The sequence below is a fragment of the Myzus persicae genome, unplaced genomic scaffold, assembly GCF_001856785.1.
Source record: "Myzus persicae strain clone G006 unplaced genomic scaffold, MPER_G0061.0, whole genome shotgun sequence".
In the NCBI taxonomy this organism is placed as follows: Eukaryota; Metazoa; Arthropoda; class Insecta; order Hemiptera; family Aphididae; genus Myzus; species Myzus persicae.
In genome coordinates, this window is record NW_019103922.1 from 746,474 (window position 1) to 807,421 (window position 60,948).

Here is a 60,948-nt window from a genome sequence, read left to right on the forward strand (position 1 = left end):
TTGCACCGAGAAATATTATATATATAGGTCGTACGAGATCACTTTCATAATGTGTAGTAGCGACGACTAAACCGGTATGCCATAATCGTTATACGGCACGTACTTTTGTTGTTGTTACAAACTAGTTTTTACTCTCTCTGTTTGTGGGAGACGACGACTGGTACGATGCGTCGATGCCTTGACCGCCGCGACGCATTTGAAAGAAAGTAAACAACCTTGAGATTTTATTCGTCGAAAACATTTCATTATACAGTATAATAATAAATTATAATAATATTATTTCAAGTATTTATCCGTAGTCCATACGAATGAAACCGTATTTTCATCACCTCAAATGTGGATGTCCCCGTGGTGTTCTACCTCGAAATAATAATTTAGAAAAGACAATTCGAATATAAAAATAATAAAACCACATAGCTATTTCATATACTCGTATAATTGTGTCATTTAACGGTTGTATATTTTATCATCATCTGGATCGCATTATTATTTAATATCTATTACTGAACTACTATAATTATTATAATATAATAAATTATCTTAATCTAATCTTTTTGTACATTTTTGTAAATAATTTCATGATATCACAAGTTAAGATGTCAAAAATACTATAACATATGTATAAGACTATTGTCAGGAAAACATTGAAATAAGCAGATAGATACCACTATAGTACTTAGTGGTACAGAATCGTTTAAAGCATTCTACATAGGTTAAATACTGTCATTTAATGTTAACCGATTTATTGTCGATTAACTAAGTAGGTTGAACTTAAACAACCGATCTCGAACAATATTGTAATACTGACTTAAGCAGATTGCAAATGGACAATGACTTCAACCAATGTCCAATATGTACCAATATTTCAATAAATCATACCGAATGATTGACCTGACAACACGATAAGACTTCCGAAAACTGATTAGAATTCGTTAAAATATGTCTACTCTAGATGGTTTAGGCAATAAGGCCACATTTTTAAAATGTTGTTCATAATCTCCTATAAATGTTGTATAAATGCTTGAAATTTATGAAATTTTATAAACCTTGATAATTTGAAATTCAAATTAAACAACCTAAAATGTGGCCTCAAATGTTAAGTAGACATATTTATAAATTAAAATCAGTTTTTGGAAGTCTTACCGTATTAACAGGTCCATCGGTAGAATATAATATACAAACGAACAAATTAAATCGTTTATAGTTCACGCATGCAACGCCGAGGCGGTGACTTGTTTGTGCATGAGTTCCCGATATTTCCTTTACACATAGTCACACACACTAATGATCATTTACTACGCACACATTTACAAGACCAGCATGCACACAATTTGAAAATTACCTAATTTCAAGTTTCTTAAAAACTGTAAATTTGCAAACGCGTGCTGTTTTTCCTGTTTTGTACAATTATAACAATAGCCCAGCCCGTATTGCTCAAAACATAACGCTTTAAAAAAAGTACTAAATGCGCATTCATCTATCTATGTGTTATTTAAAAGTAAAAATATCATGCTCCTATTTGTTTATTCGTATATAATTATATCTATTTGCAAGTTGCAAGTAGCAAGTAGCAACTATAATATTATTATGTTTATTTAGTTATAATTATCAATACTACGTGAGCACTCGGTCGAGGCCGCCACCGCCACCACCACCGCCGCCACCGCCGCCGCCGCCAGCAAAGGCGGCTGCTATAGCCTACGCTCTACATGCTATAACGATATTATCCAACATTATCTACGCATGCGCAGCGCCTTGTGGCGTCCCCCGGTTGTTAACGTGACGCCGAAAACACCACCGGAGAACAATAATCCATACTGCAGTGGTTTCCAAACTGTTCACCGCGGTTCCAGATGGTTCGGCCGAGTATGTGTGCGTTGCGCGCATGTGGCAAAATACAAGCTACTCGTACCGTCGTAATTTGTAATAATTTTGTTTTTTGCCGCATTCCAAATCAGCTAGGACACGGTGTGAGGGTGCCACTAGCACTTTCCCAGGACCGTCTCCTAAGAAGTTATTTACAATACTTATTGAAATAATTTTTTTTTGAATTTTTTTTAATAATTTCAAATTGAATCTCATAAAAATGCGAGTTACTATTTAGTATTTTCACTGCAACTAAAACCAAATAAGGCAACCATCTCAATACGCAGAGCCTGACCTCTAACTTAATTTTCAATAATAAAACCTGACATTTCCAAACTTATCAAATATTAGCAGCCATTTACATCTCATTGGTTACAATGTAACAATATTCACGTTTTAAATAATTAATATAATGTTAATTAGTATAATGCTGTATAGTATTCTTATTTTCTTAAAAATTAAAAAAATTAATTATCAATGAGAACAAATTAGTGTTGATTCAATATCTATGTTTCTCGTGGTATTTACAGTAGGGCACTGTGGCTGAATTTGGTTTAAAAAAAGGGCACCTCCGGAAAAAAAGCTTGGAGCTTCTGAATTCTATTTATAATCAATAGTACCTATAATTTACTTTTTTTACGTTGAAGGCCATGGTGTGGTATAAGTACGGAAAAGAGAAAAATTAATATTTTTTTCCTAAATATGTTAGAAGAGTATTTAATAATATTTTACATTTTGTAATATTGTTAATAATACTGTTAATTGTTAAAATATGTAAATTACTTTTTTTGTACATCATTATTGTTGTAAGATGGGTATTATATTACATTATAGTATGTATTGATATTTTGAACGGTTCAATTTTTAATCGTAAGTGGTACGCGTGTCTGTATACTAATATGGAAGGAGCATCCGGACATGGCATGGGTGGGTAGGCGTGCGGACTGACGGGTAGGCTGGCGGGTAGGCTGGCGGGCGGGCAGGCGGGCGATTAGGTCGGCGCGGGTCTCGTGAAAGGTCACAGTACTAACATAGTATACAGATATAATAACAATTATTCAAAATCGAAAAATCGAAAAATTCTAGTGCGCATGTGAAGTGAAAGACTACAATATACACACAAAGATCAGAACCCTAGGTATTCACGCCAGGCAGCTGCAACAGCGGTCATGCGCCGTACACACGAGTGGTACATCAAACAACGTTTAAGAACCTTTGCTCTTTATAGCATCGTAAACATCCTAAACCGGCCTATGTTTTTGTACACATTGGTGAGGTATTTATTTCCACTGATTAAAAATATATAATACACACACTGATGAATGTAATATGATATTATTTTCATACAAAAATTATGTCTAAAGCGAATACAAGACATTGGCAATGCTGTGTAGAATTACTACGAGAAAAACGAAATTTTTAACCTCTACACTGACGATCGTACGATCTACGGCTTTATCGTTTGAATTCAAAAGTGTCTTTCATATATGTCAAACCATAAAAAACTATTAAACAAATAATAATTAATACCTATTAGTTATTTCTTCTGTATTCCTTTTATTAGAATTTACAAACAAAAATATAACTAACTATTATTGGTATACTTATAGTAAAAGACACAAATATATTGGAAGCTTTAGGGGCCAAGCCACCAAACATTTTCTAATTTTTTTTAAGCTCAGTCAATATTATTACAGTAGGGCTTCGTTACTCCCCCCCCCAACCCTCAAACACTATTTTCGCCAATGCAACGCATAGCCTACGCCTCGCGCCTATAGTATATTGTAGTATGAGGCATGCGCCATGAAGTAATAATTCATATTATTTTAAATGATCAAATTTATTGAACGTGGTCAATGTATAATTTATTATACCGACTAATCGGTTCTTATCTAGTTTTCTGAGTATTCAATATTAATGCTTGTAACCGCATTTACTAAACAGAGTAAATTATTATCATTTATATTATGTACAGGCATTATACTAGTATTATAAAATATATACAAAGTGATTCACCAAACATTTTAACTCCTTTTTTCCTTTAATGATGGATTTATTCAAATTCTGATTTTTATAATTTTTAAATATACTAAAGACCACATTTTAAAAAGCTTAGATTTTTTGTTCAGCTTAACCTGAGTCTTGTAGAGATATAACATTTTATTTTTTCTAATGAGAACAAGTATTTTTGCTGTTAATTATCTAGTGGATTTTATTTTAAAATTAGAAAGAGTTAATTTTCTTTTAATAAATTGCTATTTTACCGAACTATATTTTTTGCGTATAATCTCATGAGTTATATATCTACCCAATTTAATCGTTAGACACATTTAAAGAGTTCGACTATTATTTTATTGAAGAAAAATATTATCGCGTGTAGTCACTTTTGAAATAATTTTTTTATGGTCTACAATTCTACATATAATGCATATAATAATAATAATATGCACTAACGTGTTACACCTAATGTCTAAATAACAATACTATGCTTTAATTATCTTTGTCTATAAAATGTTTAATTATTATAATTTTCTTCGACCAATTCCAATGTCGAATAATTTAATTACTATATATGAGCGCTTTAATATAACAATAATATAATAGTATGTTTGAACTTTGGACGACAAATTCAATTGATAAGGCATAATGAGAAATGTTTACAAATAAGCGTAAAAGCAATAAAATAATTAATTCATTAAAGTTGCTTTACATTGTTTACCAATGATATTTTGTAAATATTTTTAAACGTTTATGATAATAATTTTATTGTTTCGACTCCAAAAATTACTGACCGTCCATAACTAGTTATGCAGTTTAATCTTTAATATACCTACGCATAAGACGATAAGCTTTCAACACTTTAACATAATAATATATTCGAAGTTTACGTATTTTCATATATATAGATAAATAAAATAATGTTGGTTTTTTTCATTTTAAAATCGTTTTTGTTTTACATATTTTGGTTGTAGTTCTATATTATATAATACTTAGATACCAAAAATTGATAGCATGCCTACTATATAGAATGATTCATCAAGCATGCTCATATGCCATATTACGACTTTTATAATTTATAATTGTTACAGTAATCATAGTCATATTACCTACGACTTATTTTATTATGAGTTATGACTGCTATAACAGAGCTTGCCTGTCAACGTGTTAACTAGAAAATGGAGGTAATAACATTTTAAAAACAAAAGTTTGTATCTCCACATAATACTCCTACGTAGTACAGAAAATCTCTTCAATTTTACAATATGATCCTTAAGTATATTTACAAATTCCAAAAATCAGATTTTAAATAACTGCTTTATTTAAGAAAAAAAGAGTGGTGACATTCTTGGCGAATCACTCAGTATATTATAGTTTATAACTTTCACCATTTTGGTTATGACGACAATACATGATATATTAAACTATAGATAGTTACCTACTGTTATTAAATTGCCATTTTTCCAAACTATAACTATTGTATATAATTATGCATAATTACATTAATTACATACCCAATTAGCCAGTTAGCCACATTTAAAGTTTATTTCTTTAAAGAAAAATATTTTCGTATGATCACATTTGAACTAATTATCATAGTAACTTTTATTTTCTATGACGTGTACATAACATAAACAGATGTGTACCTTTGCAAATTTCCCAATAATAATCCTACTATTGTCTCGGACCAAATTTCGGAATATTTGTTCATTTTTTTCAACCGATTGCACCATCATAATTTATTCAAAATATATAATGAGTTATTACTACCTTAGTACCTTAGGTACCTGATTTGTACCTATTATGAGCATTAGTGCATTACGATATAATATAAGAATATGATACGCTTTGAGCTTTAAAAGACAAATTAAATTAATAATAGGTATACCAAAAAATTTACAGATAAGAATAAAACCGATAAAATAATATAATATATTTTTCTCTATACGTTATTAATCAATCGGCTTTCATTTTCCATTTTATTTTTAATTAACATAGTGTTGATTACAATGTACGAAGTATTATTTAAGGATATCTATACGGTAGCTAAAGGTAAAGCTTATAAGGTATTAATAACAAATAATTGCAATAAATTAAGCTGAACACACGAATTGCGTCCCAGTTTTTTCTTAACATAAAAGTAACAAGAATAGCAACTCAATTGTTGAACATAATATTTTTAGTGGTTCCCAAATTGATTTCGGATACTGAACGGAACGAGGAGATGCGAATGTATTGATTTTACGATAGTGTTAGTTTTTATTTTTTATTTCTATCTGTCATAGCTGTTATCTGTTATGTATAATATGACGTAGCATTAGCATTGTAACTAATTCAACTGATTCTTAAGTTTTTGATCCAACAGAGTATACTTTTGGGTAGTCATTGTAGTGTACCAGTAGGCATTTTAAGTAGTTGTATTCTAAAACTAATAAAAATGCATACAACAAAAATATTAAAATATTTGGTACATCGATATTCAAAAAAATCTATATTGATGTCAATTGTAGTTATAGCCGTACTGAAAATTACCTCGCAATATCTAAAATATCAATGAGAATATTGTATTTATTCAAAAATAATCTTTTCTGGTATTAGTTGTAAGTTATAAGAAGTAAGTAATAGTCTTATTGAACAACACCTAAAAATCTCATTTCTCCCAGAAGCCCGGATAGCTCAGTCGGCAGAGCATTAGGCTTTTAACCTAAGGGTCCAGGGTTCGAGTCCCTGTCCGGGCGAATTTTTTTTATTTTTTATTTTTGCTATACATTTTTACTTTTTGTGATAATACTTAGCATAACTAGACAATCATTTTAAATAAAATATAAAAGACATTTCATGTAAACATATTAAACATTATATTTTGTATTGTTATTATAGTGGAGAGTTACATAACGGACCATACCCATAAGTAAGTATTTTATATTATGTAATATGTTTACACCGTGCAGTGTCAAACGTCAGTAATTATTTTATACATTTTGATTGACTGTTCCTCAGATAAGTAATTTTATGCAAGTATATAACTTACATGGTATTATGTAGTGCCTATTATTAAAGTACCTACTTTTAATTTTAAAACGGGGGGCGAGTGGGTTACGGCATAACGCTCCGCAGTAAATTATTAGGGGTCACCTGGGTCACTGTAATCAATGTGTTAAATTTTAATTCAATGATTCAAATTCATGTTTACACCACAGTGTTAGTAATTATTTCATAAATTGTAGTTGACTGTTCCTTATTAGAATGTAGATAACTGCTAACCATATTATGCAAATATATGACTTGTATGATATTATGAAGGCAATATTTATATTAGTGAATTTTTAATTTTTAAGATTAATACTTTAATTTTAAATTATTTGTCAAATTTAATACATATGTGTAATATTTCATGCCAAGTGTCATATGCATAAATAAATGCACAATTCGTCAAACTTAAATTCTTTTATTAGTCCATAATACTTTGGTGAAAAATTAACAGAAATATTTGCATCCCGGACATTCATTCAAAATAGTACGTTTACCTTCGCAATTCCTTTACACTCAAAATAAGTTGAAAGTTAGGCCTTTAGGCAGATTTATTCGTAATTTATTGGAAAATGAGCTCCTAAATGGTTAGTGGTAACGTTCTAGATTTTCCAGGACGAATGACCACTGTATATATTATGCATAATATATATACTAAAAATGTACGACCAGTCGACCATCGTCAATACCATTTTAAAGTGTTGAATGTACAATAGTATTAAAATCTATAATTATTACTAATGAAAAACCAACATACCTAATTTTGTATTATGCATGCTACAAAAAATGTAAATATTCGGTTTACTATACAGTGGTTGAAAAAAATTAATATTTGTGATTGCCTGCCGCCGGAAACGTAAAAATGTTCATTATTATATTATTATAATTAGAAAATCGAACGGGTTGCTGGCGTAAAACTATTACAAGACTGTTGATAATAAATAACTGCTGTTCAATTTTTTAATACTTAAACGTTAATTTTCGGTCTTTCTATTAAGCCGTGTCCAATCGAACCCAATGTATAATTACTGGCTAATGGATTTTAGGTATGAGGGTATTTATGATTTCGTGTCACACATACCTATTTCTCTGGTTGTATTTATCAAGTATTATTAGTTTTCTACTTTTGCATACAAATTTTACAATTATTAGATATTTTAATTTTTCTTGGATCAACTGTATTCAACATTAATATTTTAGGTATTGAAAAGTAAAAAGTAGCCTGTGACTACATAGGCGAGGGGGAGGAAGGGCTGAGGGCACTGTAGCTCCCGAAAATGTTTACACTATCTTAAACTTTGTTCAATGACTCCTAATGCAATGTAAACAATAATACACTAGTATATTATTTTTAATACAGCCAGTTTGGTGATTTTGACCAAATATAACATAAAGGTCTAAAATTATAAGATACAAATACAATATTATAATAACTATTTAATTTTATTTATTATCAATTTCATACTTTTACAAACAAAAAAATGTGTTTTTAAAGAACGTACAAATATTGATTATTGATATTGAATATTATCTTCGTATTCAGTCATCCTCTGTTAAGTCTATATAAGTCGTGGGTGGTGGCGTATCGGCTTTCCTTTCCTTCACTTGATTTTGATTTAACTTCTCCTCAGGTTGTGCCAGGCTCCACACCCTACATATTCTTGGCAGATTCGTAGTTTCGACTTGATCCAGAACTCCATCTGTATGTTCCGCATTTAAGTCCAACTGATCTTGATTGGAGGAAGACATTTTTAGAAGATTGTCTTGTAAGCTCTAAGAACATATAAAAAATACAACGATTTTAATATTATATTACCTATACATATTTACATTTAATGTCTGGTAGCTACTATTTATATAAATATTTTGTAAAATGTCAACTGTTATACTCATACAAGTTAGTTTCATAACTAGGTTAATAATTTAACTAATTAATAGTTAAATATTACAACAATTGAACAATTTCAATTTTGTCAAAATCTACAGCATCTATCAAATAGTTCTCATTTTCCATAATTTTTTATGGTTTTCCAATTATTTTGAAAAATACTGGGAATTTCAACCACCTATAAAAGTAAGTACCAACTATATAGGTTTTATACTTTTATATAAAAATATTATGATTATTAGTTATTATTTTCAACAACTACATCAATTAATATAAAGAAGGTTGAAGTTTTTATAAATATATTATACAACATTAACCGTTGTAATTTTAAAAACGCAAAATGCAAATTTCTTATTTTTACGTCTTCCCAGGAATTGCGCCTATAGGCGCATATGCACCTTTCACCCAATCTCGCTTCAGCCCTGCCTAAATGTATAATGTATATTATAATAATATTTTATACTCATAAGTTAAAAACTACAAACTTATGATACATCGTAAAATTTAAAAACGTTGATATTGAATTATAATAATAATAATGTATAATGTTTTTTTGTTTTATATATTATGATAATTTTGATTTCAAAGACATACATAAAATAAATCTATTCTGTAACACATTTTGACGATCAAATATGACGTTAAAAACGATTTCGTATGAGGGTATTTACGATTTCGTTTCACACATAACTATTTTTCTGTATTGATAATCAATAGTATGCCAATATATAAGAAATGTACAAAATATAGTATTTTTGTTTAAATGCATTGTTTTAAATATATTGAATTGCATATTGACTATCCATTTCGAATTGCTAAGTTGCTAAGTACTTGATTGCTAAATTACATTTGGCCTATCGATGAGAGGACTAAATATATTTGTTCTACACAAAAAATATGAATAAAAAAATATTGCTGCATGTTTTCCTACGAACGGTTTAATGGCAGTCAGTAGGTAATATGCCTAATATTGTTTTTTTTCGATTGTGGTAATATTGTTGTTAATATAATCATGTTCAGTGAAATATATAAATAAAAATGATGATATTATGTACATAGCGGTTGTTATAATACACACGCCCTCATGTGCGTGAACAATTTTTGGTAACGCTACTCGGGTTTGTTAACTCGTCGATATTCATAATAATACCAGGTGTTAAAAACAAATAGTACCCATATAAGTAACGATAATTCACTTTTATTACTCATGTACAATATTAATAACAAATATTATATGAGTGATAATAGTTTATTTATTAATTCGTATAATAATAATAATAATAATACAAACAATAATAAAATTGAGATGGAAACTAAAGGTGACAAAATGTGTCGATCAACTGATGTCGAACAAGTGTAATGATGACTGTACTACATCCCATGTACTGGCCATTATTATTACTCTAATATAAATATTTAATACTATTATTTTTACATTTTAGTAATGAGATGTATTACATTATAATGATAACATTGTATAGAAGTAATAATAATGTTATAAAATGTTGTAAGAAGGCTCGCCAGCAGCAATACGCCGGTTCAGGGCTTTGAATCAGCTTTTACCCAAGTGGCCAAGTGTACATTACGATATACAGAATAGAATAGAGTTCAACGTGAATAATCGATGCCACATTTACTTGACATTATTTCATTATAAAGATTCAAGACCACGACGATAAAAATTTCTAAAAATGTGTGAAGAATTATGTCAAGATGAATAGATGTTATAATAGATGTTATAGATTTTATAAAAAAAAGTTAAAAATTGAATGTTTCTACAATTATACACAGCTCTTGATAAAATTGTCTATTTTGAATTTTCAAATTTAACCTTCAAATAATAACCTCCTTTTACTGTAAATTATTTAGTGGACATATTTTTTTTTAAATTCTTATACACCTAATTCAAAATAATAATAAGTAGTATCTTACTTAGCCCCTTAGATATTAAAATGTCCTTAAAAATGGTTTTACAAAACTATTAATTATACATAAAATTGGATCTAGTATTAATTATACTTGAGCTACTTTTACCAATATTTAATATTGATATTAATGACTACTGATATTTTCAAATCACTATAGCCCTCATATCTAATAAACCCATTAATATGGAAATTTTATCCTTAGAACACAAAGTTAAATAACTCAAAAACGACTCCAATGAATTTTGATTATGATACTTGAAATGTTCAGAAGAAATATCCACTGTATATTTTACAGTTGATAAGGCTTCTTTACATTTGAAAAACAGAAGTTTGTATCTCCACAGGACAATATTTAAGTACCTAGTACGGAAAATCTCAAGAATTTGTATATAATATAGTCTTAAAATATACATCAAAATTCCAAAAATCAGATTTTGAATAACTGCATTGTGAAGAAAGAAAGAGAGTGAGCATGCTTGGTGAATCACCCTGTATATATATACAAAAAATGTTTAAATATTGATTAGAACAAAATTTATTTTATTCGACAGGTCATTCTTTTTTAAATTGTATATTATAATAAATGTAATATAAAACATGGAAAGCTAATACGTTCAGCGTTGTGATCAAATATCTAAAAAATAAATATTAAGTCATTGTATGAACTGTATTTTTATGATTAACAATTCGATTGGAATTGACCTTTTATAAAAGGCATAGATAAACTATTCTCCTTGCATTATTAAACACGATATCACTTTTCACATAATTAATTAATTGTCTAAATATGTTATGAAATGAGATTTACTTTATATTTTATAATATTTGATTTTGTAACCAAAATTTTTTCAATAATACATTATACGATGCGATGTATAATTTAAAGGTATGTATATTGTATATATTTAAAGTATGCCTTAGTAATACGCAGGTATAAAATATTATTATAATAATTACGTGCATCATTAGCGGCGGTCCTAGGGCTTGATTTAGGGAGAGGACAGGAAAACCATAATTCGGTATGTACTGGCGTATTACACGAAAATATAAGATAATAAGAAATTAAAATTAAACGATAAACTGATATAGATAATATTATATTGTATACCCTAATAGTTATTATCGTGTGTCCACGAGAATGGGTTCACTCTATAACTCAGTACACTATTCGTATTTTAGAGTTTTGTCTGCGGAAGATTGATGATTCTACAGTCTAGTTTCATATTCCTAAAAATAATTTTAAAATATGTACCTGTGTACTATGTAATATGGGTAGTTTAAATTAGTCTACATTGCAATGTCTAACCTTACAATAAAAGCGTATATTATTATTATATTAAATTCAACTATTCTATACAATAGGCGAAGACCTGATTTTAATTAACACAATATATACTTGATAATATTTAATATTGTGTTGAACAATTATTTATAATTAATTTATATTTGATCGGAATAATATATTCCTTTGTACATGACGTTTAAATGTGTTCGTTGTAATTATTATAAAAATACGATAAGCGGAAAGAGGAGATGGAATATGGAAAGCCGTTATCGAAAATTGTCATTGTTTGTACTGTATATTAAGTATTTACAGAGACTAGTTATTTGATTAGAATTGATCTTAGGTTTTTAGATAAACGATTAAACGATTCTCCTTCTACAATAAAACTCGAAAATCACTTTTCACATAATATATTTAATCGAACAAAATATATGTTATAAAATAAGATGCATTTTATTTTAAATTTATTTATTTTTGAAACCAAAATGTTTTAAATAAGGTATTATAGGGTGGTTAATAATTCAACGTTTTTAAATTGCATGATGTTATAAACTCGTAGTTAATTTATAAATATTAATAGCTGTACAAGAATCAAAACTTAAAATAAAACCTTAGCATCAATATGCAAACTTCCAGGAGACCCTAGTTAAACTAACTATGTTTAAAAATATTATCAGCCCCCTCCATCAAAAAAAAATCCTGGCTACACACAGTTTTTTGATTAAAATTTAAAGGAGACTTTTAAGTTAGATTATCAATTTAAAATCAAAAGTTTTAAACGTTTTACTTTTAACAAAATTAAAATTTGTGTAGTCCAATTATAGTATTACAAAAAAATTATTAGTTTATCGTAAGGTACGCACACCAGTCCACATACAGCAAAACAATTAGGTACCCATGACACGCCCAGACTACAAACAGATTTTGACAACCTACATTTAATGTATAAAAATATAGTACATGTTTTAACAATTATTTATTAATGAAATGTAGGCACCTACACCTAACATAAGTAATTTTTTTCCGCTTTGAAACTAATGTACCTACGTACCTTTTTTGTACTGATTAGGATTTTACATATTATGTAATGTATTAAAATTTTTTCTTTTCTGTAGGCACTAATATACTATGTAATTTTTTTATCATGGTAGATATCGTGTATAGCCGACAACGCTATTCATTTAAAAAATAAATTAATATTAAATATAATATAATATATATATATATATTAATATTTTACTGTATGAACGACGCTGCCGATCGTCCAATACCCGTATGGCGTATATCAGGGGTGGCCAACTTTGATAGACCTGCGATCGACCTCCGAGTTTTTCTAGGTGGTCTCGATCGACCAAAAAAAAAAAAAAAAGGTTGCCAATAAACAAAAAATATATTATATGTGCAAGCGTGTTACACTTATTTTATTACTTTTAATTTACAATTTAAATTCGCAGTTTAACACTATAACACTACACGTATTTTAATATATTTGATTACAAATTATCAGTTTATACGAACGCGATAAAGGCCATTAATAGGAAGTAATGCGGGCTATCCATCCTAAAATACGATAGTTAATAGATATCAGTGTATAATCTTGTTTTTCATAGTTATTTATTGTCTTTTTCTAAATCTAATTTTTATATTCGTGGGATATACAAAGATACACAAATTGTTCAAAAATTTAAGAAAATGCGAAAGGGTGTCGCAATCGACTTGAATTCATCTCGCGATCGACTGGTTGGCCACCCCTGGCGTATATAACATCACAAAAACGCACCCGCACGCACGCACATGATTTCAGCACCACGCTTAAACATGCGTATTCGGAATATTATTTGGACGACCTGCCGTTCATCCAATACCCGCATAATATAACATCACAGCCTAAGCGCACCCGCACGCACACGATACGCACCTCGCTTATACACGCGTATTCGGAATATTGCTCGGACGACGCTGCCGGTAGTCCAAACATGTGCTCGAAAGTACATGCGTACCCATATTCTCCTGATATCCGAGAGAAATAAATTTAATGTTTGCACACGAAAAATTAATGTATTATTATTTATTTAATAAGTATTTTATTATTTAAAAATTTTTAATTTTTAATGAAACAAATTTTAAAAAAATGTAGAATTAAGAATGTACAATTAATATTCAACATTTAATTAATTTTATTAGTAGGTGTGACCGTCCCGTCGTCTAAACCACAAGCCACCACCGTATATAGGAACTTACCTACATTCGTCCTCTTTTAACTCCACTTACACTAATACTGTTGTACTACTTCCCACACTCATAAATAATAATGTGAAAATAAGATAAGTATAAAAAACGACTCATTTTCAATAGTTATAATAAAATTGAATGTTAAAGTTAAGAACCTGTATGATTATCTACACTTATAAAAGCTGGAAAATAATATAAGATGCAAAAATTAAATAGGTGTTAGGAGGGCTCTCGATGCCGATGAATCTTCAAGAATTTGATCAAGTACACCGAACAATATAATTTTATGTACCTAAGATATATATATAATGCAATATCTACAACTAATATTATCTAATTTTGTATATAAAATACCTTACCTGACTGTCAACTATGGATAATGATATTATTACAGTATTAAACGGCACAAAGTAATTAGATAAACAAAATACGAGAAAATAAAAATAAAAACACTGATTACTAGAGGCTTGTTAACAAAAATAACAAGTGTTCGTTTGCCGGTTGTATTTGTACTGGGTGGTGTTCAAACAACCAAGGGATGACTCGGGTCGGCTGACCAGAACTGTGGCATACCAAAGAGGCAGGTGGTTATAGCAAATAGTTTTTGCCCTTCGTGAATGTAGATTTCCCTTCTGACCTTTTTGTACCATCTCCTTTTCTGGTGGCATATATCATTGACACGGGTAGGACACCTTTTATACTGTTGCAGGTAGGTAAGTTACGGTTTATAAATTTGTGATAATAATATAATACGGATCGTTCCTTTTTGTCGACGATGGCAATGGTTTCATTGGAATGTGCGACGTCCACGTTTTCTTAGTCTGCTACCTTTTAGTTTATTTGTTAAAATGATATGTGAGCATTCACTGTGTGAAATAAGAAACTGTCTACCAACTGTATTCCTTAAAACCTTAAAAATATTGTTACTTTTGACTATATATAAACACGATATAATTAATTTTTCCTTATAATGATAGATTCTGATGTTTTAAGTACTGTTTCGATCTATACAGAAATTGAAAATATTGTGTATATTGGTATAAAACTCTTATAGAAGGATGGACAACATAAATTTGTTTTTTTGTTGATAAAACCTTTCCTTCAAACCTAGTATGACTATCAATTAGGTATTTTACGGGCTGATGTACGGTGGACGGGAGTAAATAGGAATTTTCGATATAATATAATAATGTAATTACGTCATCCTATATTTTAAAGGACCCTGAAAGGAAAAAATTTTAATTTATTTTATATTCAAAAAACATAGTACTCCGTGTTAAAAAAATAATGGTCCAACTAAAAATGTTTACGACTTTTCGTTGGCGATATACAGCCATTTGAAGTTGACGTGTGGCTTCATAGAATCTATTCACCTGGCGTTTATACATGTAAATATTACGTCTTCACCTTTATTTACCCATTATTATGAATGTAATATGCAATATACCGGGTTTGATCTAAGAGATATTTTTAATGACGTTCATAATTTTCTATTTAACTTTGTGTTATAATAATATATTATATTACAATATTACATAATTAATTATAAGTTATAACAATAATTATAGTGGCATAGTCACAAAATATGATACTGTTCAACAATCTATATGCACTCGCGGTTCGTTGGTAATATTGTGCATTTTTGACAATCACGCCAAATATTTATTTGAAGCAATGATCTACCTAAGCATTAGCTAAATTCATTAAGCTGGTTACACACTGAGCGATTTGTCCGCGCGCGGGCGCGGTTTTTATCCGCGGCGGTTTTCCGCTCAGGAATTGACATGAGCGGTCGCAGGCGGTTTTACATGTATGAATATGCCTATTAAATAACCCATGTTTAATTGTAAGCGGTTATCCGCCGACAAACCGCTCAGTGTGTAACCAGCTTTATGGTTAGTATTAAAAGAATCATAGTCATCGCAGAAATCTAATTTCTTTGGTTCAAATTGATATGGTGAGGTCATATTGGTAAGTTAACCACAATCGTAATTTATTTTTAAGTACACTCAAAGAAACATAGAACAATACTAAAATAATAAATACTAATCCAGCCCTAGATGAAAACGACAAAAACCCGTTTTATCAGTAAGAACTAAAAATAAAATAAATATTATGTAGCACGTAATTGTTTTTGTACACAAAAATATCAAACCCAAAATAATAATATGTACGACGCGCGATGTACGTACTTACGTGAAGCCATACTGTAGGTCTGTAGCCGTAGCGAGATTAGATTCTATGACGTCACGCGCTAACTTTAAATGACTATAACTCGCTAACGAAAAGTCGTAGACAAGTTTAGTTTGGACTTCTGTTTTTCTTTAATTATGAATTTTTTTTTTAAGAATTAGTTTTTTTTTCATTTCGTGGTCCTTTAATATTTACTTAAAATTTGAATACTAAGAATTAATAAAACAAACAATAATACTGGATTAAAAAATGTAAAAAGTTGTTTTCTAGTAAATTTGATGACGAAAATATCCTTTTAGAGACTTGATCGAATAAATAATAGTTAAGACAAGAGTTCTTACAAAATATTACACAAGAATACGATCATGATAACAATGAATGTAGTAGAAGGTATTGTTTAAAAACCGAAAATCGTTTGAATTTTATGAACTCTAGACTGCAAACAACCGTCGCGGGTGTTCCCAGTTTAGTGGAACAACCATGTTTGTCATTCGAAAAATATTTTATTGATTAATATAAGACGATTTTAAATCGTATACAAAAATAATATTATATGGTGTTTTATTTTAAGTTTTAAAAGAAAAATGCGTTTATTATCAGCAATTCCTCAATAAAATAAAATAATTAGTAGATTTTTAATTTAATAAATGTTATCAAAATTTGAACTTTAAATGCTTATAAGAAAAGCGATCGTACCTATGTATTTTTAATATTTTTCAACTGCTATTGTAACAATATACAGGAGCCTGGTATTAAATTGTCACGTTTTTGACCCAACGAATACAATTTGTACTGACGTTTATAGAATAAAAAACTAAATAATTGAAAATAGAAAATGTTCATTAACTATGGCTCGAAACAAGTCAAAATACTTTGAAAATGTTATCATGTATAGATAAAATGATAAAAAAAAACACTTGATGAAAGTTTCAAGTAACTACAGATATTATTTTTGAAAAACAACAAAATAAGAAAATCGCTACATGAGAAATCGAGTGATTACCCAATGTAAAAATGTTAACTTCAAACGCTCATAAAAATTTAATTTGACTTTCCGGTAGAAATTTTTCATTTGCTAAATGTAGAAAAACTTAACACTCATTTTTTATTTAATTTTCGAAGCTTAGATATAAATAGACATTTTTAAAAATGTCGAACTCAAAATAATTTGCAAATTTTGGTGATTTTTTGAATTATGTCAAAATTCTAACTTCATATGCTCATAAAAAAATTATTGTGGATTTACGCGGAACTTTTTTTTAAATTTCCACCAACAATAACTTACGAAGAACTTTGCCTTATATTTTAAAAATTTTTAACGACATTAAATTTAAAATACCTTTCTATAACTTTTATAGAAACAAATCGAGTTTTTTAATTTAATGAAATTATTCATTTCATTAGTATGAAATGTAGTAAATGATAGTACTATTGGTATTCAGTATTCACTTGGTTTTTAAAAAATAAAATACAAGAAATAGTGTATGTCTTCTGCCAGTTTTGAATAAAAACAAGTTAGGAAATTCACTCCGTGAGAATTCTAAATTTCCGGTTTCTAAGCGTATATAAATATTAAATACGAATAAATTATAGGTATAATTCAATAGTTATACAATTCAAAAATAATTTCGTAACCTTTATGTTTTTGTACCTATCTTTATTTAATCTATCGGACAGCATAAATCTATACTAAATAATAATATTTAAAATATTTAAAACTAATATTTTATATTTTTTTTATTACTGGATAGTATGAGTTCAAAGAATCTATAAACGATTTCAAATCTTAATACCAACAGTCTAAAACTAACGGACGGACACGACGGGGACATAAGGTTTTCTAAGCTCATGCTTAGAAAGAGAAAATTTTTGAAATGTATAAAACAATATATAATAAATATCATATAAAATTATAAAATACAAAATCAAGGAGTGCTTGTTTGCCTAGAATATCGATGTGCACTTCGTCAAAAAATGAATTCTATAGCCGCTAATTCTAGGAAATCATTGTCACAATAATAATTAATATTTATAGTTTTTACTTTTGAAGTTTGAATATACAAACACGTGTACGTTACGCTTATGGTTTAAAATGAGTAGTGTCCGTGTTTGTGTGTTAGTTGTGTGAAGGATCAAAATATAATAATATAATTCCTGCAACCTGTCTATATTATCTATTTTTGTATGTGAGCTGTTAATGTGAACTATTCTTCTTCTGTCGAACACAATGACGCTGTCATTATAGCTAAGTGGGTACCGGTACCTACTCATGAATGTTGAATTTTACAACGATTTAAATAAGAGCACGTAGGCAACAAAAACATAATTTATGATAAAATGCAGTTTTATTTTTAAACTTACTTTTTCATTTCAACTATAGATAGTACGCAGTAGCGCAACCAGAAAACAATTTCAGGAGGGAGGGGGGGGGGTTATTGTCACAATGTATTAATTCTACAATAGACAAGTAGAGAACACTGGCCATATTTCTATACCTATTATTATCTTATATTCTAATACAGGGATTTTCCTTCAACCATTTTATGCAGCGGGCCACGTATTATTTTTTAAAAATCTTATGTACCTCATTCATAGTGAAAACATTTATTTTATGTGTCATATTTTGACAAAAAGTTTTCGCAATTTCATTAATGAATGGTACCATCACTGGAATATCCCGGTGTGTATTGAGGAAATGTTAGTCTCAATCGATCAGTAGTTTTTTGATGGTAAAATCTACGCACAGCTGAAAAAGTCTAGTAGCCCTGCTGTTATGGATAATATGAACTTCATACTCAAAGACTCTCGACAGGAGAACAATAGTATCATAGTACAGTTATTTATTTATTTATTTATTTTATTTATTTGTATTTATTTTAGCACACAATAAGGGCGTGAGCCAAATTTACATTTAATATTCATACGATTAAATTGCATTAGTGTGATAAAACAGTCAAAATATAATGATACAAATACATCTTTGCGACATAGAAAAGAAGAGGTTTAATTGCGTAACTGACGACTTTAAGTGATATAATTGTTGTTCCTAAGTTTATGATATAATTGTGCGATTTTAAATTAAAGCCAATTAAAGGGGACCAGTTCTAATTTTTCAATTGTCCGAATTTCTATAAAATTAATAATTATTTTTATATTTTATTAGCTAGATATCTAGCTGGTTGATGCGGTGTTTCATAATAAGTAGGTATAATGTATTGAGACAATATTTAGGCAAATTGATTTTGAAACTTAGTTTTTGTTGTAATTTTGCTCTTAGATCACTCGAAAATCGTTAAAAAAAATGATTTTGCGCGATTGTGTTTTGTCCGTGTTGCGCGCGGACTAGTGAGTTCAAACAATAATATTGCGCCGACGTCTATTTATGACAGCTACGAATGTTATGCTTTACAGTTGGAGTGGGTTTTAACGTAGTTACCTAACATTTGATTTGGTCGTTACTCGTTGTGAATTCTTTTATTAACTGAGTTTTTAGTCCGTCTTATTCAAATATTTAAAAATAATATTTTAATTAAAATGCCCATTGTTGGAGAGGACAGATATACGTTTTTTCCAATTATTATCTTTTGGATAAATTGTATTTGTTGATATAAGTTCATAACATGAACATAGGAAGATCCATTATTGTTCAATATATTTTACTGTTTAGACTGTTTAGAGTGCCTCTCAGTGCATATATTTTTAATCGCACACAACAAATAATGTCACTGTCAACCGTTATCGGCAACGAACGCAGACTAGTAATAATGTACACTTAAGCCTAAAATATACAACACAAAATAACATGTCAAATATAAAATACACTAATGTAGGGTCACACGAAAAATCGATTAATTTAATGAACCAATCGAGAGCCACTAAGTACGTTTAGCCACACGTTTAAGAGACCATTTAAAACTCACTATTTAGATTCAATTAATGCTTAGTGATTATTTTTGAAAATACAGTTATCCGCAAATTGATATTTTAGGAAAACTGCCTTAAATAAAAGCCTTCTTGAGTACAGAAGGAATTTGGATTATCCTGGGACGTATTATAGTATACCAGACGATTTCGATTAAGAGACGCTACACTTTAATGTGTAATCATTATATTGTATTAGTCTCTTGTCGAGTGGGTAACATATGGGGGCGTAATTTCATTTTTTTTTAAATATTGAGCAGACCGCTATTTTTTTGAAATATTTTAAATTATCAATGGCTAGTTGACACAATAAATAGAAGGTTGGATGACATAACACTTTGATTCGAGTTACCCTTCATGAGGAGAGAGGGAAGATTTGACAGTATTATTTACGTATTCAAAAAACCAAAAATTGAAAAAATTACTTAGGTTTTAAAATAAAATAAATATCTTACTGTAACATGTTTAAAAAAAAAATAAGATTCTGCTGTAATTACTTTGACGAGTAGGGCTGGGATTTGTAAGTAAATACATATTAGTACTAAAACATGATAAATCAATTGTTGCTAATGATTAATTCGGTTCACGGGATTTGCAATAAATTAAGGCATATTTTATTCTACATGTTTTTACAAATTTTGTCATAAATACATACTTGTCCATAATTTATAAAATGTTTGCTTTTTTTTTTTTTACATATTTCATAAATGTTGACAAAAAAATTCAATGTGTAAAATAATTTCATAGTATTATATATTTATACGTCAATAATAGTACTCCTATAAATTGTAACTACATTTTTGTTTGGTCTTTAGAATTTGTATTGTGTCAGTAGTTTTTGATACATAGGTACTACCGTAGGAATGAAAAAAATAAGTTTAAAAGTTAAATTGTATGAAATCATAATATTATAATATTTTTATTGTTGTTGCGTACAGATACTTGCTCGCACACAAATCTTTGTAAATCATGTTAATTTATTTATAATGTCATTGAGTTCGATTGAAGAAAAATAATAGAAGAGAAAATCTCGCTTTTAAAAATAGGTGGGTACATAATATTATAGGCAGGTTGCACGTATAATATTATAATATTTTGTTTCTTCGCACAATAAACACAATACTACAAACATGCACATCACCTACAATAGTTAATAACTTAAACACTTTCGTCTGTCTATATACTCGAAATTATAAAGTAAAAAACTATAAATAGGTATAAACTATTATCATAACTAAGGATTTCTAGCAGAAGCGGATCTTTAATTACATTTTTGAAGTGGCAACTCTTTGGTACCATTTAAAGTGCTAGACACATATAGGCCCCATTTAGGTTATTATACTCTTATTTCCTTGTGCCTTCATCAAAGCAAAAAATATATTTCTAAATCAAAATGTCAATAAAAATTGTTAAAAGTCGTATATAAAATATTTTTTATAATGATGTTAAAAAAATTTAAATCAATGATTTGTACAAAAAATAATCATCATTTTATAATGTTTGCGATTTAAGTTTTAATTTAAATTTAAAATCATCATTAATCAGCAATTCAATATTATATTGTTCATTGGTAGGTAATTTTGTTAAGTTAGGACATTTTAAAATTAAAACTTGATAGACACAATATATTTTTATATCTATACGATTAGCAATCGTTTTTTACGGTAGTAATAATGATATCGATCGAATGATAAACTTTATTCACCAAACAAGAGATGTCGAGGGTCGTCTAAGGTTCAGAGTTGATGGAATCCATACGATTTTCAATTTTCAGACTGTATTCCTACTACTGTCAATGTGGCTGTGTCGTGTCATACAATTCGTATTCATCAACGCTATATTTTTGGTCAAATTTATTGTCACACGGTTAAAACATTACTTACTAGGTAATATGTAAAGGACCATACACACAAAAAAATAAGTCAATCACAAAAATATGCAGTATCTTATGTAGTGAAATGAAAACAGCGATACCATTAAATACATCTAATAATCTAATAACCACTATATATTTCAGCCTGCCACAGTCATTTGAAATATTCGGTGTAATCTTCATGTAAAAGAGAGTACAGAGCAAGTATACATGGCATCGGCGAAATTATGAGCCTTTTCTGCGCGATGAAGAAACGATATAAGGATTGACGAAAAGATTAATTTTATCGGTAATATCCATAGAGGAAATAATATTAAAATAAATTTAGTGTGACTTATGTCCATTTGTGAGTGTTTTAACGACAAAAACAATTTTTTTTTGTATGCATGTAACTACAATCATCAAAATACGGCATGTAAGGAAGAATACCGTCCGTTTCAGTCGTTCAATATTGCCAATTTTCAAAGTGGGCCCACGCGCGTCGTGTAAATGTGTGTGTGCGACGTGTGCTTTGCATTGTTAAGTAAACAATGTTAATGGTAGTTAACAAAGTTAACGTGTCCTTTGTATTGATTTGTGTGTTAAATACACGGCAGTGGAGCGCTCCGGCGCGCTACACCGAGGTAATGAATAATTTCGTTTATATTGTCAACATGATCATCAATATTTTGCCAACTATTGTATAATAACTAACTAATTTATTGGATACAATTTCTAACACAAATGTTTATTTTGTCATGAAATTTACTCGAAATTGACCTTCTCACATTTTTTCACTTCAATATTATTATTTTTATGCAATTCTTATTATTCTAATTATAAGTTAATTTTATAGTAAGCCATCGCGTAATTATTATAGAATATGCCGGTTAGTCGCAGTCGCTGCTTATTGGCTCGTAATAATTGATATTCAATAGGATCTATAACTTTTATTTACACTTAGTGCGACACAATATTACTTTTGACGGAAACGTTTTTTCCATCGGTAATAAGTAATAACTAGTGCTAGGCTTTTGGTGACTTTTGCATTTTTTTCTTTAATTGCTATACATTTCTAACCAAAAACTAAATTTGTTTCGTGATATAACAATATTTAGAATGTGTATTTTTTATTTTGCATTTTTTTGCATTTATTGTGTTAAATAACTTAAATGCATCTTATTGCAATTTTAAGCTCATTTTTACAAATATTACCTTCATTTTGAATATTCAAACTAATTTTTGTATATTTAAAATCTTTTTTAATATGTGTTGTATACGTTATCTCAATTAGTACCTATAGTACCCGAATAAAAATAGTATATACCTTTGAACTTATATCGACAACATACCATAGTTGCTATATTGCTGTTAAAACTGTTTTCGATAAAATTATTGTCACCAGTCAGCGAATTGGAAAAATTGAAACTATATTAATAAAATAATATTAAAAATATTATAAAACTGGTATATTTGTAGGTAAACTGAGTTTTCGGTGAATTAGGATTCGGCTAAGTGGGTATGAATCGAAAAAGTAGTATAATTAATTGAGCTCACAAGTCAACTCAAATTTAAATATATTTGTATAATTTACTTCTTAAAACAAATTTTTACATTTTTGGTTAAATATAAAAATGAACAAATAATAATTAATAATAATATTTATTTTTAAATTGAATTTTTTTCGCTCATCTAAGTACATTTTTTGATCATTTTTAAGTTCATTTTTATAGTTTTTAGGTCATTTTTGCATATTTTTTTAGTGCATTTTTGTCTATTTTTTAGGTCATACAAATCCTAGGTCTACTAATAACCAATAAACTGTGTTTTATCTTTCTGTAAGTTTTTTCCAATAAAAAAATTTTTGTATCGATAGCGTGATTGTAAAATAAATAGCAGAGTGATCAAACACACGTCATTAATTGCGTTATACGATAATTAATTATTTTGTTTATTGCTGTCAAAAGCAACAATATTAAAATACATGAAAGGACGTCGTACCCGAATGGACGCATTGTGTTGTCTCCGTCTTACTACTACGCATCATATAACATAACTATATAGTGTATATACATATCAATATATTATGAACTACGAGTCCCCTTACAAGCTTTATATTTCCAAGAGCCAACATTGTTAGAAAGAGATAGTCAATAACAGCTGTTGTAATTTGAAGAGCCCTAAAGCTATCTTTTTCTGAAAATGTTTTTATCTTTGTTATTGAACTGTTTTTCTCTCTCACTATTAATTTGCATAAATGGTTCCCTTAGTTGTATGCTATCTTTTTCTAACAATATTGGCCCCCGGATCTCTTTCTCTGTTATCAGTCCATGTCCATTTATTGTCATCTATAATCATAATTCATAATATGTCTATGTATGTATGTATGTTCAAGAGATTCAAGTTTCCGATTTTATGTTGTTAGGTTTAATGTTAGAGTGAATAGACCTATAATCAAACTTAAAGGAAAATAAATTGTCTGCTTTTAAACATTGAACAGATTTTATGATATTTTAATTTTTAAACGAGTTATGAGCATTTTTAAATATTGTAACGCGTACTTATTATAATAATTTGCTTGAAAACTTAAACATCGTAAAAAGCACAGAACACTGATAATGTTCTTACCAAGAAGTTTGATAATAAATCGTTCACTTTAATGGTAAAGCTAACAACACAAAACTGAAACTGCTGGTGACGTATGTTTTAATGTGTTATGTGTTAGTAAGACAGAGAAAACACAACGCGGGACGTCCTTATATTTGTCACAAACCGACCAAAATCCATCGTATAGTGCTGTATAACATCCACACCGCCAATGGCCATAGAACGTTGAAAGACACGTCACGCGTAGGTATAATGGAATAATTATAATATATTTTAGACTCGGCACTCGGCAGTTGTAGGATTTGCATATTTTTGTATATTATGCTCTCGGTTTATACCGGACCTGCTAGAAATCTATCTATCCTTCTTCCCATACAAAACGCCTGTCTGCGCCACTGCTGCAGATGATGAAAACGCCTTTGAACCCACTCTAAATGGTAGGAGTAATATGGATAACAATACATAATTATTATTATGTATGTATACATCTGTATCTATGCTTAAGGTCTGGGCTATACAATGCTTATTCCGCTGCTTTTTCCGCCGAATTCAAAATGCATTATTTTATATCGGATTAGCTACACACGACGGACGTAATACGCCGCGTTCCGTCCACGGCTGAAAACGCCGATCGGCTTGAGTTTTGCGAACGAACAGCGAAGTAATAAAAACGCTAACTCCTAATTTTACATTGTTTTAAATTAAGATGAGCTATGGCCCTTGGAAAACTCGGCGGAATTATCTTTGTATAGCCTTGACCTTAGTTTTTAATTTTTAACGTTCTCGATACCGATTCGTTCGAGAGATTACATATCAATTAACATTATATTAATATACAGATGACAATTTACGGGCGATAACAGCCAACAGGCATGTCATCGTTATATATATGGACCGGGAGTTTGAGAACTTAAATTAATGTGTATGGAAGGGAAAGTAAGTATAAAAATGTAAAAAAGATGAATACATTTTATATTTATCGTATTTTTTTTATTTCTTTTTAACAGCGAGAAAAATATGACTTACCTTGAGCATTGAGTTGAGTATATTTTAGTATATTTTAGTGAGCCAATTTTGGACTAGAAACTGTAGTTTTTGCACCACTGGTATAGTTGTATAGCCGTATGAGTCATCTCCCCGACTCTCCATCGGTATATAATTTTGTCGGCTTTCGTCTTTGATTATTCGAGACACAAAGTATTTGGGAGTTCATGCATAGAACTATTGTAGTACTATAATAATAAATACATAATATAAATGTGTGACTTATGCTACTTCAATTATGTTGTCGAGCAGTAAACAAATTAAAACTATTTATATAATATGTACTATTCGTTTTTATTGTACGACTGTTATGTGGGAATAACCAATGTAGTGTAATATAATTATGATAATATTAGTAATATTATTTTTGCTAATAAAGATTAGAAATCACTATAATATTATAATATATGTCAATCAGAAAAGAGCAATATTAGAATCGTTTTAAAATAAAATAAATAATAATATAAATAATTTAACATAAAGACTGAAGGGTGGAAGCGGCTACATCCTCTCTTTATTTTCTTAAACTGATAATATATAACAGATATGTAATCAAGAAATGCAATAAGATATGTATTTAAAAAACTAATGACTCTATATTAATATTATCATATTTTCAACATCTATGTCATCTTGTACTACGTAAAATATATTATTCGTATAACTACATCGCTCACTAATTTTTTGTATACACACTTTCATGTACAGGTATTTATTAGTGTTAATTCTATGCTAAGTCTATGCATTTTTAAAATCGGCAAACATTTTTTTCTAAGTATGTTTCGCTATATAATATTATTAAAAGGATTTAAGCATTATATTAGTTTTCTCCCTATGACCCACGAGTGACATAGAAAATTTACGTTCATCAGAATATAAAAGCGAGGTATGAAATTTTTTAATTGTAACATTTTACATACTTACAACATGCTTACAAATCAAAATATCGTAAAAACTGACCCAAGGCGACCGATAATGTTTTTAAATTAAAGCTTGCTATTAGGTGGATTCACCCTAATACTAAAGCCAACTACACAAGGTACTTTCCCTGAACGAAAAATGTGTATGTCGCGCTTGGGTCGGAGAGAGAAAGCAAATGGTACGCTGACATCTTCGAGATCGTTGTACTCACACGTGCGACTCGCCGTCTGCGACCTTCGTTTTACTAACACATAATATAAACAATAATATAGGTACCAACATTTCCGTTCCGCAGTTACAATTGTGTGTTGTAACGATTATAGAGTGATTTTATTAGAGTGAATTGATCTCATAATATTATCAAACTTATAGTGCCCAAAATGTTATGTGGGGAGGGGGCACTCTCTAACATAATATTAAAGCCAACATAACACATTGGAACTACAGCTTAATGAAAATTTGGTATGTTGTCAGTATTATGTAAGACCGCGGAGACGACACGCGCTGGTAAACGTCCTCGTTAAATGTTACCAGTTCCAATACCGGTGAGCGCACGCTCCCTTCTCATCCAATCAAGCTGATGGAATTAATTATTATCGTTTTCGAACTATCCTAAGTAAAAGATGACAGTCGAGTCATTTCGAAACATAAAAATTCACAAAAACATTTTATCAGTCGAAACGACAAACTACTATAGATAAAACTAAAAAGGCAGTATATTATACTTGGAAATTTAGCAGCTGTAGAATAATATTAATAACAATGAATATTATACGATGACCACCGAGATCATAACAATAATAGTATGGCGTACGTGACGAACGATAAACATTTTTTTTTTATCGATAAATGGAATAATCTCATGATTACCGTTTTTATGATACTTTGTTTGTGTATAATATTACTATCGTTGTGTGTGTAAATCCGTTACCTGCAGCTGCGGCGGTAGGGTCGCGGTGGTGGCGGCAGTGACGTTTCATTGGACCTCTCGTGACCAGCGATGTGGCTGCCGCCGCGACGCTGTCACGACCACTACCGAACATTGCCGACGCCCAAGTTTCGGCGCTGTTGGTCCGGGGCTGCCATCGAACAGCGCTCGGCATCGAAACTAGGAAAATATTAGTCGTTTGGTGCTTGTCGTTGCTGATTGTTGACTGTTAGCGTTGTCAGTGAATTTGTGTTCTACCGTCGTGCCTTTCGACCCTACCGTTTCGTCGCATTCTCAATTCCCGGATTTCTTCACGTCAACCATTGATCATGAGAAACTTCAAATGCCCGAAGAAATTTAACGGTGAATCATTGTCTGACGATGAATTGGGAATTCATCGTAATGACGAAGAAAATGAAGAAGAAGGTGACGAAGAACCCGACGAAGAACCCGACGAAGAACTCGACGAAGAACCCGACGAAGAATCCGACGAAGGATCCGACGAAGGATCCGAAGAAGGATCCAATAATGATGACTCAGAGTATAATGAAGATCACCTTCCAGATTTCGATGAACAGGAAATGTTTTACGGAACTTATACGAGATATGAGGGGGGATCATCCCGCTACATTCCTCCATTGTATCCACGTTATGACAGTATGCAATCTGGATCATACTTCACTCCACCGGAAATCAGTACTGTCCGCTCCCAAACGAGGAGGAACGTGGCTAGAAGGCAAAATACAGGACGTTCGGGCGTGAATTCTAATAACCGTGGACGTTCAAGGCAACCCCTAAGGTACGGTCTAACATCAATAGTATAGCTTATTTTAATGGATAACAACCATGACGATGTTAATAAACAAAACAACGTTAATAAACAAATGCGCATCATAATTTTTTCGAATGTCAATGGTTGGGCCCCGGGGACGTATGTTGCGCACGTGTTCGTCTTTTTTTTCGTTCTCGTCGCTGTCGTTGTCCGCCATTGCGCAGCTGTGGTTATTGGGTGGCAGCCGGCAGGTACTCCGGGCACCCGCTCTAATTTTTCAAGGACATTATAAAACCCTAGCGTTACATGCGTGCAACATACCGGCGGAACGTATTGATACGTATCGAAATTTCCTTTTTGAAAATCTTACAAATCATCATCATTATCATACTGTATACACGACTAATCACGATTTTTACTCCCCACAGTGCACAGGGAAACGTACCAAACACACCTTTTACGCAAGGCATTACGTTCAACGGTTTTAACCGGAACTATGAACCCGTAGCGGTTGTCGGCCATTGTTTTGATAGTTTGGATAACATTATGTACAAAGTGAATTGGAGACAAGACCCCCAACTCTGGAGGCCAATCGAGTCGAGTTTGATGCGTACGTACAAGCCCACTATGGTCATCGATTATTACGAGGCTGAGGCTAAGAAAAATAAAAATCAGCTGAACTACTACCCCGTCATAAGCCAAAACCAAGACCAATAGCGTGGTTAGTATATTTTAATAATAATAATAATAATAATAATAATAATAATAATAATAATAATAATAACAATTAGGTATACCTATTACATTATAGTGTATACAATACAACTGTGTTTTCTTTAATGAGGAGCGATGATGTAGATACAACAGTTTATTATTTTATTGTCATGACAGATTTATCACGTCACCTAATCAGCTATTTAATTAATAATAATACATTTTCGTTTTTAAGAATCCAAAACTATTTAAGTCCATTAATTTTCCGAATTTTCCTGCGATGGTCTACTGACCGATTGAAAATGTACCTGGATTAAAAGCAAATAATAACTACTTAGTATTTCAAATAAAGTACATTATTCGCTTTACTTACCTATACTTGTTATCAATTTGATTTCCACACCAAAAGAAGTTTCACTTTACTCACGTGTACTCTCAACGCCCACACTTATTTATTTAATAATATATTAATAAATTATGTATTAATACCTACCTATTATATTATGATTATTAATTTTTAATTTAATGTTTTTCTAGAGACACGAGCAAGAAAATAAGAGTGCCAATGATTTTTTTCCTTTTTGATTTATTACAGTATATTATTATGCTATTCATTTATAAAACATATGTAATCATTTTTTTTTTATGATAATTTTCATAATGTATCAATACATATACTATTATACATGATTTTTTTTATAATATTTTATGACTTACACAACTTGACTTGATACAAATAATGATATAAATTAATATACATAAAGTGTTTCCTAATTTATAAACTGTGGTTGACCCATTTATTTCCACTTAATGTTTTGTGAAGATATGCAATTACAATAAGAATGTATGTTAAAGTCACGGTTAGAAGGTTAGAAGCTTATAAGGTTTATTTAGGATATAACAAAAAAACAGAACATTTTTAGTGTACAATATACAGTAAGTGGTCGTGTGTTGCGATTTCATCTTTCAAGAAACAAAAAATGTTTTTAAAACAATTGATAGCCAATCATTACCTTGGACACATGGCAGATTTGGTTACCAAACGACCCCGCGGGACATGCCTAATTAGTAATTTTTTACGCAAATTTACATAGGTAGGTAAGGTTATAATAAATTTACATACTTTTGAGTGTCTAAAATAATAGTAAAAAAAACATTTAAAAATATGCTTACTACTACTATTTTAATAGTAAGATCCGCAAATACCGTTTTTTGCTCAAACCAAGCGCTAGGTAATTTAGATAAACGATTTTCATCTATACTCGTTTATACACAATTAGGCGTATAGTACGACGCGGTAAGTGATAACGAATAGCATGACCGCTTTTTCCACCTAGATTTCTGTACAGTTGTACGTTGGAGTATTACTGATGATCATCCCGAGGGACTGTCAGACTATGTTTAAGGCTTTTGTGTATTTTATTTCAATGTTAAATTTATAGATAATCGTCGTTTTGTAAACACTAAACATGCATTAATCACGTTTTGGACCCACTTCCAGCAGCTGATTTACGAGTGTGAGAACAGTTAAGTTCGCCGGTCGTAATTTTTTGTTCACTAACTCGCTAAGCGCAACGACCTTACGACGAACAGCAGACTGCATTCGTGCTTCTAAACGTTTTGCGCCATTCATTCGTTTATTGATATTTGATAGTAATTATTGTAATATTTCCTAACCTTGTGCACACGTAGTTTGTGCAGAATATGCCGTTTAGTAAATAGTAATACAAGTTTGTTCATTGATAGTAAATAATAATATGAGGAATGAGGATATGACATACTCAGTACTCACTGTCTTCACAAACACTTTTGGAGCAACGTAATTGGAGAGCGATACGATAGTCCTAAACATAGATAAAAAATAAATGGATCGAACATATAACGTTTTATCAGGGGTGAATGAAATTATACGAATTGAGGCCAAATAAGTATTAAGCAAGTATTAAGTATTAAGTATTATAGATAGTATACTATCTATAATCGTGGTATTAAGTATACTCATTGTTCTGTGGTATATCCACAGATATATGTTTATATATCTGTGGGTAGTGGGTATATCTATATCTTGTATCTGACAATATATATACATACATTAAATATATTATACAATCATACCAATATACTATACACATATGTAAGCAAAAGCCCTAAATTTTTTATCTATGTAATATTTTTTTTTCTTATCCATATATTATGTTACTTTATATTTTTAATATTTACTCAATATGTTGGACCCCGAAAATAACACAATATAACACAGATATATATAGTAAACATCTGTGCAATATAATGAGTTTGAAGCATAGGTCTTAATATTATACTGCTAGACAAGTAATGTGTACAACAACCACAGATATACTATATACGGTAGACGGGATAGTGCGGGAAGATATTTAGATAAAAAAACTATTGTATTTTGTTGTCAAGACAACCTACATCACAGTCAGATGTTTACCGCCGCCTATAATACTGTCGACATACACATTATGCATGTCAAGTGATATATTTAGAAGATGTCAGGGCACTGTTTGTTTACGCAGAATCATTTTTTTCATGGTTCTGAGTTAGCTTAGTGATCACCTATAAAAAAATAATTATAAAATAATATTTTTAGGGAATGACAGATAGATTTGTCTAAATATTATCTCAAAACGGTTAAAATCTGATTTAAATTTACAATTTACAATTTTAATTTTGTAAGTCGAATGCGAAGTCAAATAATAATAAAACATGAGATCAATATGTCATACCCTCAAAAATATTATCCTCTATAATTTTGTAACAGGTGATTTCACTCTAAGGTAAGTCGCTTAGTCGAAAATCATAAAAAAACGATTTTAGGTGAAAGCGTTTTATCTATGTTGTGTGTGGGTCTGAGAGAGAAAACAAAATATATTGAGCCGACATCCTCATGAGCCTATGGGCAATAGTTACCCTAGTAAAGTTGTGGTCATGAATATAGATAGTATACTATCTATAATCGTGGTTGTAGTATAGGTATGTAGTGTTAGTACTGTAATGTCTATAGCAGCTGAGATCTGCAGTTATCGGTATAGTTAGTTCGAGAACTACTTTTCGTTACGACGTTATCGCTACTGCCTACTGTTATAACTGCTGGTACATAACGCCGACGCGGCCTAGACTGCGATCCGGCGTCCACCAAAACGTTATCAGCTGACGTTTATCTTTTTTCGTGATTTTTCCATTGTTTTTTTACTGTATTTGTATTTAGTGACAAAATACAAACAATTTTAGCCGATTATTTCGATGATTGATTTGTATCGATTCATTTAGTCTTAAAATTTTAAAGCATAAAAAACTATTGGTGATGAATTCATCAGTGTTCTGTTGCAAATAATTGCAAGTAATTAATAAGTATTATCCTAGTCCTCGTATATAAAATACTAAGGTAAGTGAGAAATTTGAGCGTTTTTGAATTATACGCTGGACGTACTCATACCTATCAATTATCAAATATATTTAAACTTGTTAAGTGTAGTGTGAAAACAATGTTATGATATACGTTGTTATATAAAAACCAATATTGTTTTGTTTTTTTTAGATAAAACTCAGACCAAAACACAGGTAATCTAGTGACTTCAATTTTTTTTCCTATATTATAATAAAATATAATTGTCTTTTGATGCAAGTAATTTGTTTTTAAAAATTAAAAACACGGTTTTTGTAAATAAAAATACATTTAAATAAAATATATAACTATCGAGAAATAAGTATCGAAAAAAAAGTCTACATAAAAAATATCCCAGAAAAAACTATTGGTAATAAATTTAGTACAGGTATTATTGTAGTATAATTTACATTAATATGTTAAAAAATTAATAATGATTCTACAAATAATTTGAATTAAATATAGCGGTAATAATAAATGGTAAAAAAATATATTTCATTAATAATTAATTTTGTGTATTGTAATATTGATACACTAAAAACAAATTAATAAATAATCATAATTTTACAAATATTTTTATTTACATGTTATTATATCTAACGATAAAATAATGATGGAAAATCATACTAATTATAAACACAATTCCAATGATAGTTTTTTTAAATTTGCAATCACGATTTACTTGCTTAAGTCTAAACATAATTTTTATGATCACACATAAAGTCAAATAATAATAAAATCTAACGATAGTGGATTCAATGATATTGGTCTGCTTTCAAGCATTCTTGTGAATCTATCTACTAGTTGTTTGTGTCAAAAGGATTCGACCCCGGCCGTTTTTATGGAGTTCAATATAAGCAATTTGATGTGTAAATGCGTACGTAAGCAGTGGTATGAATGATCATGATTCATGTTGCATATTCAGCATTTATATAATATAAGAAACGTAGTGTTTAACCATTAATAATAATAAGTATCATATTACGATCGGTGGGGATTGTCCATCGGTCAGTAGCCAGCACATAATTTCATTATACGACATTACGATTTATATGTTTGACAATAAAAGACTATAATTTACGTTTGCGTTATTATTCACATTAATGATACACAACAGATCATAAAATAAATAGCAGAACGCTCTCACACTTAAACTTCCACATCAATAATGCGTTAACACAAAAATTAGTTAATTTGGTTTTTTTTGTAAATTTGCATTTTTGCAAAATCATATTAACCAACCTATCAATAAAAATAAAATGTCTGAAAAACATATTTGAATTTGTCATAAAATTTACTTGAGAACTACATTCTTACATTTTTTAATTCAATTTTTAATATTTTTAACACTTTAATTTCTTAATAATAAAATTATTTTGAAGGGTTGAGGTGTTCAATTTAAAAAAGTGACAAACTTCAAGACAAATTCAAATAATATGTTTTCAAAAGTTTTATCTGATGGCTAGGAGTCAACAATTGGCATAACGACTACTGTGGTCAGTGAACTTAGTTTTGACTCATTATTCCTACGTGAAAACTGATAAAACCCTTGGCCAATTTAATATTTTTTTAAATTTACTTTATTAATTCATATAACTGTATAAGACGTAGATCAATTTTTGTTCACTTGATAAATTTGCTGAAATTGTGAAGTGCCGAAACAAAAAAAAAATTGCAATCAGTTTTCAATAAAACCGTTCTTGTTTTTTGGTGTAGCTAAAAAAATATTCTTATACATGACATTTTCACCTAATATTTTGATCTGTGTTTTCATAACAGCTTATGATTTTTTAAATATTTTGACTCTTAAGCTATTTTCAAATTTTATTAGCATACACTCTTTGTAGTAATTTATTTTTTAGTGTTTGTAAACATTTGGAAAGTTTTTTATTTAAAAGTATAGACTTTTTAATTTATTTATCTAAACTTATCTAACTTTTTATGAGCGTTTGTAGTTAGAATTTTGACTAAAAATTTTTAACTTTGGTAAATGCACCGTGAGTGCTGCAAAAGTATGATACATTTTTATTATTTATATCTTCACATAAGCTACTCAAAAAATATAAAGAATATGCATCTGCATAATGCTATATTTATATTTTATTTTTATATTACCTATTTACCTATATAATATTTAAGTACAGTATCCATGTACAGTATACACAGAGCCCTTTTTTTCTTTTCGGTAGACTTTATTTGAAATCTGGTTTCAGAACCTTTAAATCTAGATACTCAAAGAAAATATTTTCAAACTAATACCACTTAAGGAGTGCTCTGTGACTAAGTATACAAAATTTTGTTTTTCAAATGTTTTACACTTTTATTAGTGAATATTATTTAGTGGATATTTTTGTTGAGAATTTCGATGCTAAGAATCATGGTCTCGGTTTTTTTCAAAATTCGGGGTACAAAAATCATTACCTATCTAGTTGGAGTTGCATGAGTAGTTTTTTTTCGTGAAGAGCCGAGTTGCGTGCTGGATTAATCTACTGAAATTTCAAAAAATTGATCGAAAATGCAGCATATATGTTCGGATATGAAGAGTAGAACATATTATTGAGTTTCGAATGAAACGATTCACGATCATTAATAATACGCATTAAAGTGTTTGAAAACTCAGTCCATATTGACGGTGAAAATTTACAACATTCAAAAAAGTTACAAAAATCATGTAATTGTTGATTACATTTTGGTTTCTTCTTTACGAGATCCTCATAAAAAACATTTTTGAAATTCCTCGGGTTTTAAAAAAGATAATCCAAACTAAAATTTAAAAAATCTGATTTCTTCTTAAAAAATATACTTACTCAGGCCAACTGATTGAATTTTACTATGTGTGAAATGATTTAAGTGTAACCAATAGCCTTTACGTACTATTTAGGGGAAAATCTTCAAAATTGCAAATAATTGTGTAAGTACCTATAGCTTGTTAAAAAATCAGCGTAAATTATAAGTGGTGTAAAAGTTTAATTTAAAAGTTTAGTTAACCCATTTTATTTATTAAATTGAAAAATGTATTTTAAATATATTTCTGTAGTTTCGCTTTTTATTAAAAAAATACTTACGTGCCTAGTATAATTTGCATATTAGCTCCATGAATAATGAATAATTGATATGATGACTTATTACAACTTTTAAACGTACCATCAACATATTATGCAACGTCACATTGAGTTAAATATATCAAGCTAGCTTGTGTAGAAAATGCTACAATATTTTTTATAAATTATCTGTAAGCAAAAATATATCATCTAGTTTCGTTTTAATTTCACCTGAATTTGTTAGAGCCAAATTGAGTTCTACTAAATGTTTAGGCAACTTTGGAATCATTCTTAAACTTAATATTTTTTCTTATTTGCATGGTGCCTATACTTTATTATAGGTAGTAGTCAAACTGTATCCAACTCACATAATTACCTATGTACGACTTACATAGCTTTTCACATGGATAGTCCAGAGCTTTACGTTTTAATCCATTGTGTACTTTTTGTGGAGTTAAAATATTTACAACATCTTTATCATGGTCGTGCATTATTAATTATAGCCCTGGCGCTATGGATTATGTAGGTATGTAGGTACAAATATCATACAATTTATGTAATATTTGATCAGTTTTTGTCACAAATTATTATCATTTATTATTATAATTTTTAAATCAATTAAAAAGCAAATTCTATTCTAGAATCCCTCTTATTGTATCCAATCTCTTATCTAAATTGTTGTCGTAAATAACACTGTGTACTCGTAGGTAGGTATTTAATGATATATGTAAATATATATATTTAATATCGCTCTTAAACTTTGTAGAATTATACATGTACAATGTTCTCAGTGACGAAATGATGAAACGTAACTACCTAAAATTTATCAAATGTGGATCTAATATTTACCCAAGTATTAGTATAACTAGGTACCTCAATAACTCTTAAAAAATTGGAAAGAAATCGCTTCCCGATTACCACTTTTGTTTCAATCATTGTAGTTATTTAGCATAGTATTATCTATATTCTATTGTAGTAATAGGTAACTAATAACTTTTAATATAATTTCATTAATATAGAACCTAGGTATGTACCTAATATGTTTTAATAGCCAAATTAATGGAATCTGATTAAATACGTATACGAAGTGCGTGTTGTGACTTTGTGAGTTACTGTGTTCTAAATAAGTAAGAGGAACGAGTCCAGAATAATGAGGGGTAGCGGAATAATTAGTATTTAGTAGGTAATTACTTATTACTAATCATGAATTAGTTGAAATTTATAGTTAAGAAAATTTCCATTGATTTAGACGTTAGTTGCATTCACATCTAGGTTTATCAGCATTTTCACTAATCGATTTACATAGTACCCACGGTATAGTAACTAATGTTGAGTAAAGTCATCTAGTTTAGTCAGTGCATAAAACTATAAAATAGAGTGACTCGCAGCTGTAGATTACTACCGAGAGGCTAATTCACTATTGCTGTTTACATTTTTTAGAGGTCTTAGAATAAAAAATATGACAACCTCGTAGGTTTTTAGTTTAAGTTCTACTTTGTATTTACAAGTTTACTTTCATTTTTAAATTCAAAAACAATGAGTAATATTGAGTGTATATTGAGTAAAAAATCTCTATTTTCTATTTTTATGGAAGGCTCGTTAGTTGTTTAAATGTATAAAATAGAATATTATTACATTAGCTCATTTGTTAAATAATCAAGTTTATAATATATTGTATACCATTTAAAAATATAATCGGTAATTAACTTTTGCGATTTTTATTGTTGTTCATTATTTGTATGTAAATACATATATTTACTAAAAAATGATAAATCAATTGTTGCAAATGATAAATTCGTTTCACGTGATTAGCAAATAAAATAAGACATACTTTCTTTTATATGTTTTAACATATTTTCTCATAAATACATATTTTTACATTTTACATTATTTATAAAATGTTTGCTTTTTTTAATTTCGTTAAAAATCCAATATGTAAAATAATTTGTCAATTTACATCATCGAATTGCCATTTAGTGGTTTAGTAGTATAAGTAGTATGATACATTTATCCGTCGTTTATAGTACTCCTAATAATGGAAAGTGTATTTTTTTTATTATTAATAAGCTTTTAATAGGTAACTGTGACAACTTGACATTTTAAGTGTATTATTATATTTTGGCCATTTTAATCAGATTTATTTGTACATATTTTTGGTTTTTTATTATATATAAATCCTAAGAGTAGTCATGAATGTAGTACCTATGATTAACACTCTGGTGTCTGATATAGACATATTAAATTATCGTGATGTGTGATTTGAAAATAAAAAATTCAATAAAAGTCTACTTAAATAGAGCAGAATAGTTAACACAGGTAAATAAAATACAAATAATAGTAAATTATGTTCATTGTATATTCTGTCCTATAGGTTCTTCCATGTAGATAATATAAAACATGATTGATGACTGCAAATGCAATGAAAGTAAATTTAACTCTAAGAAATAAATTAGAATATAGGATACAACTCCAGATGATACAAATACATCTTAGGTTTGAATGGTTTGATATAATATAAGTAATGTTATGTCATTACTAATCAATTGTACATATATAGGTATAATTATAATTATGTAGGTACATATTCTTATTCATAGGTAATTTATTAATTACAAAGTTCAAAATAATCAAACTTTTTAGTTTTTACTTTAAAGCATTTAATAAAATATACATGTATAGTGAAATATAATTAACACAACAATAATTTGAAATCTTAAGTCAGCAAAAATATTATAATATTATAACAAAATAAAAAACCCACACATATAAAATTATAGTTTCATTGATTTAGGTTTATAGTCTTCAAAATCCTGAAATAAACAAATTATTATTATTATTATTATGATTGTACCTTTCCACCTTTGAAGTCAATGACATAACTTATACAGCTGAAGACATTATAGCATGAAAGAACCCAAAAACACTAGTCATGTCAATTATTATTGTACATGTACCTATTTATGTACTTTTAATGCCTCCCTGAAATCATAAGGGTAGTTACCTACAAGTGGCAACCATTATACCAAGTACCTATCAACAAAGAATGTAAGATTATAAGTAAATGATGAATGCTTGATGTTATTTTCGGAATTTAATTTACATTTTATAAAATCAACAATGTGTTTTGAGAGGACGTGATACCTGCATGTGTTGTCTCTGTCTTACAAGTGCGTAACATAGCAAATTTTACGCTCAGCAGAAAACGTGTAGCTCCGTTAGTTTAAAAATTAGTGCGAATTGACCACTTATTAAATCTAAAGGTAAGATTATTATCTAGGCAACCTCATAGGTTTTTTATTATATTTTAATTTTAACGCGAGTTATGAGTATTTTAAAATTGTACATTTTTTATACATCTTAAAATACTTATAACTCGCGTTAAAATAAAAATATAATAAAAATCCTGTGAGGTTGCCTAGATAATAATCTTACCTTTAGATTTAATAAGTGGTCAATTCGCACTAATTTTTAAACTAACGGAGCTACACGTGTTCTGCTGAGCGTAAAATTTGCGATGTTACGCACTTGTAAGACGGAGACAACACATGCGGGTATCACGTCCTCTTAATAATTGACTGAAATTCAATGTTTCCTAAACAAAATTATAATAGAAAAACAAATTAAAATAGGTAGGTAATTCAAAATATTCAAGTACATTTGTTAATGAAAATACTGCTTACTAGATATAAGTTTGACAATTTTATTCAATGAAATCCAATAAATTTATTTTATTATTTTCCATGCTGGATAACACTTTCAAAATACCTATTTTGAATATTTTTTAGGTATACATCACCACATTATGTCTACACAAACAGCACACTACAATATAACTCAGTTACTTACTCAGTACCCTTTTATATTTTTTAATTTTGTTTTGGGGGACATGGTAAAGACTATTGAATCATAAATTTCTATAACTTACCTTTTTTAACATTTGTCTTTTATGCATGAGCAACAACTTCACACTCTGTTATATGGACACTGGACACATCACTCATATATACAGAGTGTACCAGGAAGACCAGACAAATAAGAAATGTATATTAGTTCAATCTGCAACAATAATTATATAAATTATATGAATAGATAATAAATTAATAAAATAAAATAAAATAAAATAAACAAATATCCTTGTCAGGAAATTTTCAAATATATTACCTTTTTTAAAAAAAGTTATTAAGCATGTTTTAAAATAATTTGCTCCAAGAAAATATTGTCATTTAAAAAATTTCTAAAAATAATCTGCTTGACTTTAATACATTTCATAAATGTTTTTGCTCTCGAAATTTGTTCAAAAATTAAATTTTCAAATTTGCTATTTTGAATTTTTCAAAAAAAAATTATTAAATTTTAAATTTTTTATTTTTTTATTAAAATATAAAAATGAAAAAAGTTATATTGTACTTATGACGCAAGTGACTATAATTATACATACAAAAAAAATGTTTTAAATATTGATTAGATTAAAAGTTATTTCATTTGTCAGATCTGTTAAACCCAGTATTTGAAATTAGTTTTTTTATTTTTTTTTTCATATAAATATCGATAGTTCATAAAACAATTTAAGTATGCAGGAAAGTAGAATTAATATTTTATGAGCGTTTGAAGTTCAAAATTATTTCAATATTAGATTTGTTGAAGTCTAAATTATAAACTAACTTACTAAACATTACCTAAATAGCTGAATTATCAGTTATCGATCGTAGCCCGGATAGCTCAGTCGGTAGAGCATTAGGCTTTTAACCTAAGGGTCCAGGGTTCGAGTCCCTGTCCGGGCGTATTTTTTGTTCTTTTAACATTATTTTTAGTGTTACAATAATTCTTAATTGTAAATAATATTAAATTGCCTATGCATTATAATAGAAAATAAAAATACTCATTATAATTGGATATAATTTTATTCCTTGTTTTTGTCAAACAACTGTGATACAAATCTGCCCATTTCTTACTTAACGAGGTTTCAATACTTATTATTGATTAATTACTTTTTTATTGCTAGCGATAATTATCATAACTTATAGATGTATAATAATATAAAATATATATACATATGAAGAACATAGGTATTAAATAATAAAGCCAGCATCCAAAATAAATTTAATAATACTTTTAATAGTGAAGATGATAAATTTAATAATACTTTTAATAGTGAAGATGCAATTAGTATTGAGAATGGAGTGGAGATTGAAGAGACAGTTAAAAGATCTGTGGAATATGAAATACCGACCCTAAGATAATTAATTAAAACTAGACGTTCGGATATCAAAGCATGGCAATCAAATAATATATGAGATAGATCGCAAATACACTCATTGAGATGAAGTGTACAAAAAAGAGAATCGTTTAAACCAAGTTTGAACGAATGACTAGGTAATTATGAATGACTTGTGAGTAATCTGTTAAATTGTATAATATGTAATCTATGCATATCTAATTTTCTGAACCAGATATTATTAGGAATATTGGGTTTAATGTCCCTATATATTGAGCCATTGAAGCAAAGTTTGCAGGCAAGTTATTCCAATATGAGGACCATTATAATCTACGTATTAAGGTTAACACTATGACATTATTATAAGTTGATAAGTTTGTATCGCCACAGCCCACAAGACTCTCCTTAAGAAGTACAAAAATTGTCTTTGTGTAAGTATATTTAAAAACTAAAAAAAAAACAGAATTTAAATATATGTATTATTAAATGAAAAAAGCGGGTAAGTGGATGTCTCCCTGCTGTACATATTTAGGTGTCTATAGGACTCTAGGAGGTCGCTCTAATGGATTCAATATATTAATATATTGATTCAATGATATCATACCATTACGAAAAACGATTCTGATCGGAGACGGTATATCAGTCTAGGATATTTTATACCATTATTACTTATTAATTATTAGTTTATTAATTATTATTAATACGGTAGCGGTAGCCGGTATTCGGTAAGTAGAGTTGTATTATTTTTAAATTGTCAGTGATGCTGGAAAAATATTAAATATACCTATGTACAATTTTGCTGTTTTGGAACCGAGTTACAACAAAATGATAAACGTTAATCTTTGTCTTATGCAATTTTGTCCAAATTTTAACTTAAAATGTCTGTAGAAAATAACTGTATTAATTTATTTGTTCGATTTCTTAAAGTTGAGTAAAAACCTACCTTGTTTTAAATTTTAAACTAAAAATATTATACATTTGTTACTAAAAAATCATTTTCAATTTTCAATTTGATAAATATTGTCAAAATTTGAACTTTAAACGCTTATAAAAAAAATCATGCCTAAGTATTCTTAATATTTTTCAACTACTATTGTAACGAGGTATCAAGAGTTTTATTAAATTTTTATGCTTTTTGACCAAACCAATACAAATTTATTGACATTTATAGAAAAAAATATTGAAAAAAATGAAAATTCCCGTCAACAGCTTAAAATGAGTCAAAATATTTTGAAAATATTATCAAGTATATAAATTGATGAAATAAAAATTTTGTTTAAATTTCTAGTGTGTTACAGTAATTAGTTTTTGAGTTACAGCAAAATAAGAAAATAGCTACAAGAGAAATCGAGTGAAAGAGAAAACTACAAACTCTCATAAAAAATTTAATTTGACTTTCCGGTAGAAAATTTTTTTTTTTTGATGAAGGTAGACAAACTTCTTAGGGATCATCTATTACATTTTTTAATCTTAGATATGAATAGAACAATTTTTATGAATTTCTAACTAAATATAATTTGCTAATTTTCATGAATTTTACGAATTTTTTCAACATTTGAAGTTTAAACGCTCATAAAAAATTATTATGGGCTTACTCTTAACTTTTTTTAAAACTTGCACCAACAACTTATGAGGAACGTTGTATTACGTTTACAAGTTTTTTGACCAAGCGAAAAATTTTTCATCGACATTATAGTTTTAAAAAAAACAAATAATTATTGAAAATTTCATATGCCTATAAATATTTCAACACAAGTCAAAATATTTTAAAAATTGTATGGTGGATAGAAAATTCCAACACAAATATTCAGTAAAAATGTCATGTATCTGGTCATTTTTGATAGTTACGCTAAAAACCAAAATCGATTTTTTTTTTTTGTAGAAATTCCCGTTTTTTTTAATTTTTCGTTTGTTTTTTTCTGTCGCTTTGGAAAGCTATTGGGAATTTTAAATTTTGACCGAATGCAACAGCTAGATTTACTTTCCTACCAGAAAAGTTGGTGTTGGAGAAAATCGAAGCATTTTTACTGCAAGAAATCGTGATGACAGACACAAAAAAATAAAATAAATAATTATAAAATCACCCATAATTTTCAAATCGATACATTCATCGCTTCGCTTAGAATCTAAAATGGAAGTGAACATGTTTGGTGAATTACCTTGTATAATAATATTAATTAAATTTATCAAAGTACTTAATATATGTTTAGGTAAATACCTATTTATTTTTTATTTTTATAGTGTACGCATAAAAATGTTCAGATTATTAGATTGTTTTCAGAAAATTCTATATTGAATGTACTCTATACACTTCGAATTAATACATGGACAAAATTACAAATAATTGTTACATAATAACTTTATATCACGTTGAAATATTTATTTATTATTTTGTATCTTTAAATGGTATAATTAATTTTAAAATATTAACTATACATAATAAATCAATAACCAATATTACTGATAATTAATAAGCGCATACCCTATTAAATAAACGTTATTTATTTTTGTTGTCATTACATGGGATTGCTAATTGAATGTTGGTGATTACTGATATTAAATGACTATAATAGGTACTACATTGTCCGTGTTAGGTCCATTGTGCATGTATGAATAAATAATATACGGTATGTCGATACGCCATTGACATTAAACAATATAATACCTATTATTATTCAAATATTATGGATACGGACTTACGGGATTCTTATCTTCATTAAACATACGCTTAACGACCAACGGGGAGAGAAACGGTGGTTTTCAGTTTTTCATTTGTATAGAAACTTCATAACGATAAAGATTAGCTTTTAAACAAGCGTGAAAAGAGATACCGTGATGCGGACATGCCGTTAACATTTTTATCAGTTGTGTCGATTTGTACTTGTAATATTTATAACGTTAGATTGTTGTATCTTGAAATTTAATATCAGTAACATACTAATATAAGTACATAATATAACCAGTTCAAGCAACTAGCGTTTATGATTATTCATGATTCATATAATGTAGAATAAATGAAGGTACATAATTTTATTTCGCTTTTTTGGTTTAATTCAGTGTACCTACTCGTGTACTAATTATTTAAAAGAACATACAAATAGTATTTATGATTTTCAATTTTTAAATACAATTTGAATCAAACGTTATCAGTTGACGTAGAACTTAGTTTTGAAAAATTTAAGCATAATAATATAATGCCTGATTGTCGAGGAAATTTTTGTTTGAAAACTTTAAGAAAACTTAAATTGTTCAATGCAACTCAAAAGATACAAAGAAATTATTTTAGTACTTTAATTGTTTAATGTATTTTTATAAAATACCCATAATAGTTTATTCAATAATTGGATTATCCGTTGAAAGAACAATAATTACAGCAACATTAATTAGCATATAAATATAGGTAGGTAATAATATAATTCAGATAGAATTAGAGCTTTGTCGCTTTATTTTAACATATGTTTTTTCTAGTTTTTTTAAGGCCTCAAAATCATCTAGGTACTTATAACATAAACACTCCCACAGCGGCAGCCGACAGCCGGTGTGTAGTTGTTAATTGTTGTCGTCATTGATGGCCGTTCCAGCTGGTACTATTTTCGTATATAACATTGAAAATAACTTTTAGACTCTCGTAGCCTCACTCCGCCTCGATAAGAGTCACACCATAGATCAGTTTCGTCTTCCGAGTGATCCATAACCATAGTAATTATTATCATAAACACTTAATGTCGTTTACATTAGGCCTGAAACACGTGTGAATTTCCCATCGCGTACTCGCGTTATCTCCGCGATAGGTAGCTTTGCGGCGGCTTCGCGCCTCACGAATGTTTCGACTTCCTGAGCGTGCGCGGAATCTTGGTGGCACTGCGCGGGAGTTTGTTTATTGGTCACAATAATATTACGTTAAATCCATTGCAGCTACACAATCTAAGCTCACAAATCACAATTCGCCGCTCGCGCTGGACACGACGTGCTCAGTGCTTACCTCGTGGCCTGTTGTTGACGAGTAGATAACGTCGTCGCCGTACGATCGCCATTCAACAAGTACCTACTACGTCTCGCAGTACTGACCGCCAAATTCGTGCGTCCTGCCATACTTACGTCCTGTGGCACCACCGTTGAATCCTGTCAGCGTGATGTCCAGTCTATCAATGAAACGCAAACTTCCAGAAAGGGACGAAGATGCGAAACGCAAACGCAGTACTTGGATGATCTTTCCGGGGTAAACACAATATTTTAGCTTACCTACATTTGTTATATTATGCAGTCTTGTAAAGTCCATACTCGAGTAAAGATATTAAAATACTTGACAGTTTAGTACCTACTCAAATACGTATTTTAAATTCTTATTTATCCTATTTAATTTTAAATTCTTTATTTTCAAATACTTATTGTTTTTAGTTAATTTATTTTCTATTTTAATTTTGATCACTCAAAATGAAAATATAAAAAATTGCAAACATTATAATATTGCCTTGCTAATAATATATTATTTAACTGTGAATTATATTTAACCGGAAATTCGAATATGCACTTAGGCAAAGCAAACAGATGAACATTTTAAAGTTCCATCAAATGTGTAAAATGCTCTTAAAATAAATGTAAAACATGAAAATTGGTTTAGTTGATTTATGTTGTAAAACAAACTCATAAACATTTTTTAAAGAATTTTTTTTTGGACTTACTTTAATAAATTTATTATTGAGTATTCAAATACCTACATAATTTAAATACTCATCAAAATAAGTATAATTACCTATCTGTATTTGAATAATTTTAAAAAAAGTATGTTTAACAACACTGATGTTATGTTATCTTTGTGTCACAATTGTTGATATTAAACTTGTCTCTGTGGCAGGCATTGTTTGAAAATATGTTGTAACTAGCCAGAGTTTGGAAGGTTCACTTAAACAAAAATCTTTCAATGGGTGATGGGTCGTTTGTTAAATTATGTATTTAAAAATTAATTACTATGCATAGAAATGAGACGCCTCACAGTATAGGTACTACAGTATTTAAACAAATTTTGAAAAACAACATGATAAAAATATAGTATCATTCAAATTTGTTTAATTTTAATTTTTATGTAGGTACAAATGTACAATTCAAAAAGTAAAAATACATAATTTTATTGAAAACTGAGTAGGTACTTGTATTACCATTTATATATTTTAATATTATTATATTTAACATAATATGAGAAATCTAAAGTACAAATAAATTTACCTTAGCAATAAATGTGCATTTTTATCTATTATTAAAAAATTTTTATTTTACTTCAGTATAAATATTAGTTTATAATCGTTTTCCTACATTTATTAATTTTTCCATGTTTGTTATTTATTGTTTAAGTTATTTTCACAATTTCACACTAACTACTTTTTATGAGTAGTTATTACAAATAACATATTACATTATACTTACCTAGTTTCAACCAAAACGTTGAGTCGGAACTATTTTTAATTGATAAATGTTTTATTTAACATGTACCTACTTATATATTTTAATTGTAGTTTATATTCACAGTTATTTAATTTTTAATTAAATAATAGACATTTAACTAACATATCAACCATACAACCTTGACAATTATTTATGTAAAGAAAAATACACTAAAAATCACATTTTCAAAGAAAGTTGAAAATGTTCAGAAAATTTCAACAAATGAAAAGTTTTAAACTTACAACTTTAGGTAGGAATATGCTTCAATATGCAACTTTATATATATTTTTTTTACAATACTCCCTAAATAATTATTTTAGTGAGATTTACAATACTCTTGCATAATAGAAAGTTTTATTGCAATTTAATAATGGTTAAAAAGTGTCTTTTGTATGTATTAAATAGTTCTTTCCGTTGTTTTAAAATGTGTCTATAATATTAATGGTTTTTTTTTATTTTGTTAATTTATTCAAAACCTTAGAAATACTAATTGCAAAACCAAATATTTGGATATTGGATAAACAAATATGTTTTTCTTATCCGTATTTATATTTGATAACTGAATTGTATAAATTAAATGTGTTTCTAATAAACAGCTTCTACTGTAGCTATATAAAATATGTATTTATTTTATTTATGTTATTATGTTATTGTATGGTAATTAGTGCTTGGTGTCATCATGCTACTAGTTACTGAATTGTAAACTATCAGTAATAGAGACATTTTTTTATGAGAGGGGGGGGGGCTAAGCTGCGTAACATAGTTTTTATTCCACAGAAAATGTTTTTAATTTATAAGCTCTTTACTATGATACATGATTGTGTCATAGGTATCTAATGTTTTCGCTCTGAAACTTTGGAGAATTATACATGTATGATGTACTCACTTTCTCAGTGACAAAACCATGAAACATAACTAAAATGTCTCAATTGTAAATCTAATATTTACCCAAGTATTAGTATAACTACCTCCATAACTAATAAAAATTGATAAGAAATCACTTCCCGATTACCACTTTTGTTTCAATAATTGTAGTTATGTAGGAATAAACAATAATGAATAAGTACATGTAATTTCGCCTAATTTTATAAAAGTACCTAAAAAATGTATGTGTCATTTTTTAAACCATAACATGATTATTATAATCATCTGAAAACTCTAGTAATTTAAATTATATAAAATTAAAAAGTAAAAATTGTGTCAAATATATTAGCTCAATTAATTTAAACAAAGTTGTGACACTATATTCTTATAAATCTTATAGTTAAATAATTACTAATTTATATTGTGTAACTTATACTTAAAAGTCTTATACTAAATGTAGCTTTTCTTATCAAGTTATACTCAGATAAACTAAATCTCCTTGGTTGCATTAATTTCTCTAAGTCCCTTCTTTTTCTCTATGTTATAAATATCTATTCTATACTCCATGCCACAAGAGAATAAACCTTGTCCCGACCAAAACGTGTTTTATTCTATACATCTCCGCTATACTGAATGGCACAAAATGGGGAAAACTGTCGCTGCTGTCAGTTTAGCATGCACAAAATGGTTTACTTTTCTCGTGACAGAGTATATGTTTCAATATGTACCACAAGCTATGATTGCTAATAAGCCCCTTACAAGGGTGATGCGGATTGCTAATGTTGACCCATCTTTTTATTTTTATACTTTCACACATACCATCTTGTAAAAGTTTTTATTTGAGAATAATAAATTATTCAAAATTATATTTATATGTTAGTAATGTTATTGTAATATAACCATTAGGCTACCAACTCTACTATTAATTAAATAAATTACTATTCTATAAAAATATTTGAATGAAAATAAAAAATTTTTAAATTTATTTTTATTTTCATAGTTATCTCTGTTAATTGATGAAATAAATAAATTATGAAACATAAAATATAATAAAAAATAAAAAATATGGAAAACAACAAAAAAATATTAATAATAATAATAATAATAATGATAATACAGTAAAAAGTATAATCTATAGCTTACAGTCAGGCTTAATCCTAATTAATTACTTGTTTTTTTATAAAATATTTTCATTATTATATTATGGTTAATGGTTATGTTTAGTTGTACAAAACAAAAATATATTATTACAATCATATTCTCTCCATATGAAATTGCTGGTTATGCTCCTGACTCCATATTTCTCATATGATATTATATTATTTTTTATTTTTTTTTTTTTATTTATCGAAAAGAAAGAAATACATAAATTATTTTTATAGATAACATTTTCGATTATCTATCTCCTTTAAGCAAAGCTTGTGTTGGAGATAGAGAGTTATTAAATTATGTAATATAATTATTAATAAAAGAAATTATACTAAATTAAATTAAGATTTTAAATACATATAAAACTAAATAAACAAATATCAATATACATTTTTCTAGAAATTGTACATGAAAAAAACAAAACTATAAAATAACATTATATTCAAACATACACGACTAAAACAAATATAGATTAAAATTATTTACATAACTTAAAATATAAAAGAACTTGATTTAAGGTAAGTTGCACAATAACCATTCATTAATTAATTTTTTTTTTTTAATTTTGTTTGTATAGTATTGTAATTTCTGTTTTATATCATAATCCAATGAATTGAATGTAGTAGGCCCAAGGTAGTCTATGAATTTTTGACCACACGTTGTTTTTACATAATTTACTAATGCATCTAATGCCCTGTGTTGTCTTTTATTTTTGTATAACTCTGTATTGAACCATGTTTTTCTGTTAGTATCTAACCAAAATATCACAATTTTTTTGTAAACCGATCTAATAGGCAAAACCTTAAACTCTTTATAATTTTGATTTGTTGAGCCTACCATAGTTTTTTTATCTAAACAGATTCTTATTATTTTGTTTTGTTGAAGTTGTAATGGCTTTAAATAAATTTCGGACAGTCCACCCCACACTAAACATCCATATTGGAACACTGATTGATATAGAGCTAAATATATATTGCGTAATATATTTACAGGCAGGATATTTTTTAGTTTATAAAATTTGTGGAGTGAAGAACGTAGCCTCATTACTATATTATTTATATGTAAATTCCACTTTAAATTACTGTCAAATGTTATACCTAGATATCTGGTAGACTGGACCCTTGAAATTTTTTTACACATATCATCATTACATTCAGCGATATTTTTACAACAATGTACTGTTAGTTCCTGAAAAGGAATAACCGAATTGTAAATACTGAAAGCCATAAAATAGGTTTTTTTTATATTCAAAGATAATTTCTTTGAGTTAAAAAGATTTACTACTTTTTTGAGCTCAGATATTGCTTTAAGTTGTACAGAATGCCACGAGCTATCTGTGAAGAGTAGACAGGTGTCATCCGCATATGTTACAACTTTACCATCTATATTTATATTACATATACAGTTAATATATAAAATAAAAAATAAAGGACCAAGAACACTACCTTGTGGGACTCCACATATGATTTTCCTTTTTTGACCCAATGTTTTGTTTATTTTAACTATTTGTTGCCTATCTTTTAGATAATTTCTAAACCAATTTAAACTAGTTGTTTTTATGCCAAAACTAGGTAGAGTCTTTATTAGTTCTTCGTGATTAACCATGTCAAATGCCTTTGCTAGGTCTAAGAAAACAGCTAATGTTTTTTTACCATGATCAAGGGCATTATATACGTGACTCGTGGCGTTATAAAGTGCATTTACTGTCCCTAAGCCAGGTCTAAAACCATATTGATTTTTAGACAGTAGTTTATATTTTTCTAAGTAATTAATGAGTCGATTTTTGATTATTTTTTCAAGAATTTTTGAAAAGTTATTTAACATTGATATCGGCCTATAATTATTTACGTATTTGTGATCACCACCTTTGTATAAAGGAGTTACTACTGCAATTTTGAAATTATCAGGAAAAATACATTTTTCAATACTTAAGTTATATAAATAAGTTAGTGGTCCTATAATAATTGATTCAATGTACTTAATTAGTTTTACCGTTACTGTATCAATTCCAGCAGCTGTTTCATCTTTTAAATTTTTAATTATATTTGAGATTTCTGATTCTGTAATTTTTGTACTAAAAATATCATCAAATGAGAGATCACTTTTATTATCTTTAAGTTCGTTATCTTTAAAATTTGTGTTATTCTCTAATGTATTTTTCCCTATTTCAGTAAAAAAGCTATTAAAAAAATTTGAAACAGCGTGTGGTTCATCTACGGCATTTATGACTTTGTTATCTATTAATATAGATTTTATTTCGTTCAATGAGTTTACTTCAGTGTTTGTAATTTCCTTAATTAATTTCCATGTCAATTTTGGACTTGATGCAACATTTTTAAATTTTGTTTTAAAAAAATTTATTTTAGTGAGTCTTAAAATGTTTGTAAAATTATTTTTATAATTGATATAATACTTTAGTAAATTTGTATTATTTGGATGTTTTTTAACTTTCATTGCGATTTTCTGTTTATTTCGTGCTGAACACAGTAGCCCTGCAGTCATCCATTGTTTTATTCTTTTGTACTTAGCACTTATATTTTTAACTTCCGTTGCCAGAGATATACTATTATTTAATTTGTTATAAAAAATATCACAACATTTATTTACATTCTTGCTATTGTATAGATCTATCCATAGTTCAGTTTTCAAATTGTTAACTATTTTATCAAAATTAATTGATTTAATATTATATTGGGATTTAGAGTTATTTTGTTTTACTAATGGAATTGCTAATATCGTAGAGTAATGATCAGTAATAGTTGTTTGAATTACACCAGCTTCAATATTTCCTACTAACTTGTTATTTTTTACGAAAATATGATCTAAACATGAATGCCTAGAGTTTAAAGGAGTCCTTGTGTATACATTAATATAAGATTTGAAACCACACATAGATAACATATCCAAGTAATCATTATCTACTGAATGTGTTCCCACTATATTTATATTCATATCACCCAGAACTACTGTAGACGTACTATTTACATTTTTTTCATTTAATAATATATTTTTAAAAGTGGTCAAAAAGTCATAGCTATCCATAGCCGGTGATCTATAGATACAGAAAAAAATTATAATACTATTTACAATATTTAAAGTTATTTTTACAATATTTGCCTCTGTTTTATCAAACTCAATACAATCTAAACATAAATTATTTTTATATAAAATTATTACACCATCATTTTGGTTTCTTTTTTTTTTTGAAAAAAACATGTCATATTATTGTTTCTATTGTTAGTATTTCTTTCCTCTTTTAAACTCTATAGAGTTAATTTTACGGGTATAAAATTAATAATATGAATAGATAATTTTGTTAAACCTATAATAAGTTTTGAATGGAATATTATTTATAGTTGTTGACATTGGTTTGTGGATTGTTTTTTAAATATTTGGTACCTGTTGAAAATACCTTATTCCAAATTTTAACATTATTATCGATTGTTCACTTTTATGTGTTTTTATGAAACAAAAATATGAAATGTTCACAGGGTTGATGCATTAAGACCGTACAATATAATATTTGATTACGACAAATTTGAATATGAACTTGCTGTTGGACTTGATTTCGCACTTGCTAATTCGTTGGAACCAGAAGAAATTGTGGGAGCTTGTAACTTTAATGGCGAAATAGTGTACTTTATTAAGTGGAAGCGGCAAGTTGCAGTAAGTTATATATCATCAGCACATGCTGCAAATTTGTATTCTGAAGCTATAATTCAATTCCATGAGAAATATAACTGGCAAATAATTGATAAGCCTCATCGTCAACATGGAGGTAATGCTATGTGTCCAGTAGAGCCAGCTAAGAGATTTAAGAATCAACGTGCTTATTTACCACAGTGAAATCAACAACAAACCTTTATACAATTTTCAATTTACAGAATAAAAATTAAGTTGTTATTATTATACATTATAAATTATTTTTTTTACAGAGATAAATATTAAATATTGTCAATTTTGTACCTAACTAAAACAATAAAAAATTATTTTAAATCACACTAATGCACTCTTTAAATATAAACCATCATTTCCTATAGCACACCATGCAATGAGTTATGTGATTGTTTTATTGGAAGCATCACGGTTTAACAAATGAGTAAATGACACATACATGCATTTTCTACAGTTTTACAAAATTGTGATATTGTATAAATTGTGATGCATTGTCCGTGCGTGTGCATGTAAAAAAAACTAGGTATGGTAGGTAAATTTAATAACATTGTTATTATTAATTTATATTTTAGTATTTATAACAATACTAAAATCATTCTTCAAAAGCAATGAAATATGTAAATGTTAAAAAACAAAATTTTTTATTTTACAGCCATAAGAGAATGCCTAGTAATATGCCTAATAATGTACCTATTGAAATATATATTTAAATTGTCTAATGGTTTCTGTAAGCAGTGAGGCTATATATTTAATATCATGTAGTTTAGAAGCAAAAAGTATGCATATAGTATGTAGTATACCATAATAATATTTAACACTAAATCGCAAGTACATAAAAAGTGTCAAAAGTATTTATACTTCATCAAACAAAATGGTCTTGATTTACACGTGTCCTAACATTGAAGAACAAATGTATCCATTAAACCTACTACATGACTTTATTGTCAATGTTTATTTTTATTATACAAGAGTTTTTTTGGTCCATTTTCCCAATCTTATTGTATGTATTAATTATATCTTGACGATTTATACTGTTTTCCTCAGCTTATCACATTCATTTTAATTTGGCTTTTTTTCGGGCTACCAAAATAATGATCCAACAACAAAGAAAATAATTAAAATATAAAAAGTAATAATTATTATGTCAACTTATCATAAATTGTTATTATTTATCAAGTAATGAAGTGTACGGTTTAAATTTAAACTCTTCTGCTTGTGCTTTATACGGTGGGTAAATACCAAATCATGTCACCATGTTATAACTATTAAGTAGGAACTATATAAGAACATTGCTTGAAATCACAGTTGTTATTGTAATCCTTAATATAAATGCCACCATTTATCAATTTATGCATATGTCTTTATCCTTCTTTCTTTATTTCTAGTCTTCTAGAACTATAGATTTGGTAAAACATCGTTAAATATTGCGGTAGGTCAGTGTGCAGTGTCTATCACAGTAAGTCAAAAATGATTATACTTAAAGGCTAAATATTCTTCATAATCGTGGTTACCTACACATTAACAGTCATTAGTCTAGTCTTTACATTTTTAGAAAAAGACACTTCACAGTGTACTACAGTATTTAAACAAATGATTATGAAAAACTATATGATAAATTAAAATCATAAGATTTTTTTAAATTTTGAATCTGTATGGAGTGCTCGAATCGGAACAAAAATTGAGGGGATAAAATATTATGTTAATATTCTCTAAAATATCTACAAATAATCTCCCTATATGCATTTGAAAATAAGAAAAATATTGAAAAATAATCATTAAATAGATATTATAGTGATTTAAATTTTCATTAAAATTGGTCTCGTCAGTCGTTCGTGCGTATACATTCTGGTGGCGACAAGTAGTCGTCCTAGTAAATCTATATTTTAAGCAGAGGCGGATAATATCGATTAAGTTACACCTTATACTTGTAATGATAATATTACACGATATAAAATATTTGTCCAAATAGAATGGTTTATTAGTTTAGAGATACAATACAGTTTATTTACGTTCTATTGATTTATTTGTATTTATTAAATTAATGAATTAACTAATTCAGTACTAAGAAAATTGAATTTTATACATAATACGAATTCGGTACAAACTACTTTTTAAACTTCAAATAAATATAAACACACTTTATCTCGTAAAGTATTTGAAAATATTTTTGCTTTATTTAATTTAAAGTAGGTAATTACAAAACCAAGTTAGGCACCTAACAAGGCACAAGTAGAGTTCCAGAACATTCCTATAACACCTATTTTAAGTCACAGTTGTATGGATTGACTATTTCAACCAAAATTTAAACAACAAAATATAACATACATGTATATAATATTATGCATATTATGCATACTGGTATGAATATATTATACATTATGTAGGTAGGTACCTATATACAATATACTATAATGCATTTAATGCATTTCATTTCATATTTAAACAAATCTTGCCATTAATGATTGGTATGGTTTAATTTTCAGAAACACTTCAGTTCATATGCAAAAATAAGAGCATTTTTTAAAAGTATTGGGTGGGGTGGGGTGACAACCCTCTTTTTCATCCACTCCCCTCTTGAATATACATAATATACCTAACATAATAATATCGTTGTATATTCCATAATTACGTCTGATCATGCAGATCTTCATATTAACCATACAAACTATTACGTTATCGGAACGTATAATAATATTGTATGGACTGTGACTATGTTCATCAATATGTCCTGATGACGTCATTGAGTAATTTTTCCACTCCAAATATCTCGTTAAATATTACATTTTTAATTTAAATTTAAATTAAAAAATCGTGTTGTTGTATAACGTCGATCACTGTCAAAACTAAATGCGTATTATTAACATTTTTATTTTTAGATATTTTAAAAACAAATTCAGTTGATTAAGTTTTTTATTTAAAAGCTCTACTGAACTGCGCATAATGTTTGTGAAAAATGTATTGTATTGTTCGTGAAATAACAATACGCACCTCATTAATGAATTTAAATTCATAAAAAAACGTTTCACAAATTATTGGCAGCAAAGGGAGAATAATTGAAGTACCTAATAGGTAGTTGTATTGTTATTATTTGTATTACTTTCTTAATAACATTTTACTTTAGCGCGATATTGTGATTTAAATGATTTAATATTAGTTATTTATGTAGTATCTTAAAGTGGTTTTGAACATTTTTAGTTGAATGAATATATTCTGAAATTTGGATCGAGAGTAGAATAGAGACTTATAATTTGTTGAACTCGAGCATTAACGGATAGAAATTTCGGAAAACCCCTGGAAAATAAATTTTTAGTGGCCCACTAGCAGTCATGAATTTGTTGGAGGCTTGCAGGGGGCAAGTGTACCGTACTGAAGGTAGTAATTTTTGTTTGTCCTTTAAAAGGGTGGTAAATATTTATTGACATTTTATGATTTATTTATTATTCCTACTAATATGATTATATTTTAATACCTTATTAGTGAGGTTTGTATAGACAGATACAAGGTACTTAATCGTTATTATATGTGATATTTAGTTAAGAATCACTTGCCATAATACTAATTAAAAAATACATTAAAATGCAAGGAAAGAATAGAATGCGCGTGATTTACAAAATTACTATAGGTAAAACTACTAACGTAAAATAATATTTCATTTTAAGTTTTTTTTTATTTAAATATAATATACCTATACATATAATTATATATTCAAATATAACTTATAAGGAGATAAGTATATTAGTGAACATTAATTAATTTAAATTAGTGTTTATTATAATTTTAGATTTTAAGTGGAGTAATAAATTTGTTGATTTTACAATGATATGTGTTTTCATTATTTTTTGTGTATGTATACTAGATAAGTAGTCAAAAACTGAAAATAATACTTCGATTTTCAACTTAAGCTTTTTCTGGTTGTAAATTGAATCTAATTGATACTTTTGCGAGGTCAAAAGCTTCGAGAAAAACAAAGAAAAAAAATGTAGGAAAAATTGATTTTTTTGCAAAATCTGTTTAACAGATTTTGGTTTTTGGTGTAACTCTAAAAAAAAAATCGTAGACACATGACATTTTGGCCAAATGCTAGTACGATCATTTAATGTACATGATATAATTTTCAAAATATTTTGACTCCTCTTAAGCTATTTATAACTAAAAAAAATTTGAAAATGTATTACAAAGTTCATCATAAGTTGTTGTTAGTTGTTAGTGGAAATAAAAAAAATTTGAGCGTAAGAAGTGAGTTATTAGATAAAATTCGTCAATATTGCTAAAATTTGCAAATTATTCTAAGTTAAAAATGTTAAACATATTTATATGAAAATTTCGAAAATTTAATACAAGATTAAGTAAAAGTTTTCCTTTCAAAAAAAGTTTCCCGTGAAATCAAAATTAATTTTTTATAAGAGTTTGAAGTTCAAATTTTCAAGATATTAGATTTTCATCCGATTTCTCATAATATGTATTGACTCTCTAATTTTGTTTTAATAAAAAAATCGAACTATTATAGTTGTTACTTTTAAAGTTATGTAAATAAAAATATTAAATTAAAAAAAAACATTTTCAGTTTTTAATTTTTTTTTCGTTTTTTTCTGTAAATGTTGATAACATTTTTTTGTTCAAGTTAAACTTTTTTTAAATGATTTATTTTACAGCTGAGATTGAAAAAAAAAAATATTTTAGTTAATTATTTTACTATTAGTAATTCAGCAGATTGAATTAATTTTTTCCGAAAACATTGGATTTAAAAAAAAACATTGTTTGTATAAAATATAATATTATGCGTCAAATGTTTTAAACAAAAGAATTTACAGTTATTTGTTTTCGAGTTGCACCAAAAGAAGCATGAATGATTTTGTCGAAAAATTGTTTCGTGTAAAATGTAAGTATGCGATCATACAGTCAAAACATTATGATTCGAAATGAATAAATAATTATTACATAATATGTGTGTGCTATACCACCCCACACAAAACAATTCTATAATATTATAGTTTTGAAATTAAAAAGAAATCATCATAACTCAATACGTGTTGACGTATACTATCATCAAATAAACAATTTTAAGAATTTTACATATTTAAAACCAAATAGATTTCATTAGAAATTCAAAATGTACTTATAAGAAAAATAATATTAAAGCTTCAATATATCAATAAATAATTTGAATTTGTTGGGCCGTACAGAGATATAAGACGAGATCATACGGCGCTCGTAGTGTGTTGTTGCGCGTTGGGTGGTACAGTTCAAGCGCCGTGGGATTGTTGATGCGCGGCCAGTGTGGTTCATGTGCGGGCCGCGCGGTGCTCGTCTTCCTGACGATTATCGGCCTATCGACATTTATCTGTTCGTGCATGTCATCGACATCATAAAATAAGAGTAATTATTTTACTACATAATAGTGAAATACGAATAGTTTACTTATATAATACGCCATGTAATAATTATTTCTAAAAAAAATTATAAAAAAATGTATTAAAATTTAAAAAGTTTACTATGTTTGAAATTATTAGTGGTAAATTAACGAATTCCCATCAATCTACTTATGATATTTTGTTGTAATCCTAAAACTAATAACCATAGACACTCGAAGTTACCATAAATTACTTATTTATATTAGAATTCTCCATACATAGTAAAATGTTTAAACTATTTAGTCTATTTTTTACCTGTACGTCGCATACCTACTCCGCTTACCACGACTCATGAAATATGCTCTACGAATTACAGATATGTATATGTATAATATTTAGAACACTTTTGTTATTTGGGTTTCTAAAACTAAATTTTGCCACTGCAAAATAATAAAATATAAATTTTACATTCTTGGTATGATAATTGTACTGTAGTTTAATCAGTATGGATAATAATTAATAACTTATTACAAATTACAATATAACTTGCAGTTTGAATCATACCATCATATTACCTCTATTTGTGTATGGTTTGAATGTGATTTATTTTTTTTAAACTTATCGAGTGAAATTTGGAATTATATACATATTAGTTATTACATATAAAAGTGGGTGTTTGTCAACATGACAATTTTTTTTTCACGTCAGTAAAATAATATAAAATTATTGATGTTTTCGGAATTCTACGAACACGTCTCCGTACATAAAAATAAACCACCTACCTCATTAATAACAGAGTTGTAGTGTTATGCAGAAATAAAATATTAATATAATGCCATATGCCCATATTATTGTGAAATAAGATGCTCGTCCAAAGCGGAAACAACGATTATGTACCTCTTGGAAATTATGACTACAGATCGGCCACATAGTGTCACTAATCAATAATTAAATTTTTTCCGAATTGTATTTTTATGTTATACACCTAATAACATGATAATAATATGGCAATTAGCAATCGAATTAAACCCATAATTTAATACAGGCATATAATAGGTACTATAATAGACTGACATTTCGATCGTTGGTGTACACTATAAAATATATATTCCTACTATTTTAAATCGATGATTTCGTGGTATATTGAACTAATAATGTCGGCAGTGGCATCATTTCTGTTTTCAATAGAGGTAAAGCAAACTTTTGACCAGCCCAAATGGAAAATTTAAAAAAAGGCAAACTTCGCACATGTCTATACTTACATTTTTATCAAATTACCATTCATCACAGCAACTCTTCTAGTAGGAATATGAAACTAGTTGGAGCATTCGGGAGGTAAAAATTTAAAATTCCCAAAGTTTTCAAAAGCAATAGGAAAAACAAACAAAAAATGAAGGTAAAACGTGAATTTCTACGAAAAAAAACCGTTTTCGAAAAAAATCGATTTTTGTTTTCAGTGTAACTTTATCAAAAATGACCAGATACATGAAATTTTCACTGAATATTTGTGTTAGCATTTTCTATATACCATACAATTTTCAAAATATTTTGACTTGTTTTGAACTATTTATAGGTATATGAAATTTGCACTTATTATTTGTTTTCTTAAAACCAATATCGATAAAAAATTGTTCGCTCGGTCAAAAAACGTGTAAACGTAATACAAGGTTAACTTACCTTGTAAATTGTTGTTGGTACAAATTTTAAAAAAAGTTGAGAGTAAACCCACAATACATTTTTATGAGCGTTAAAACTTAAAATGTTGACAAAATTCGTAAAATTCATGAAAATTAGCAAATTATATTTAGTTAGAAATTCATAAAAATAGTTCTTCTTATACATAAGATTTAAAAATTAAAGATTCTAAAAATCGTGAAATTTTTTTAAATGTAAGCTCTGGACTATTACAGTAGTTAATATATTATTATGAAGTAAAGTTTCATTCATACACTACTGGCAACGTTATTTTTGAATCATTACAATATAGCTACTTTGACAGTTTCTTGTACCCATGATTCATGAATGATATTTATAAATTACTACAAAGTAACTAAAACTGTTATTCTTCGTTTGAATATTTAATTTCGTCCAAATTTGAAATTGAAATATCTAAAGAAAACTGTGTTTATGTATATTTTTAGATTTTTAGGATACAATATGAACTCTTGTTTTAAATTTTCATTCATATAAAAATATAATATTTTGTACATTTTTAACTATGTATAAAATAATTTGCAAAATTTTCATTTTGACGAATTTTGAAGAAATTCAAACTTCAGAAGCTCATAAAATATTATTGCGGATTGACTCTCAACTTGTTTTTTAATTTTCACTAACTTATGGGGAACCTTGTATTACATTTCAAACTTTTAAATCGAGCAAACATTTTTTATTAACAATAATTAAAAAAAACTGATACAAATCGAAATTACCTTATGTTTAAAATAGTTCAAGATATTTCGAAAATGTTATAGCTAATAGATAATGCTAATATAAACATTTGTTAAAAATTGCATGTAGATAATAAACTGTTATTTTTTTGAAGTTACAGCAATGCAAAAAAATTGATTTAAAAAAAATTGGTGTTGCATAAAAATCCCGTTTTTATTAATTTGTTTGTTATGTCTTATAACCGACCCTTTTGAATACTACTAACTGCTAATTTTTCCCTTTTGACCCCCCAAAGTACCAACTAGATTTACTTTCTTAACCAAAAAATATGCCGGAGTAGAATATATAGATGAATTTTTAGTGCTCCAAAAGGTAATACATACTCGTACATAAATAATAAAAAAAATTCATATTGTAAAATCTTTGTATTCATCGATCAGCTTAGTTTTAAAAAATAGCGATGGGGGGACTCGTGTTTAGGGCCCACACTCGTTTACGAGCATTTCCAAATAATAATATAAGTGACAGGTATATTATAATATCCGATTGTTCTTATAAAAGTCATCGTTGACAAATAATATACGCTATCGTATTATCGTGTGACCACTTGGCACTTACTCTTGTTTACTCGTACACGGCTCTAGCATTATCATAATATTCTCTCTTATTTCTCAGAATAGATCATACGGGATTTCGCCGAGGTTGACTATTTTCATAAGTCTGCCACTCGGCGGTACCTATTCATAAACTGAAATTTCTCATTTCATCGTGTGTCCGAACCCGGAGTTTAAATTGCCCGCCGTTCTTATCTTGGTCAAAGTTCGCAGCCGCGCGTCGGGCGCGGACTATTCGTGGAGTGGATTAATAATTCTCTCTCCGCCACCACTGGACGTCGGCTAATCTTCCGGCTCGCCGCTGCGGCGTTCCCGCTGTTGTTCTTTGCCGCCGGCCGACGTAGTGCGACGCCATCGCCGCCGCGGCGACTTGGCAAGTGCCGTTAATGTTTCCGTTCGGTCGTTTCGCGAGTGTGCCGCGGTGAACGCCGCCACTCCGTCTAGCCGTTGTACAATTTGTCGGTTGACGTCTCCGCCGTTGGTCGCGCCGAGTTTGTGGCTGTCGTGCCGCAGACTTATCGCGTGAACGCCGCCACTTTTCCGAGACGTAACACACACGATCTGCCGGTTGACTTTTCGTCCGTCGCCCTTCGTTGCTGTTGTGCCACCGTCCAGGTACCA

At 28.5% G+C, this 60,948-nt stretch overlaps 2 protein-coding genes and 2 non-coding genes across 4 annotated transcripts; all 4 read left to right on the plus strand.

The window, feature by feature from the left end:
- Positions 1-6,529: 6,529 nt before the first annotated feature.
- On the plus strand, positions 6,530-6,602 carry Trnak-uuu. The gene has a single exon. It is a non-coding gene; the product is annotated as a tRNA-Lys (tRNA).
- Positions 6,603-27,896: 21,294 nt separating this feature from the next.
- LOC111036370 (nucleomorphin-like) lies at positions 27,897-29,957 on the plus strand. Its single transcript, XM_022318377.1, has 3 exons — positions 27,897-28,492; positions 28,894-29,186; positions 29,717-29,957. Exons 1-2 carry the CDS (start codon positions 28,023-28,025, stop codon positions 29,180-29,182), a joined length of 759 nt encoding a protein of 252 aa, XP_022174069.1. The 5' UTR covers positions 27,897-28,022; the 3' UTR covers positions 29,183-29,186; positions 29,717-29,957.
- A 10,380-nt stretch (positions 29,958-40,337) lies between these two features.
- Positions 40,338-40,410, plus strand: Trnak-uuu. The gene has a single exon. It is a non-coding gene; the product is annotated as a tRNA-Lys (tRNA).
- A 3,991-nt stretch (positions 40,411-44,401) lies between these two features.
- LOC111036359 lies at positions 44,402-52,247 on the plus strand. The gene is made up of 2 exons (XM_022318361.1): positions 44,402-45,063; positions 51,788-52,247. The coding sequence occupies exons 1-2, from the start codon at positions 44,978-44,980 to the stop codon at positions 52,140-52,142; spliced, it is 441 nt and encodes a 146-aa protein (XP_022174053.1). The 5' UTR covers positions 44,402-44,977; the 3' UTR covers positions 52,143-52,247.
- Positions 52,248-60,948: the final 8,701 nt, after the last annotated feature.

Bases quoted from the DNA above. Each gene is read 5' to 3' on its own strand.
- LOC111036359 (XM_022318361.1), top strand. From the start codon at position 44,978: ATGTCCAGTCTATCAATGAAACGCAAACTTCCAGAAAGGGACGAAGAT. The intron at 45,064-51,787 runs GTAAACACAATA...AAATGTTCACAG, and splicing joins ACTTGGATGATCTTTCCGGG to GGTTGATGCATTAAGACCGT.
- LOC111036370 (XM_022318377.1), top strand. From the start codon at position 28,023: ATGAGAAACTTCAAATGCCCGAAGAAATTTAACGGTGAATCATTGTCT. The intron at 28,493-28,893 runs GTACGGTCTAAC...TACTCCCCACAG, and splicing joins CGTTCAAGGCAACCCCTAAG to TGCACAGGGAAACGTACCAA.